This window comes from Benincasa hispida, chromosome 8 (genome assembly GCF_027475165.1).
Source record: "Benincasa hispida cultivar pf3 chromosome 8, pf3_genome.v1.1, whole genome shotgun sequence".
Classification (NCBI taxonomy): Eukaryota; Viridiplantae; Streptophyta; class Magnoliopsida; order Cucurbitales; family Cucurbitaceae; genus Benincasa; species Benincasa hispida.
In genome coordinates, this window is record NC_143485.1 from 44,528,071 (window position 1) to 44,600,159 (window position 72,089).

At 34.8% G+C, this 72,089-nt stretch overlaps 6 protein-coding genes and 2 non-coding genes across 9 annotated transcripts; 7 read left to right on the top strand and 1 right to left on the bottom strand.

The window, feature by feature from the left end:
• The first annotated feature begins 45 nt into the window (after positions 1-45).
• On the top strand, positions 46-3,222 carry LOC120082640 (11-beta-hydroxysteroid dehydrogenase A-like). 2 transcript variants are annotated; one of them, XM_039037892.2, is made up of 6 exons: positions 46-1,353; positions 1,827-2,019; positions 2,107-2,192; positions 2,267-2,398; positions 2,473-2,637; positions 2,716-3,222. In XM_039037892.2, the coding sequence occupies exons 1-6, from the start codon at positions 1,171-1,173 to the stop codon at positions 3,004-3,006; spliced, it is 1,050 nt and encodes a 349-aa protein (XP_038893820.1). In that variant the 5' UTR covers positions 46-1,170; the 3' UTR covers positions 3,007-3,222. The 2 variants fall into 2 exon arrangements, with proteins under 2 accessions (XP_038893820.1, XP_038893819.1); XM_039037891.2 differs by having other exon boundaries at positions 1,827-2,192.
• Positions 114-692, top strand: LOC150034617 (uncharacterized). Its single transcript, XM_090316798.1, has one exon. It carries the CDS (start codon positions 114-116, stop codon positions 690-692), a length of 579 nt encoding a protein of 192 aa, XP_090172924.1.
• Positions 3,223-16,181: 12,959 nt separating the features above from the next.
• On the top strand, positions 16,182-18,880 carry LOC120083631 (11-beta-hydroxysteroid dehydrogenase A-like). Its single transcript, XM_039039464.2, has 6 exons — positions 16,182-16,820; positions 16,901-17,093; positions 17,192-17,277; positions 17,362-17,493; positions 17,577-17,741; positions 18,490-18,880. The coding sequence occupies exons 1-6, from the start codon at positions 16,638-16,640 to the stop codon at positions 18,778-18,780; spliced, it is 1,050 nt and encodes a 349-aa protein (XP_038895392.1). The 5' UTR covers positions 16,182-16,637; the 3' UTR covers positions 18,781-18,880.
• Positions 18,881-20,378: 1,498 nt separating this feature from the next.
• Positions 20,379-30,477, top strand: LOC120084064 (11-beta-hydroxysteroid dehydrogenase 1A-like). The gene is made up of 5 exons (XM_039039965.1): positions 20,379-20,561; positions 20,657-20,849; positions 29,642-29,727; positions 29,818-29,949; positions 30,028-30,477. Exons 1-5 carry the CDS (start codon positions 20,379-20,381, stop codon positions 30,475-30,477), a joined length of 1,044 nt encoding a protein of 347 aa, XP_038895893.1.
• Positions 30,478-40,535: 10,058 nt separating this feature from the next.
• On the top strand, positions 40,536-40,658 carry LOC120084323 (small nucleolar RNA SNORD14). Its single transcript, XR_005483686.1, has one exon. It is a non-coding gene; the product is annotated as a small nucleolar RNA SNORD14 (small nucleolar RNA).
• A 456-nt stretch (positions 40,659-41,114) lies between these two features.
• LOC120084319 (small nucleolar RNA SNORD14) lies at positions 41,115-41,236 on the top strand. Its single transcript, XR_005483683.1, has one exon. It is a non-coding gene; the product is annotated as a small nucleolar RNA SNORD14 (small nucleolar RNA).
• A 16,817-nt stretch (positions 41,237-58,053) lies between these two features.
• Positions 58,054-61,061, top strand: LOC120084066 (11-beta-hydroxysteroid dehydrogenase A-like). Its single transcript, XM_039039967.2, has 6 exons — positions 58,054-58,250; positions 58,343-58,535; positions 59,379-59,464; positions 59,595-59,726; positions 59,817-59,981; positions 60,756-61,061. Exons 1-6 carry the CDS (start codon positions 58,068-58,070, stop codon positions 61,050-61,052), a joined length of 1,056 nt encoding a protein of 351 aa, XP_038895895.1. The 5' UTR covers positions 58,054-58,067; the 3' UTR covers positions 61,053-61,061.
• Positions 61,062-65,989: 4,928 nt separating this feature from the next.
• LOC120083585 (auxin-induced protein X10A-like) lies at positions 65,990-66,793 on the bottom strand. Its single transcript, XM_039039405.2, has one exon. The coding sequence runs from the start codon at positions 66,655-66,657 to the stop codon at positions 66,157-66,159; it is 501 nt and encodes a 166-aa protein (XP_038895333.1). The 5' UTR covers positions 66,658-66,793; the 3' UTR covers positions 65,990-66,156.
• Between the last annotated feature and the right edge of the window lie 5,296 nt (positions 66,794-72,089).

The window sequence follows — 72,089 nt, forward strand, 5'->3', positions numbered from 1 at the left end:
GGATTATATAAATTGGAGGGCATCGCCCAATTTTCCCTCAAGATATGGAAGCCTTAATCTCTTCCATCTTCTTCCTTCTTCCAAAATTTCCTATACATTTTTAAAAATATCCAATGGGTCTTACAAAGATCGTAACAAAATCTTCAATAAAATCAAACTATTCCCCTGTAAATAATATTATCATCAACAGCCTCCTCCTCTGTTTTCTTACAGCTCTGTTTTGTAGTCTCTTATGGATTATTCCCTTTCTCCTCCCTCCTACCTCTCTTCTCTCTGTTTTTCTCTCTTCTCTCTCTCAACCCTCGAATTACCCAATAAATTTTCCCACTCCCACCTGCGTTTTCATCCTCGGAAATCTCATCGTCGTCCTTCTCATCGGAGAATCCAAAATTTTTTCCTCAAAAACTCCGGATCCTTTTTGTACTGATGTATGTTTTTACGAGGTGGGTTTTCGAGAGACTTCGATTAGTGAAGGGGATGAAAAGAGGGGTTCTGAGAGCTTTGATGGGAAGGAGGAATGGGAGATGGAATCGGTCAATTCCGAGGAATTGAGTCAAAGGGCTGATGATTTCATTGCCAGAGTCAATATGCAGAGGAAGGTTGAAGCTATGATGGTTGCGTATTGTTGTGAATTGGCGACGATGAAGAAAAGATATAGAAAGAAAGTTTATAAGCCTTTTGTAATTTACTAGCTTCTTTGGTAACCATGGAAGTCATTCCATTGCCTTACTAATTACCATGTAATGATTTGTTCATATCTATACTTATTAAATGAAAACTTTGCCGTTGATAGAGCAGAGTAAAACGACATATCGGTTAAATCAAATGAAAACCCTTAAACTTTTTTTTGTAGTGAGTTGTGGATGAGTATGAAAAAGACAGCCAATTTTGAGTGAATCGTGTCAATGGAAACGATAACATAAAAGTACCGAAACAGGGGAAGCAAAATTGAAAAATGTGATTTCTGATCGGCACGTGTGTAGCTCATGCAGTTTGGAAAATGCCACGACTCTTTCTTGTTGGGAAAAAAAAGAAAAAAAGAAAAAAAGAAAAAAAGAAAAATTTGGAATTTATTGGTTTGGTTATAAGTTATAAGAGGATCTGATAGTGAATTGCGTTATTTTGTTCTGATTGTTGTTTCTGTTTTTTGGAAGAAAGAGTAATTTAGGAATGGAGTTGATTCAGAGCTTCCTGAATTTAGTGGCTCCGCCCATCACTTTCGTCTCTCTCGGATTTCTCTTGCCGGCGTTCGTGTTTTTCAAGTATTTCCTTTCTTTCGTTAGAACAGTTTTCAGCGAAGATATCACCGGGAAAGTCGTTCTCATCACCGGCGCCTCCTCCGGCATCGGCGAGGTAATTAACAAACTTCTTCCTTTAGTTGCTATGAATTAAGACAATTAAATGTAAACTACCCCATCTATCACCTCACAGATTACAGTAACTAATGTCTTTTTTTGGCGATTTAAGATTAGATGCGGATGGATACAAATTTGAGTTATTTTACCAGATGAAACAAATGATGCAAAATTGTCAACAGTATTGTGGCGACTTCTTTTAGTGTAAAATTTGTTATATTTTCGAAAGAGAAAAACGTAGCAACTTAGACCGTTGTCGAATAGAAAATTGTCATGTGATGAATTAGGTAAAGGAAAAGGAAGCATGCACCTGGTCATTAGAAATGTCAATAGCTAGAATATTTACTTTGATGAAACAAGCACCGATGAGTAACAAACACCCACAGCTCTAATTGGTGGTCTTGAAAATGAAGACAAGATCAATGGTCTGTAAGGATGAGATTTGGTGTTTGTACTTTGTACTGAATGCAGCATTTGGCTTACGAGTACGCAAATAGAGGAGCTCAATTAGCTCTTGTAGATAGACGAGAGACCCCACTTGAAGAAGTTGCCAATACAGCTCGCTACTATGGCTCCCCTGATGTTATTACTATTCCAGCCGACATTTCCAACCTCCAAGATTGTCGACGAATCATCGACGTCACGATAAATCACTTTGGCCAACGTAAACACAACCAATCCACCTTTCAATCAAAACATATTACCATTGGATTTCTTGATACCTTTACTTCCATTTTGTGCTCGATTGCAGTGGATCATTTAGTGAACAATGCAGGCATCGCCAACATGACCCTGTTTGAAGAAATCAAAGACATCACTTCTTTCAATCAAATAATGGTAACAAATAACAGAAATAGCGAACCCCAAAAGCAATTCAAATTTAATTCTAAACGTTTAATTTCTGGTTACAGGACACGAATTACTGGGGGTCGGTTTATACGACCCGATTTGCAATTCCGTATCTGAGGAACAGCAGAGGGAAGATCATAGTCCTTTCTTCAACTGCGGCATGGTTGTCGGCTCCCAGAATGAGCGTTTACAATGCAAGTCTTTGTTGTCTCCCTCTGTTTTATGGGTATAATTTTGTTTGATTTGGTTTTATGCTCTGTTTTTTCAGGCAACCAAGGCTGCACTTAGGAGCATGTTTGAGACATTGAGAGTGGAATTAGCTCCTGAAATTGGGATCACAATTGTAACGCCTGGTTTTGTTGAATCTGAATTAACTAAAGGCAAGGCCTTGTATTCTCAAGGTACAATAGAAGTTCATCAGGATGTTAGAGATGTAAGCATGTAATTTCTCATCTCCGTTTCTCTGTCTCTCTGTTACTTGGGATAATTGATGGCATGGCATTCATGGCAGGCTCTGATTGGTGCGATTCCGGTTGAGACGGTCGAGGCGTGTGCAAAGGCCATTGTGAGGAGTGCGTGCCGTGGCGACCGGTACTTGACAGAGCCGTCTTGGTACAATGGCCTGTATTACCTGAAAGTGTTTTGCCCGGAGGTGTTGGAGTGGTGTTACCGTATATTTGTGTACACGAGGCCGGGAACCTCTGCCGCGGAGGCGCCGAGCAAGAAGACGGTGGATATCACCGGAGCCAAGAATGTAATGTACCCACCTTCCATACACTCCGCCGAAATCGAGGACGACTAGTTTTGCAAGAGCCTTATAAAAAAGTTTTGGTCTTTCAATCTTGTTTGTATATTATATATATGTATATCTTTGCTTCGGATTGTTTTTGTATGTACTTTGATGTACTTTTTCCCCATTTTCTCTCGATCTAGCAACGAATGATAAATGATATATAAAATGTGTGTATAATTGTGATGAGAAACTTTGTTCCATGATGGAATATCTTTATAGCTGTAATTCTTTAACTATGTCGTGGGCATGCAAGTTTTTACATTTCTTTAAACTATTTTGGAAATTTTGTTGTCTGTGATTAGAGTGGAATGTAAAAAAATTGATCTAATTCAGAATGGTTTATCCCAAAACGTGAGATCAATATGGAGATGAATTAATTTTAATAAATTTCCTTATGGTTGGGGGGTTAGAAATTTAAACTTCCATTCAATTACATTAACATTTTTAATGAGTTAGATTAAAATTAGGGTTGGCTATAGGGTTGGCTCTAGAGTTGGGTCGTGACGGGGTTTCTCCGTGCGGAGGGACCAATTCTCCATTTTCTCTGTTAGTTTTCCACCATCATTGTGTGAGTTTGACATCGGTAATTGGCATAAGACAAAAAGGAACTCAGACAAACTCGACGGTGCCAACAACAAACGAGCTCGATGGCGGTAGCAAAATAGATAAACTCAACGGCAACAACAACATAGATGAATGACGATGGCAAACGAACTCGACCATTGCTGATATGCAGTGTAATTGACTAATTTTATTGCAGGACTGCAGTGTGGTTGACTGATTTTATTATAGGCAAAACTTGAGCAACATGTAGTGCAACATGTCAATGACATTGTCACAAACATGGTTACATGTCTGGCAATAGATTCTACAGAATATCTTTTTCATATTTGTCTGCGTGATTTGTAGATTTTCATATCTGCCTTCCTTATTTTCTTGCAGAGAATATTTATTCACTCAAAGAAGTATATTTCCATAGCTAGCTTTATTTATATTGCACTTTAATTCTTTTTTAGGGTTAGCCGCCTTATTAGAAAAGTGTGTACTAAGAGTATTGAGCTTAGGGTTTGTCTAAGCCTTAACCTCCATGTATTGTTATTGAAAACCTTTGTATTTATCGTTGAGATTTTTGGTTCGATAGCCATTGTAGAACTCGGGAATAGTTTGATTTGATGAAAATTCATACTTACTGTTGCTGATGAAGGATAAGGAACTTTTCAAGAAGAGTATCCACGAGCGCGTTTGGATCTTTCCTATTTCATTGTCACCGAATTACCACACACACACATTCTAACAAACAGTTATGCAATTTAACACTAATTAACGACATACTTTCATAAATAAAATACAAGAGATTAAGTTCACGTACCAGTTGAAGACTGACTTCACTTCGAACTCAACCCAGTGGAAGCAACCCTCTACATTCTTTATTGCCCAACAATCAATCGGCTACCAGTAGCACGATCGTCTACACGAACGACAACAAACGAACAATCAAAAGTGAGGACGACACTACCACTTAGAGCCCTTGGTATTCTCAGAGTGAGAATCCAAAGAGTGGTCTTTAATGGATTTGGTAAAGGAAGGAGGAAAGGGATGATCGTGTAGAACGACAAGCAAGTGGGAGAAGGCTATCATATAGTGGATGCTTATCGTTTAGAGAAAGCTACACGATTGTGTAGGTTTTACTAAGTGATCGTTTAGTAATTGGTAAGCGATCATTTAGAAAACTCGGCACGCTAAGTGATCGTTTAGAAAAGCTGAAAGATCATTTAAAGAATTCGTGCGATCGTTTAGACGTAGGGTGTGCGATCGTTTAGGCGATAAGACACTATCGTATAGGCTCTCAGCTAAGCAATCAATATGTTTTCACACCTTTTGCCATTTTTTCGAACTCTTTGTAAAATGAAACCAATTTTCATTTTATTCTTCAGTTAAAATAACCGAATATCATTTTCCCACTAATGCACGATTGAAGAGATATTTCCGATCAATTATCACATAATTAACCAATTAATTAATAAATGAATATAATGATATTATATTCTTAATCTATAGTTTGATATCACATATCCACTATCGTAATTTCTCCTCTATTTGATATAAATCATATTTATATCTAATTTCCTCCAAAATAATGTATCTCATACATTTAGCCAAGTATATCATATATAATTAACCAGCTCAATTATATCATATATAATCGAACTCCTTCTTGTCAATTTGAACATTTCAAACTGACCCAAAAATTGATTCTCAACTTTATCCAAGCTACCTAGAGGACCTTATGGACCTGTGGCTCGAAGCTCCAATGGTACGTGAATAACTGACTAAACTCTTTTGCCACGAGATCCATCATCCGTTAACTATCAGGCATTCCACTAAAGTCCAACAGCTGAACTCTTATTATCACAGATATATTTCTGTCTCTATCGGATATAACAAATCATGAGTACGATGACCTTTCACAGATGCTCGTAAATACAGTTGGACCAATTTACCATTTTACCCTTGTAGTTACATCTCATTCCTTAAGTACCACTGATTCCTCTAATGAACAATACAACATAGTCCAACTATGTGTGAACACCTCTCGGGCCAAGAGAAGGTGTGTGGCGCCATATCGTTCAAGCCCTGGAATCAACCCTTAAAAGAGCTATCTATCTACTTGCCCCTGCTTCGGAGAAGAAGTGAATTCCATCTTGTGTAGCTGAGTTCCTAGCTCCCAAATCAGACGAATCCCCAAAATGGTAGGTTTGAGTCGGCGACCTGGCCACTCGCACCCATATAAATCAAAGGACCAACCTCAATGACAGGAGTTCCCAACTCACTTAGGATTGAGGTCATGTTACCTATGGTCATCTTAGTGAAGTGAAGTCTCTGTCATGAACGGTGTTATATCACGAGACATTAACACTTCGTGGTAAGGTCTTATACAAACTCTTTGTATAGGACGCCCCCGCTCGCATGTCTCTTACACAAATGATTAGGATCAGATCATCTGTGACAAGTCACAATACTTGTGACCATTCCACAAAGCGAGCCACATCCGTAGCGTTATACTACAGACCATTTTGGTTATCACTTAAGACATGATCCACTTGTATGTCACCACGTACATGCTTAAGTTACATACTGATAACCAGGAATTTTATGTTTATTAGTTTGTGGTAAAGCAAATAAAACAAACAACTGAGAAAAATCAAGAAGTGAAGTAAAATATCAATTATACAACACAAGCGTTCGTACAAACTATTTACAAACTACAGGACACGAGACTTTAGGGCATCAACCCCAACAAAAGGAACATCTAAGGTAAAGATATCAAGGCTACAACTTCTGACTAACAAATTTAAATCTCTTAAGATGCTTGATGATGAAACTATTACAAAGTTTAACATGCGTCTTCTGAACATTGCCAATGAATCTTTTGCTTTTTGAGATAAAATTTCAGAGGAAAAGCTTGTTTGAAAAGTTTTGCACTCCTTACCTAAAATATTTGATATGAAGATCACAACTATTGAAGAGGCTCATGATATTGTCAACATGAAAGTTGATAAACCGTTTGGATCCCTTCAAATATTTGAAATGTCCCTTGAAGGTCAACATGAAAAGAAGTCCAAGGGAATTGTACTACAATCCTCAGTCAACAATGAAAGTTCTGAGAGCAAGAACAAAGAAATTGATGAAAATATAGCATAATCAATTTTCATTATGGCAAAGAAGTTTGACAAAGCTCTTAAACGATGAGACAAACATTCAATACCATGTGGAAACTATGTATCCTCCTATGTCAAAGACATTAGTAACGTCAACAATAACCTTGATCCAAAGCTCTAAAAAATTCCTGTAAAGAGGATAGAATTATTGGAGTTGATACCCTAAATCTCGTAGGGTTCTATAGTTTGTAAACATTATTGAACAAACTCATTGTGTATTTAATAAAATATGATATTTTATTCATTGTCTATAAAATATATGATATTTTAGTTGCATTAACTACAAACCAATAAACTAACATCCAAGGTTATGTTTGTAACTTAAACATGTATGTCGAGACATATGGGTGGATCATGTTTAAGTGATAGCCTAAATAGTTTGTAGTAGATGAATAAGGCTGGGTATTTTATCCTTGTGCCACTACGAGTATGACCCTCTTTGTAGGTGTTACAATTGTTGTAAAGTGCAACAAATGATCTAATCCTGATCATTCAAATATAAACATGTGAGCGGAGATATTCTATACAAAGGAGCTTATCAAAAGACAATGGAGGATATTGATCGGGATGAATGGGTTAAAGCCATGAATCTCCAGATGGAGTCGGTGTACTGAGTTGGGATATTGATAATCTTGATGGATAAGACCTATAGGTTGTAAATGGATCTACAAGCGCAAATGGGTTGCTGATGGAAAGGTGCAAACCTTAAAAGCTCGACTTGTGGCAAAGGGTTATACCTAGGTGAAGGGAGTTGACTATGAAGAGACTTTTTCACCTGTTGTCATGTTAAAGTCGATTTGCATCCTCCTGTCCATTGCCACTGTTTATAATTATGAGATCTGGCAAATGAACGTCAAGACGACTTTTTTGAATGGAAATCTTGAGGAGACCATTTACATGGCACAACCCGAAGGATTTATTGCCCAAGGTCAAGAGCAAAAAGTTTGTAAACTGAATCGATCCATTTATGGGCTGAAACAGACGTCTCGATCTTGGAATATTCGGTTTGATACTGCGATCAAATTGTATGACTTTGACCAAAACGTTTATGAACCTTGTGTTTACAAGAAGATCGTCAACAGTTCAATAGTTTTCTTAATGTTGTATGTAGACGATAAACTACTCATTGGGAATGATGTACGCCTACTGACTGCAGTTAAGAACTGGCTAGCAATCCAATTCCAAATGAAGGATTTGGGAGAGGCTCAGTTTGTTCTAGGTATATAGATCTTTCGGGATCATAAGAACAAAGTGCCAACGTTGTCTCAGGCATCATATATTGATAAGATCTTGCTCATTTACTCGATGTAGGACTCCAAAAGGGTCTTACTACCATTCAGGCATGGAGTCACTTTGTGTAAGGACATGTGTCTTAAGATGCCTCAAGAGTTTGATGAGATCAGACGGGTCCCATATGCATCTGTCGTTTGCAATTTGATGTATGCGATGCTCTACACTAGGCCAGACATCTACTACGCTGTGGGAATAGTCAGTAGGTATGAGTCTAACCCAGGCCATGATCACTAGACCGCAGTTTAGAACATCCTTAAGTATCTTCGAAGAACGAAGGACTACATGCTCGTGTATGAGTGTAGGGATTTGATCCTTAATGGATACACAAATTCTGAATTTACTGATAAGGACTCTCGAAAGTCCATTTCAGGGTCAGTTTTTACTTTTAACAGAGAAGTTGTAGTGTGGCGAAGCAGTAAACAGGGGTGCATCGCTGACTCCATGATGAAGGCTGAGTATGTAGTGACTTTTGAAGCTGCTAAAGAGGTCATCTGGATCAAGAAGTTTTTGACAAAGCTGGAAGTTGTTCCAGATATGTCTAATTCCATCACCCTTTATTGTGACAATAATACTAGGTTTTTATGCCCTAGTTTATTGTTTTGTACTTTTTTTTATATACCCCACTTCGCTTTAAGACAAGTGGGAGATTGTTAGGGTGATACCCTAAAATCTCGTGTCCTGTAGTTTGTAAACAGTTTGTACGAACGCTTGTAATGTATAATATATATATTTACTTCACTTCTTGACTTTGTACATTTGGATGTTTTATTTGTTTTACCACAAACCAATAAACTTAAAATCCCTAGTTGTCTTTATATAACTTAAGCATGTATGTGGTGGCATATAAGTGGATCATGTCGTAAGTGATAACCAAAATGGTATGTAGTATATGGATATAGAAGGGAAACCTTATCCTGGTAACGCTACGGATGCCGCCCGTTTTGTGGAACAGTCACAAGTGTTGTGACTTATCACAGATGGTCTGATCCTGATCATTCGTGTAGGGGACATGCGCGCAGGGGTGTCCTACACAAAGAGTTTGTATAAGACCTGACCACGAAGTGTTAACGTCTCGTCATATAACTCCGTTCGTGACAGATACTTCACTACACTAGGATGACCATAGGTAACATGACCTCAATCCTGAGTAAGTTGGGAACTCCTATCATTGAGGGCGATCCTTTGATTTGCTTGGGTGCGAGTGCCCAGAGCGCCGACTCAAACCTACCACTTTGGGGATTCATCTGATTTGGGAGCTAGGAACTCAGCTACACAAGATGAAGTTCACTCCTTCCCCGAAGTAGGGGAAAGTAGATAGAATTCTCCCTCAAGGGTTTATCCCGAGGCTTGAACGATGTGGTGCCACACACCTTCTCATGGCCCGAGAGGTGTTCACACATAGTAAGACTATGTTGTATTATTCATTAGAGGTATCAGTGGTACTTAAGGAGTAAGATGTAACTACAGAGGCAAAACGGTAAATTGGCCCAACTGTACTTATGAGCATCTGTGATGGGTCATCGTACTGATGATTGGTTATATCCAATCGACATAGAAATATATCTATAGTAAGAAGAGTTCAGCTGTTGGTCTTTAGTGGAATTCCTGGCAGTTAATGGATGGTGGATATCGTGGCTAAAGAGTTTAGTCAGTTATTCACGTACTGTTGGAGCTTCGAGCCATAGGTTCATAAGGTCCCCTTGGTAGCTTAGATATAAGTTGAGAATCAATTTTTGGGTCAGTTTGAAATGTTCAAATTGACAAGAGGGAGTTCGATTATATATGATATAATTGAATTTATATATGAGATACATTAATTTGGAGAAAACTGGATATAAATATGATTTATATCTAGTGGAGAAAAAAAATACTATGGTTAATTTATGATATTAAACCATAGGTTATGAATATAATGTGATTATATTTATTATTTATTAATTGGATAGTTATGAGATAATTGGCCGGCGTCTCTTCTGTTTTTGTAACTGATGAGTAAGATGAAGAATCGTTTTGAGACGCTTAAATAGCTCACGGTGTGTTGCGATTCTAGAGAGTCATCACTTTGTAAATCAGAGCCTACGATAGTTCTGTTTACTGAATGATTGCTAGAGAGTTATCTTTTACTAAGCGATCGTAGCATCCAAGCTTTACTAAGCGATCTATAGACGATCATTAGCTTTTCCTACACGATTGTATACTTCACCTAAACGATCAAGCATTTTGTCTGTACGAAAGACGAGTCTTTCTCCCACTTGCTTGATCGTTTTTTACGATCTCTTTTCCTCCTCCCCTCTACCAAATCTAAATAGAGCCCGCTCTTTGGATTCTCACTCCGAGAATACTTAGGGTTCCAAGTGGTGGTGTCATCTCTTTTTCTTCATCTGTTCGTGTGGAGACTGTTCGTGGTAGACGATTGTGTGTTGCTGAACGATAATTTTTCGTTCCAGCGATAGTGAGATTTACTGCGAAGGGAGTCTTCAACTGGTAAGTTTACTTGTTCTCCTGTTTATTTATCTCTAAGCATGTCAGTAATTTAGTATTATGATGATATCTGTGTGTGTGAATGTAAATGTGATAATTCTGTCATAATACTTTTGGAAAGATCCGTTTCCGCTCATAGGTACTCTTGTATAAGAGTTCCTTCAGTATCATGGTAAATCAGATACATTGATCATTAGAGTCAATGCAAAAAGAGTTATTGAAATAGTAGAAAAGTAATCAAAGAATGATAATCAAAGACCAATAATCAAAGACCAAGAACAAAAGCAGTGCAAAAAGAGTAATTGAAATAGTAGAAAAATAATCAAAGACTGATAATCAAAGACCAATAATCAATGATCAAGAACAGTAGCAATGCAAAAAGAGTCATCAAAATAGGGGCAAAATAATCAAAGAACAATAATCAAATACCAAGAATAGTAGAAATTCAAAAAGTGTCAACAAAATAGGGACAAAATAATCAAAGACCGATAATCAGAGAACAATAATCAAAGGCAAAACATAACAAAATACTGAAATTAAGCATAGAGACCGATAATAAAACAAAAACAGTCATTGAATAGAACAGATACATTGATCATCAGAGACCGATAATCAAAGACCAAGTACAGAACATTGAAATCAAGTATAGAGCAAAATAAGCTTATAGTTTGTCAAAAAAAGAAGAAGGAAAAAAATATACGGTGGCTCATCAACGGCTGGTGAAGAGAAAGAAGACTTACCATTAGATATGGTAACCCTACCAAGATCCAAACACCATCCTCCATCCCCCACCATACTCCGAACGAGGATCTCCATCCCCTACCAAGCAGAATCTGAGCTACAATATGGTTGTACGATTTAAATTTAGATAGACAGGAGGGACAATACAAAAGATTGGAGAACAGAAAAAAGGGCAAGGGGAAACCCTTGTTTGGAGCAAAGAGAGCAAAAAGAACCGAAAGAAGCGGCAAGATAAAGGAGAAACAGGAGTAGCGTTCGGAACGACATAATGAAAGAGGACAGGTTACGGATCTAGAGAAAAATACAGATCTAGACTACCAAACATACTGTAGTTTAGATCTACGAAGGATTTCTTAAAATTCGACCAATGAGAACCACAATGGCAGTCGATCGGTAGGAATGGAGAAGAGGAAGCTCCAAAACCCACTAGGAACGATGCCGATCGGAACATTGGCGAAACCCTAAAGAGAAGAGATGGAAGAAAATGAAGCAAAATAATTGAGCGCTAATTGGAGTAAGGAAAATGAGAGAGAGTAAGGAAATTAATCGAGTATCGTGTAACATGCTCAAACGGGTTTTGAATTCAAAATAATCAAGTATAAAGTAATTGAGCATCGAATATGACGTTGATATAATCGAGTATACACATGTCAATTGCAGGCGTATTGAGTGACCATGAAGCTAGGTATTGAGTGACCTTTAATTGGGTTTTGAACTAAAAATAATCGAGTATAAAGTAATCGAGCATTGAATATGACGTTGATATGATCGATTATACACGTGTCGATTGCAGGCGTATCGAATGACCTTCAAATAGGTTTTGAATTCAAAATAATCAAGTATAAAGTAATTGAGCATCGAGTATGACGTTGATATGACCGAGTATACACGTGTCGATTGCAGGTGTATCGAGTGACCATGAAGCTGGGTATCGAGTGACCTCCAAACGGGTTTTAAATTTAAAATAATCGAATATAAAGTAATCGAGTATTGAGTATGATGTTGATATGATCGAGTATACACGTGTCGATTGCAGGCATATCGAGTGACCATGAAGTTGGGTATCGAGTGACCTTCAAACGGGGTTTGAATTAAAAATAATAGAGTATAAAGTAATCGAACATCGAGTACGATGTTGATATGATCGAGTATACACGTGTCAATTGCAGCAAGATCGAGTGACCATGAAGCTAGGTATCGAGTTACCTTCAAACGGGTTTTGAATTCAAAATAATCGAATATAAAGTTGTTGGATTTTATGTCCTAAAACTCGTAGTTTGTAAATTAATAAACATATTCTATTTTTTTTCGATAAAATTGTTATTGAAATTGTAAACTTGAATCCAATAAACCAAGGCCCTGAGGCTATTTAATGTAGTTTGAACTTTATGTAGTGACATAAATGTGGATCAAGTACAAATATATAGCCAAAATGGTCTATAGTATATGAATGAGGTTGGGCACCTTATTCTGGGGACACTGTGGATGTGGCCCATTTTGTAGTTAGTACAAGCGATGTGATCCTAAACCGTTCATGTGGAGACATGAAAGTGGGAGCATCCTTTGTAAAGAGTTTACATAAGACTGAACCATGAAATAGTCATTTTTTACGTTCTAAACGCCGTTTTATGCATAAAACTGACTATTTCGTTAATTGATGACCTAGGTAACTTAATCTTAATTCTGAGCTAACTATGAACTCCTGTTCACTCGAAATTATCCTTAGATCTGCATAGGTGAAGGTAGCTCATTATCACTGGCCCAATAAGCCTCCTATTTCAGGGGTAAGATCAAGTGGATAGCTGGGAACATAGGGTGTAAGGCGAAATTCCCTCCTACTCGTTATAGGGATAGTAGATAAGTTGTTCCCTTTAGTATTGAATCCAGGTCTTGAACAAGGGGCCCCACCCTCTCCTTGGCCCGAGAGGGTTTCAGTTTATAGGTTGGACCTTAAACCAATTGTTTATTAGGGAATCAGTGGAACTTATGGAACAAGATGTAATCTTGGGGTAAAACGGTTTTTATGACCCAACCGAGATTACAAACAACTTGTGAAGGATTAGCTTACTAGTCATGGTTATATCAAATGGACACAAATATATCTATAGTGAGGGGAGTGCAATTAGGGGACTATAGTGGAATGATCCGTTGTTAACGAATGTTGATTAGCTCCGTCTAAAAGAGTTTTAGCCAGCTAATCTCGGACCGTTGGAGCCCATGATCTATAGGTTCATTAGGTTCCCCTACTAGCTCATATGGAATAAACTTAGAACAGTATGATGGAATGATTCGAATTGTTCGAATTAGGTGAAGAGAGAGAAACCGACAAGTATATGTGATATAGTAGTCGGTTTTCAGTTTAGAGATACAACTTTAATGATTAAATGTGATTTAAATATTAAGAACATGAATACGTTCATATTTGGAAGCTCGGAAATAATGGAAATGGTAAAAAATGTAAAAATTCAACGAGTTGACTTTTGACTATTAAAAGTCAAACTTTGACCAACCTTATATTCAAATGTGATTTGAATTTCAAGAAAATGAATGTGGATTCATGCTCGAGAGATCAAAATTAGTCAGTATGGAAAAATCATAAAAAGTCAAAATGTTGACTTTTCGATCAAAGTTTGACATCGACAAAATGACTATTTTGCCCTTTGACTAAAGTTAGTGGGAAAATCCAAACTTTTGTTGGATAATTCCACTAACAAAATAGTGGGTTAAGTGTTGACTTATAGTGTAGATATCAAACCCACTTAGATAGTGGATTTTGAGGTGTTGGATTTTTATGAATTTGTTTCATGGTTTTTTTTCTATAAACTTGGCTTTCAAATTGGATGAAAAACTTTTGCTATTTTTCCAAAATTGTTTTCTAAATTTGGGTTGGAAAAATCACTATTTTGGAAAAAAATTCATAATCCAAACTCAACCCAAAATTCATTCTTCTATTTCCATCTCTTTCTCTCTCTCGGGTTCTTCATCCATTGGGTCCCACAACCCGCTTCTGAGGCCAGAGGATAGTAGGTCAGCTCTAGTGGTCGTCTGGTTCGTGTTCGAACGGAGATAGAAGAGGTTCGAGAGCTTCAAAGGTAAGATTAAAAAAAAACCTAATTAATTGATTTAGGGTTGTATGTTTAATTTGTGTAATTAGAGTAAAATTGTTCATCATTTCCGCTGCGCATGCCTATTTTTCCATCAAAAGTGAGCGTTGAGTATGACGTTGATATGATCGAGTATACACATGCCGATTGTAGCCATATCGAATGACCATGAACCTGGATATCGAGTGACCTTCAAATGGGTTTTGAATCCAAAATAATCGAGCATCGAGTATGATGCTGATATGATCGAGTATGATGCTGATATGATCGAGTATACACGTGTTGATTGCAGCCGTATCGAGTGGCCATGAAGTTGGGTATCGAGTGACTTTCAAACGGGTTTTGAATTAAAAATAATCGAGTATAAAGTAATCGAGCATCGAGTATGACGTTGATATGATCAAGTATACATGTGTCGATTACAACCATATCGAGTGACCATGAAGCTGGGTATCGAGTGACCTTCAAACGGGTTTTGAATTAAAAATAATCAAATATAAAGTAATCGAGCATCGAGTATGACGTTGATATGATCGAGTATACATGTGTCGGTTACAGTAGTATCAAGTGACCATGAAGTTGGGTATCGAGTGACCTTCAAACGGGGTTTGAATTCAAAACAATCGAGTATAACGTAATCGAGCATTGGTTGCAGTAGTATCAAGTGACCATGAAGCTGGGTATCGAGTGACCTTCAAACGGGGTTTGAATTTAAAATAATCGAATATAAAGTAACCGAACATCAAATATGACGTCGATATGATCAAGTATACACGTGTCTATTGCAGCCACATCAAGTGACCATGAAGTTGGATATCGAGTGACCTTCAAATTGGTTTTGAATTCCAAATAATAAGTATAAAGTAATCGTTCATTGAGTATGACGTCGATATGATCAAGTATACACGTGTCTATTGCAGCCATATCAAGTGAACATGAAGCTGGGTATCGAATGACCTTCAAATGGGTTTTGAATTCAAAACAATCGAGTATAAAGTAATTGAGCATCGAGTATGATGTCGATATGATCGAGTATACATGTGTCGATTGCAGCCGTATCAAGTGACAATGAACTGGGTATCGAATGATCGTGCATCAAGATACGTGTGACGAGCCATCAAGGATCGAGTAATCGGAGTAAAATAATCGATCACTAATAGGAGTAAGCAAAACGAGGGAGGATAAGGAAACAAACCAAAATAATCGAGCGGTTAAATGAGATTTGGGCTCAAACTATTTTAGTTAGTGCCCCAAATATAATAGCCCACTCTCCCCACTAAATAGCGGCGTATGTCTGAATATACCAATTTCAGCCGCGCAATTTCTAAATTGGAGAAAAATTTCTTTAAAAGCTCACCTAATCAAGATCAATGGATTTGTCTTCCGACTGGTATTGTGAAAATTAATGTTGATGCAATTTGGAGAAAAGAATCTTCAAATTTGGGAATAGGCATTGTTGCAAGAGAGTCTTCTGGAAATTTAATCAAGTTAGCAATACTTAACAAGCAAATCAACCCATATCCTCCACGACGATCCTGGAAGGAGTTAAATTAGACGAAATGTGAGGTTTTCAAACATTATCTTAGAGTCTGATTGTCTCATAGCAATAAACCTCGTAAATGGTAAAGCTTTCTCTCATTGTGAGATAGAGTGCTTAAAAGGAAAAATAGATGAGCTGGCCAGTTTTTTTAATTCTTTAATTTTCGTACATCCCCCACACTCCATATTTATCCACCTCTTATGTTTAATATGGAAATCGTGAAAATGTAGGGCGAAAATAAAAGCATGCGTACAAGTTCAAAATCCACATGTAAACGTTAGAGATTGCCTCGTCTGTTGTAGTTTTGAAACATTGGTTCGTAGCCTATTCTGTTTTTTTCCCACCTCTCATTCTGGGTTTCCATCCTCTACATCTCTCTTCCATTAACCCTACTCTCTGCTTTTTTCCAACCAGCTGTGGTTTACATAACCATCTTCAATGAATCGTGTCAATGGCAACGCCAACACAAAGCTTCCGCCAAGACCCATGTAAAACAATTTCTGACAAAGATATGATCCTCATCTCGCCAAATTCAGGACAAATTCAAGTAGCAAAGAGATAGATTTTTGTGGTATTTGTCACCTTGAAGTAATTTCTCAGCACGTATCCCTATTCATGCACTTTGAAATTGCCACCACCTTCTTCTTCTACATTTTTCTCACTTACTTCCCTTTATAAATCTCCTTCAATTAATTTCCTCTTTTCAGATTGCGTATGCTCTGTTTTTTCCGGGAAAAACAGAAGATTTTTAATTAGGCAGCCATGAATCTCATTCACAGCTTTCTGAATTTAGTCTCTCCACCCTTCACTTTTATCTCCCTCTTCCTTTTACTACCGCCTTATCAAGCTCTTAAATCCTTCCTCTCTTTAGTTGGTGTTCTCTTCACTGAAAATGTCAATGGAAAGGTCGTTCTCATCACTGGCGCTTCCTCCGGTATCGGCGAGGTAATCCATCTGTTAAGAAAACGGGTACAAGTTGAGGTAGAAGAATAAAAATGGGAATTGAAGTTTCTTTTTTATTGCAGCATTTGGCGTACGAGTATGCGAAAAGAGGGGCTTGCTTAGTACTTGTAGCAAGACGACAGAATCTACTTGAAGAAGTTGCAGACATAGCTCGGTATTATGGATCACCAGGTGTAATAACCATTAGAGCAGATGTTTCCAAGTATGAAGATTGCCGACGAGTCATCAACGAGACAATGAATCAATTTGGGAGACGTGAGCAAAAATTTTCCAAATTTCAATTGTGAAAACCAAAACAGAATCGCTTTTTTAATTATGATTTTTTTGTTTTTTTGTTTTTTTTTTTAATGCAGTGGATCATTTGGTGAACAATGCGGCGATAAACCATTTGGTGCTGTTTGAAGACATAGCCGATATCGCTGCATTCAGACAAGTAATGGTAATAAGGATTACTTGAAGCCCTTAAAAGTAAAAACTAAGAAATGAGTTTTGGGATTTGAGGATAAATTTGGGGAAATTGCAGGATATAAACTACTGGGGAGCAGTGTACATGACTCATCTGGCAATTCCTTATTTGAGATACAGCAGAGGGAAGATCGTGGCTTTGTCGGCTCCGCCGGCGTGGCTACCGGCACCTAGAATGAGTATTTATAATGTATGTTTCTAAGTTTGAAAATATTATTGAGATGTGGGTTGTTTTGATTGTCTAAATGGGATTGGAAAATTGAATAATGGCAGTCGAGCAAGGCGGCGATTAAGAGTATGTTTGAGACAATGAGAGTGGAGCTTGCGCCGGACATTGGTGTGACGATTGTTACTCCTGGCTTCGTTGAATCTGAACTGACTCAAGGAAAGGCATTGAACGCTGTAGGCAAACTTGAACTTCGTCAGGACATGAGGGATGTAAGCAATTTCTTCCACTAAATTCCTCTTTCATATCGATGAAAATTAAGGAAAATATGAATTTAAACATCTTCTGTATCAATTCACGCCCTCTATTATGTTTTGACCTAAAATTTTGTGTGAAATTTATAATTTTATTGATTAAACTCTTAAATTTTGATAAATTAATCCATTTAGACTTTGAGTTTGAATTTTTTTTAGAATGGTTCATGAATCTACTCTAATTTATTCATTTTGTAAAATCGATATTTCGAAATGTCTTTAGAGTTGATAATCAATGCAGGGACGGTTGTCAAAAACCTAAATTAATTGGCTTGGCGCACAAAAATTTAGGCTCTATTCAGTAATAATTTGAGTCTTGATTTTTGAAGTTTTAAGTCTTTTTTCTCACATTTTGTTTATCATAATTTACGTTTTTTTAGGTATAATAATTGTCAAAAATAAAATCAAATTTGTAATTAATATTTTTTTGTTTTCAAAATTTGGTTTGACTTTTGAAATTGGTTTAGATAACAAAACAATAAACCTAGAAGTCGTGAGGTGTTTACCGTTTGTAAGCTTAATTTTTAGGAATTTAATGTTTAAAAAGTACTTTGGACCTTTGAATTTTGGTGAATAATGATTTAGTTTTTCGCTTAAAATTTTTAACCAGGACTTTTATTAGTATCATTTAATGAAATTTCTCTCCATGTGTAAATAAATCATAAAGAGAGATTTTAATTGATATGAAAAGGGGAAAAATGGACAGGCGTTGATAGGGATTGTACCGGTGGAGACGGCGGAGGAATGTGCGAAGGCGGTGGTGAGAGGGGTATGCAGGGGACACAGGTACGTGACGGAGCCGTCGTGGTTCAATGTGCTTTATTACTGGAAGGCGTTTTGCCCGGAGGTGGTTGAGTGGTGCTACCGGATAATAGCTATGCCGGCTCCTGGAGGTTCTGAATCCGACGCCCTGAGCAAGCAGGCCCTGGATTTGACCGGTGGCAAGTATCTACTGTATCCTTCTTCCATTCGCTCCACCGAGTTGAAGGCCGATTAATAATCCACAATCAAATTTATCAGCTTTTTTTTTTTCTCAAAAGAATATACATATTTATTTTTCCTTGTCTATTTTGTGTCTGTGGTACCTCTTTGTAAAATCTCTCAGCTTTCCTACTTCCATTCTATTCAACTTTGTTTCTTTTATCTTTAGTTTTCTATTGGCTTATGCGTTATGAAAAATAAAGATTATAATTTAATGTATTTAGTTTCCAGATAACAAGCGCTAGAGCTAGTGGAAGTTTGATTCTCCCATTGAAAAGGTTTAGAGAACAATCATTTAATAATCATACTGATAATGATAAAATTGTGATAGCTCGTATTATGAAGATTTTATTTTACTAAAATTAATTTGCCATAATTCTTTCAAATTAAATTTGCCTACACGTAGTTGCAGTCAAAACTAAATAACTTGTGAAATTAAATTTTTCGTTAATGTCAATTGCTCTCCAAAACATCCACCTTCAGACGTCTACTCGTGCAATCGGTGAGAGAAAAACGGGAAAAGCAATTGCTTAGAATCATAATGGTTATAAAATGTTCGAGTAACTGAACTTGCACATGTGATGTAACTATTTTTGAAAAATTACTCCCTTTCCACTCCTTAATCTTCCAATGTGGGATGGGATAAGGAACTCTCTCCCTTTGGGCCATAGGCTTTGATAGTTGTAGACATTTCCGACATAATAACGACTATTGATATCTAGTACTATTGAGTTTGAACTTTAGTTCGAATAATTATGCAGCTACGTAATTTTAATAAAATAAAATAAAAAAAGAAAATTGAGGAAGTGGTACTTTTGCTTTCATAAAAATGTTCGCATGATTTCAATAACAAGTTAGGAAGATAAACACACAAAATTTCTACGTAGGGCCTGAAATTTCTTTGTATAATGTATTGAAAACTTATGAGATTCAACCTAGAGTTTACCATTTATTCGTAATGTAACAAATTGGTCAGGATGTACACTAGAAACTTGTGTTCTTCAGTATTAGTGGACTCTAAACTAATATCAATTGATCTCAATATATTTTAAAAATATTATTTTCATCCTATTACAATACTAGAGAATTTTTCAAGGCGCAATTTGACTTGTGAACAAGTTGACCTTAAAGCCCTCCAATTGATCACATTCCGCTTGATCAACCCAAGGTTCGACCAATTTAGTACTTTGGATGTTGGTCAGTCCAATTAGTCCTAGTTTACTTTTCACGCACAACCATTTATTTTGGAGTCGATCACAATAGAAAGGCATAGTGATCTCACGATATTTAAAAGAACACATGGGGTACTCCTCCCATTCTTAAATTATTAAAAAAAAAAAAAAAAAAAAAAAAAACCCTAAATTTATCATATATCGTAAAAAATTATTTAGCATCTAACTATTCTATTGGGTAGACTGCTCTGCATATAACACGTAAATGTTTTGATTTGAAGAGAGTGCAACGTGGAGTAGGGTAGTTTGGGCAGAAGTGTTAGGTGTTGGTTCTTCCACATGCAACTATGCCACGTAACTGTGTAGATCATTTTAATTAACCTTCAAACTATTACTACTTCGCCTCGTAGCTTTCTGAATAATCCCACTGAATCGGAATCCTATGGATCTCATCAACAATTTCTTGAATCTAGTAATCCACCGTATTTCTCAAACTGCCTTCTCCTTCATTTTCCCCCTTTATTTGTTCTTCAAGTTCCTTTTATTCCTAATAAGGTCCATTTTCCCCGAACATGTCGCCGGAAAAGTCGTTCTCATCACCGGAGCTTCCTCAGGCATCGGGGAGGTTGTAACATTCATTTAATTAATTTCTTTAATCATTTGCTTCTTTTATATAATAATGATTTTAATTACTAATATATATTTTATCTATATATGAAGCATCTGGCGTACGAGTACGCTGAAAGAGGAGCTTATTTGGCGTTGGTTGCCAGAAGGGAAAACCGTCTCCGGGAAGTTGCTGACGTGGCAGAGATTTTAGGCTCACCTTTTGCTCTCGTCATCCATGCCGACGTGTCAAACGTTGATGATTGCAAACGGTGTGTTCATACAACTGTCGCTCACTTCGGACGTTGTAAGTTCAATTTTCAAAGTTATAAATCATTTTATTTTCCCTTAAAATATATGCTTTTTTGTGTCTAGATATTTATTTCGGCCAAAGGTATACATTGAAAACCAAAATTAATGAACATAACATCTTAACCCATGGTTTCAAAAAGTTGACGAGAAACTTCACGTTTCTCGTTTTTAAGATATTTTTGATAACTATTTATGTTTTTTATTTTTTTAAAAAATAAAAATAAAAATAGAAATTTATTTGATAATTATGGATTGTTTCTCGTTTGTTATGTTTTTCCTAACATTTTCTCTTTTTATAGTTTAAATATAATTTAATAATGTAAAATACAACCTGCATTAAAATAAAAAAAAATAATTATAAAAATTTACATTATCAAATAGACCTAAGTATGGATGTAAAATCAATAATTATAATATAATTATTTTTTTCATTCCTATGTTGTTTTTCAAATTTAATTTTTCAATATTGTTGTTTTTCAAATTTAATTTTTCAATATTGTTTCTCACCCAAGTCATTTGTCTTAAATGATGTTAACTTAGGTCCAACTCAATTACATAATTGAGTTGGATTTAAAATTCTAACCAGTACCTATCGAATGTACTAAAAAAACAATAAACTTAACTTTAAAATAACATATAAACATACCTACTTTAAAATTTAAAATTTAAACATATAAACATACCTACTTTAAAATTTAAAATTTTAAAAATATTTAAAATTTGAAAATCAAAATTATACATATATCTAAATATTAGAAAATTCTAAATTAAATTAACATATAAATATATATAAAAAAAAAGTAAAAGAAAGGAAGAAATATAAAGGAACATAACAAAAGTAATATAGAAAAGTAAGAAATATAAAACGTAAAAAATAAAATAAAATATTTCACATTTGGGAATTGAGCCGAGGATATGATGCCTTAAGAGGGTCGAAGCACGCATACACACCATCCAACTAAACCTAGTTTTTAAATCTAAGTGGAAACAGAATCCAATAAGGTAGACATTTTTGGGTAGTTTCTCAAATTTTAGATACAAGAAATGAGAATTGTTATTAAACAAATTAGTTTTTTAAAAGACGAGAAACAAAAACAAGAAACGAAAAACAGAAAGTTTATCAAACGTGTGCTTCAATACTAAATTCATCAAGCTTCAGATGTAGATTCCAATCTTATTGTAATGGTGAGAGAAAAAATAGAAATTCATTATGTTATTTAACAAATCGATGTTCATACTCAAATAACACCTCTATGAGGTGCAACAACTTCAAAAGAGTACAACATCAGAGTTTATGGCCAGCCAACAAAATCTAATTAACAAATTATAGTAACAGCAAATTGCACTTTTGATCACTAAAGTTTGAGGTCGATATCTTTTTGGTCTTTGAAGTTTTAAAACGAACAATTTATTCCTCAAGGTTTGAGAAATAGTTTTAAATGGTCTCTGAAATTAATCGACTAATAGTAAAATTTTGGGTCATTAAATATGATTAGTCAGCAAGATGGTTTGGCAAAATTATTATTATTATATTGTTTATTTTAGTGATGTGGCCTTCCTGGTTGTAAACATAACTGGATTTCCCGTTTGGAACGGTCTGTGGTGCCATGGAACCCATCAGCAGCCAGTAACTTCAAACCCCTGTTCATGTCTATTTTCCTTCTGTCTCTGGCCCCTCGTGTACCCATCAACATTTTCCTGCTAAATCCAGATTTCAATGGGAATTTGGGTAACCAAATTTGTGGCAATGATTTCACTAGTAGTCTAGGTTTTGTTGAAAGAGAGGATGAGTAATAATGGAGAAGAAGATGGGTTTGGTTGAATCAAACGGTCCAGGGTTGGGTTCGTTTAGTGAAGCTTTCAAATCTCTGCCGCTTAACCAAGGAAGATAAGACCAAACACTATGATTTTCCTTTTTCTTTTCTCCCGAAATAATCCGATTACCTGACTCTCTAGTTGTAGGGCTATGAGAATCAGAAAAAGCTAGGTCCCATTTGAATATTTTTTTTCTAAAATTACTTATTTTCAGATCCCCTCCTCTGCCACACTCCGCCGGTGCAACTTCGACCCCCCCTTCCTCCAACTCTCGGAATCTATATTGCTACCCCTCCGATAATGCCTTGGTTGGTAATCAAATACCTCACTCTCCCTCTTGTCTTTCGTTTTCAACCATTCATTAATGATGATTTCGTTTTCATTCTTTTTCTATTAGGAGTAGAAGGAAGATAGACATGAGGAAGGTTTTGTGAAGAAGTTTTAAGTTCTTGGCTGCCGATGGGTTCTATGACACACAAAGACCATTCAAAATGGGAAAGGCGGTGACATCTGCAGCGAGGGAGGCTACATTATTATTTTAAAAAAACAATATTATAATAAATTTACCCAATCATCTTGCTTGCTAATCATATTTAATGGTCACATCATTTTACCATTAGTTAACAGTCCAAGGAACCCTAGGGATCATCTAGAACAATTTCTCAAAACTTGGGGACTAAAATATACACGTTGAAACTTTATGGTCAAATAGACATCAACCTCAGACCTCAGAGACCAAAAGTATGTTGGAAATGACTTTTGGGTTTAGACCCATAAGAAAAGTTAAGAGAGTGGGAAGTTTTGTCCTACATAGATAGATTTAGAATTGCCTAAAGAGTATAAATACCAAGGCATTGTAGACAAGAATCCAACGTGTGTTGGTGGTGGAAGTATACCCTTTTCACCACACGTGCACCACCTTCGCCGCCTACTTGTCGACGGATGGGTTCGAGTAACTGCACTTTCACGAAAAAAAAATTAAATTTTTATTACTTATCCTTTTATTTATAAATTAAATTTTAATCATTTAGACCATTTGGTATTCTAACCGTTGGAGTTTTTTACTGTTTTGATTTTCATCTGTTGAGTTGTTTTCGATTGTTGGTTTTCGTCCATTAACAGACCTTTCCTTTCCATCCGTTGGTGTCCTCCTCTCACACACTATATAATACTATTCAGATCTGTGAGAGGGGACACAACTAAATTTCATTCCTTTTTCTCCAGTACTTCATTTCTACTATTCTAAGCAACCTTTTATTGGTTCTAGTCCTTTTTCCGGCGAGTGCACGCCTAAATTTGAAGGTTGTGTTAACCTTGGGGAGCAATCGACATAAACGATTAGCACCGAGGTCGCGTCGTATTTGCTTTCAGGATAGTGGTTCTTTCAGAGCACAATAATTTTCGTGACATCTATTTCAACAATCTGAAAGCAAATATCACAGATGTCGATCAAGAATGGTAAGGTTCTCCTAGATCTGTCCAAGCTCAGACCACTGGACGGAGCAAATAATCGCCGCTAGTCTCAGAAATTATTGATTTTCTTCGAGCAGCTGGAGATTGATTACATCCTCACCACAGCAGTACATACGAAAAGGTGAGCACTGTCTCTGATCCAGAATCCTCCATCCAACCCATTGATGTTTCTGATCAATCAAAGATATCCGCAATTGATCCTGATAAGTACGAGAAAGACAATAAAACAACCAGCGACCATCTGCTGAATCATATGACAGATTCAATGTTTGATTTGTTCGTGGTCTAAAAACCAACAAAGGTAATTTGGAGTACATTGGAGTCCCGGTATGGAGGAGATGATGCTGATCCAAATGATGAATGAGAAACCGGTAGTGGAGCAGATACATGAGTATGAAAATTTGGTTGCGAACGTTCTGGCCGAGGGCATAAAAATGCGTGAGATTCTATAAGTTGATGTGCTGCTTGAAAATTTTCTCCCATCCTAGAGCGACTACATAAATCATCTGAAACATAAAAAGAAGGATCTGACACTCAAGGTGCTGATCAGTCACATGCGCATCGAAGAAGCCAATAGGCTAAAAGATAGCTAATTTCTGGAAATCTAAATTCATTTAATGCTAACTTGGTTGAATCTTTTGCTATTAACAAAGACAGGTCCAAAAATCATAAGAAGCAATCTAGAAAGAATAATTCTTCTCAGAAGAATGGGCATCGTAAAACTGCTGGTGAGAAGATTGAGAAGAAAAACGATTTGCTATGTCTGCGGGAAACCAGGACACAAATCCTATCAATGCAGTCAAAGAAAAGGAAGGCCAAATTAGCAACCTACACCACAAGCTAATCTTACTGAATAAGATGATGTAATTGTTGCTGTTGTGGAAGCAAACTTGGTGGAAAACAAAATTGACTGGATACTTGACATCAGAGCTTTGAGACATTACTATTCAAACAAGAGCTCTTCCATGACTACGAGGACACCGCTGACGGAGAATGTGTGTTCATGGATAACACTGCTGATGGAGAATGTGTGTTCATGGAAATCTAAATTCAGTTAATGCACAGAATTACTAGAATTGATTCACTCTGATTTAGCTAATTTAAAAAACACCACAAGTAAAGATGGGAAAAATTATTACATTTCTTTTGTTGATGTTTTTTCTAGATATACTAGAATTTATCTTTTAAAGACAAAAGTTGAAGCTGGTTATATGTTTAGGAAATATAAAGTAAAAGTAGAGAATCAATTAGATAAGAAGATTAAGAGGTTAAGATCAAATAAAGATGGTGAATATAGTGATAATACACTTAAAGAATTTTGTGAATCAAATGGCATTATTCATGAATTTACCGCTCCTTATTCACCACAACAAAATGATATAGCATAACATAAAAATAGAACTTTTAAGGAAATGATGAATGTTATGTTGTTAAGTTCTGAATTGTTTGATAACATATGGGGGAAGCTGTGTTTTCTGCCTGTTTTATTCTTAACAGAGTATCTCACAAGAAACTTAGTAAGACACCTTACAAACTCTGGAAAGGATATGCACCTAATCTTTCTTAGCTAAGGGTGTTGGGATGTTTGGCTAAGGTTCCATATTCTGCATTCAAGATTCCTACAATAGGATCTAAAACTTTTGATTGTGTGTTTATTGGTTATGCACAAAGTAGTGTTGCATATAGATTTATGTGCTTGAATGATAGATCTGTGTGTGAATATAGGGATGCATAATTTTTTTAGCATGTTTTTCCTTTAAAAAATGGAAACATTGAAATTGATAGAACAACTAATTGTGAGAATAATTCTGTTTCCATGCCTTCCTTGTCTAATAGTATGCATGTTATAGCTTCTAGTAGTATGTTTGACATTGTAGATGTTAACAATATGTATAGATCTAATTGGCCAATCCACGTCCCAACCCAAAATGAAGACAACTTTATAAGGCCTTGACGTTAAGTCACAGTCTTATCCCTTATTCGATTTCTTCAAAACCAGGCCTGAAGGAAGGAATGTCTATTCCTTCTGTGGCATTTTGCCTTCCAACATCGGAGTTTAGTCTAAGGCTGATTGTTGGGAATCATATCTGATGGAGCAAAAGAGAAAAATAGTCGGAATCCGTTGAGTTTGTTTATTTTTCCCGTATGCCCTTTATAGAACCAAGAAGAAGTAAGAGACAGAGAATTGAGAAAAATTTTGGTCCTGATTTTTTAACTACTTTTTTTAGTTGAGAGACCAAATGATATTAACTATCAGTTTGTATGTATATACCTTATAGTTGAGGATCCAAAATCTTTCCAAGAAGCCTTAAGTTCTGTAGACTCTAACTTATGGAAGGAAGCTATTAAGAGTGAATTGGATTCTCCAATCATGAACCAAACTTGGAACTTAGTAGACCTTAAAAAAGGAAGTAAATCTATAAAGTAAGTGGATTTTCAAAAGGAAAATGAGGTTGGATGGTTCAATTGAAAGATACAAGGCTAGATTGGTAGTAGTAGGGTATACACAAACACAAGGTGTTGATTATTTTGACACGTATTCCCCTATAAAAAAAAATAGCTACCTTTATGGTCTAGATTGTATTGGCTGCTATCCATGGACTTTTGATTCACCATATGGATGTAAAAACAACATTCCTCAATACTGATCTAGAAGAAGAAATGTATATGGTACAGTCTAAAGGCTATACAGTAGCCGATCAGAAAACAAAGTATGTAAACTAAAAAAATATCTTTATGATATTAAACAAGCTCTTAAATAATGGTATGAAAAATTCAAATGATACTTTGATAAACAATGGTTTTAAGGTAAACTCTTCAGATACATGTGTTTATTCAAAGTTGTTTAGAGCCGAGTGTGTGATTATATATTTGTATGTTGATGATATGCTCATCTTTGGAATAAACATAAAGATGATACGGAATACCAAATTGTTATTATCTTCCCATTTCATAATGAAAGATTTAGGGGAAGCCGAAGTAATACTTGGTGTTAAGATAAGAAAAACTGAAAAATGGTTTTTCTCTATGCCAATCACACTACATTGAAAAATTACTAAAGAAGTTCGATTGTTTTGATGATCTTCGTATAAGAACTCCTTATGATGTTAATATAAGTCTTAAAAAAAATAAAGGTGATTGTGTATCTTAGTCTGAATGTGCAAAGAGTATAGGTAGCGTTATGTTTTTAATGAACTATACTAGACTTGATATTGCATATATTGTTAATAGATTGAGAAGATATATACATAATCCTGATGAGGATCATTGGAGTGCTCTTCGTCGTCCCTTAAGATATCTAAAGGGAACCATGAACTATTTTTTACATTTTAACAAATTTTCTGCTGTATTAGAAGGTTATTGTGATGTAACTAAGTATCTGATTAGATGAAGTCAGTTCTACAAGTGGTTATGTTTTTTTTATTCGGAGGAGGAGCAGTATCATGGAAGTTTGCAAAATAGACTTGCATAGCTAAATCCACAATGAAATCAGAATTTATTGCTCTAGAACTAGTAGGAGAGGAGACTGAATGACTTAGAAGCCTATTAGGGGATGTACCATTGTGGAGGCATCAATACCAGTATCTGTGTACTGTGATTCACAGGCTGCCATAGGTATTGCTAAGAATAGTGTATATATTGGCAAAAGGAAACATATACATCTTAGACATAAAGCTGTGAAATAATTGTCAGATTTTGTGAGGTCTGAGCAAAATTTGGCTAACCCTTTGACCAAAGGCCTAATAAGGAAAATAATTTTAGAATAATCAGTCAACATGGGACTTAAACCCTTATAGGATTCTATAGCCCGTTATCTAGGTAGTCTATTGTGATAGACTTGATAGTCCATAGCCCTTCATTTGGTACGAACTTGATGGAAAGAACTAAAACCTTTTAAAATTCCACAGCTCTTCTTTTGGGTGGTCCTAGTATGGACTTGATGGATGAGTGTAAAATCTTCATAGCTCAGTTTTAAGTGGTTTGTCTTTGATATACTTGATGAAGTAGGTCCTGGTATGGACTAGACGTGAAGTCTTCAACTATGAGTGGTCTATTGCGATAGACTTGATGAAGCAATTAACGTGATTATGAAGGCGTGGTCCATCTTTTATGAAAGAGTTTAAAGGTCTCTTTCTAGAGCTTTCACGATGACTCGAGGTTAATGTGTATGACCATAATAAGCACACTTTATATCACAGAATCGAGAGACTAGGAGTAAGACGTGTTGTGGAAATCTCAATTAGTGTTATTGAAAGTTCAGGAGGTAACTCACTCTCTCTCGCAAGGTTGTTGCGCTACTTCACTATGCATCAATTCAAATCATTAGATATTGATGTTTAAGTTTGATCTTTTTTATTTGCCCAAAACACTTATTTAATTTTATTTTGAATTTTTATTTTACTTGTTAACTTTTCTGTAACCGTCATTTATGGGGGATTGCTGGAAATGACTTTTGGGCTTAGGCCCATAGGAAAAGTTAAGAGAGTGGGAAATTTTGTCCCACATGGATAGATTTAGAATTGCCTAGAGGGTAAAATACAAGGCATTCTGGATGAGAATCTAAAGTAAGTTGTTGGTACAAGTATAACCTTTTCACCACACACGCGTCGCCGCCGCGGCCATCCGTTCGATGGGTTTGGGTAATCGCGCTTGTACGAAAAAGAATTAAATTTTTATTACTTATCCTTTTATTTATAAATTATTTTTAATTTGTAAATTAAATTTTAATCGTTTGGACTGTTTGGTATTCTGACTATTAGAGTTTTTTACTGTTGGGATTTATACCCGTTGTTGAATTTTGTCCGTTGAGTTGTTTTTTACCGTTGTTTTTCGTCCGTTAACAAACCTTTTCTTTCCGTCCGTTGGTGTCCTCCTCTTACACACTACATAACACTGTTCAAATCTGTGAGAGAGGACACACAACTAAATTTCATTCCTTCTTCTCCACTCCATTTCTATTGTTCTGAGCAACCTTCTTATCGGTTCTAATCCTTCTTCCAGTGAGTGCACGCCTGAATTTGGAGGCTGTGTTAACCTTGGAGAGCAAACGACATAATCGATTAGTGTTGAGGTCGCGTTGTATTTGCTTTCAGGACAGTGGTTCTTCCACGATACGGTAACTTTCGTGACATCTATTTCAACAAAGTACATCTTACCCTTATACTAATTAACAAATTTGAGGTAGTACTTTGTTTGGAAAAACAACCTAAGTCCCACACCCTCAATGGGGGACTGTGTAGATAAGGGATAATGATGCTTATATAAGCCATGTTGCTCGACTTTATAGTAGTAAATTATATTTTCTGGTACACTATCTCAGACTTCGGTGGTATTGTATCAAACTGGGTGATCATACATTGTGTGATGTTGTTTAATATTTTCATCCATACTTTACTATATGTACTTGAAATTATTGTAGCTTGTGTAACAGATAACCTTCTTCATCATATTCTCCCATGAGGATTATACCCTGATCAAATTTTTTGAATCGTTAAAAAGTGGATCACTTGGTTAACAACGCCGGGATAACCAGCATCAACTTGTTCGAAGAATATGACGACCCAAGAAATATTGCATCAGTAATGGTGGATATAAATTAATCTCAAAACGACCACTTTACTGATTTAACAAAAATGGTTGAAGAACGACGATGATTGTTTTTGTTCTTCCAACAGGACACTGACTTCTGGGGAACAGTTTACTGCACTTATTACGCCATTCCATACCTCAAACAAAGCAGAGGCAAAATCATCGGAATTGCTTCCTCCGCCGCATGGCTACCCACTCCCCGCCTGAGCTTCTACACTGTAAAATCCCCTCCCGTGTTTGTTAACTACTCTGTTTTTATGCTCTGTTTTTGTATTAAAACATTATTTAAATTGAAGGCAAGCAAAGCAGCAATGATAAGTTTCTACGAGACATTGAGAGTTGAAATTGGGAGAGAGATCAAAATTACCGTTGTGACGCCGGGGTTGATAGAATCGGAGATGACGCAGGGGAAATTCATGTTCGAAGACGGTAAGATGTACCTGGATCAAGAGTTGAGGGACTCGGTAATGAGCGTGATGCCGATTGAGCCGGTGGGCAGTGCTGCGGAAGCGATAGTGAGGGGTTGTTGTAGGGGAGATGAGTACGTGACGGAACCACTGTGGATGAGGATGACGTTTTATTGGAGGTGGTTGTTGCCGGAGGTGGTGGAGTGGTTGAGTTACTTGTTTATAATGACGGGAAATTCACCGAGGGACAGTTTTGGGAAAAGGCTACTTGAGTTTACTGGATTGAAGCCCTTTATTTATCCAGCATTGGTTCGATCCTCGGAATTGGGATATGAATAGGATTGTTATTGTTTGCACTCACTTTCTTCTGCTTTTATCTCTGTTTTATGTGTAACTTTGTAATTTAGAGCGGGATTTGGAGGATTTTTGTATTTTTACTTTTACTTTTCTAATTTTGAATATAAGTATGAATAATTAACTGAAATCACTCGAATCTAAATTAGAGTTCTTACTACACAAGATGGAAATAAAACTTGTTTCATTGATAATGAATGAATACAAGTGTTTTAAATAAGTACGTGAGTACAGAAGAATGACAACTTTCAGAATAACAGAGACTAATAAAGTGAACAAACATAAAACTAACTTGCTTTAATACTCCCTCTCAAGATGGACTTAGGATGCTAATGATGCCCCTCTTGGATAACAAAGAAGATGGGCTTAGGATGTTAATGATGCCCATTTTGAATAACAAAGGAAGAAAAGAAGAGCTAGGTAATGGCTTAGTGAAACTATCGGTAAGTTGCAATTGAGAATGTATTGGCATAATAGTTGATTATTTTATATATATCCATTAAAGAAACATCCAAAGTTATTTTATAAAACTTGAACAGTATGTGGTAGACATATGGGTAAATCATGTTTAAGTAATAACCTTAAATAGTTAGAAATATATTGATAAGGGTGGGTGCCTTATCCTGGTGACATTACAGATACGTCTCACTTTGTAATTGCTACAAGAGTTGTAAAGTGCTTCAAATGATTTGGTTCTAATTGTTCATGTAGAGACATGTGAGTGAGAGTATCTTATACAAAAAGATTGTATGAGATCAGACTACGAAATAATTAATCTCTTTTTATAATACTATTGACTGAAGGAATTAACATTTTATAGGATGACCATAGGTAACTCGACTTTAATCCTGAGTGAGTTATGTACGCCTATCTATGAAGGCAGTCATTTGATCTGTATGGGTGAGAAAGGTCTAATTCGCCAACTCAATAAGTCTACCATTTTGGAGATTTATCTAAGTAAGGAGTTGGGAACATAGCTACACAAGATGAAATTCACTTTTTCCTGTCTTTAGAGTAAGTAGATGAATTGCTATCTTAAGTGTAGACTCTAGGTTTGGAACAATGAGACCACTTCCTCTTACTAGTTCGAGAGGATTTTGTTTATGATAGGATCATAAACGAATTGTTCATGAGAAGATTAATGAGACTTGAGGAGTTAAATGTAATTACAGGGATAAAACCGTAATTTGATCCAACTGTAATTACGAGTGAGTCGTGAAGGGTCAACTTACTGTGATTGTTTATATCCATGAACACATAAATATATCTACAGTACAAAGAGTACAACAGTTAATCTTTAGTGGAGTGACCTACAGTTAATGAATGTTGATTAATTTAATTAAAGAGTTTAATTAATTAATCCCATATTGTTGGAGCTTCTAATGTGTAGGTCCATTAGGTTTCCTGCTAGCTCAATAAGGATAAAACAAGAATAATCTAATTTTAGATTAATTTGAATTGTTCAAATTATATAAGGGAATTAATATAATATATATATATATATATATATAGATACATTATAATGTAAAGTTAATTTTGAATGAGATTAAAACTTATACTTTATTATATGAGAGAATAATGTATTTCAATAAGATTCAAATATTAAATAATACGAATGAGATTCATATTAAAATTATAGGCTATATGTGAGAAATAAATATTTAAATAAGATTACTATATATATGAGATGTATTCAAATGAAATTAAATATATGATAATTAAAAAATATTTATTTAATATATATTAAATGAGAATAACTTCGAAGGGACTTATTCTATATATTGTTAGAGGGGGTTGTAACTCTTCCTCTAATCAATTCTTTCACACTCTCACCTTAAGAAAACTTGGGTAGAGATTTGATGGAGAAGTTCTTTGTATTTTTCTCTCTAACACATCAAAAAATTCTCTCAAAGTTTTTATAGAAAAAAATTTCTCTGAAAAAACTTTCCTATTCCAAAAGTGAGATCTCACCATCTCGATTCTTGTTGGAGAATAGCAAGGTTTTTGACTGGTGGTGTCCATTGTTTATGGTTGTTCATGTTCTTGGAAGTAGCTTCGAGTTCGAAGGAAAATTTTATAGTATGAAGTGTTCGTGATGTGGAGACGATTTCTAAGAAAAAAATCTTTTAGGATAAGTTTTTCTCTATCCCTAATAGCATATTGTAGAATTAATGTTCATCCTGTACATGTTCTATGCATTTTTTCTATTTTTCAAGATTTTCCAAACGAATTTCATTGGCCACTACTACAAATGTGACCTTTGTTGATGGACAAAAAATTTCTACATTGATGGCCAAAATATGTCAAGTAAGCCAACATCAAGAAAACCTGACCATAAAAAAAACTGGTTTTATTGACGGTGAAAAACGTAAACACAAACCCTTTGTTTACGTTTTTGGCTATCAAGAAAGGGCACGTTGATGTTTTTGTCCATCAACAATATGAAAAAAAAAAAATCAAGAAAAATCCTTTTGTTGATACTTTTCAAAAGTCAAAGGTAATATTGACATTTTTTATCCATCAACTATTTTTTAAGAACATCAAGAAAATCTTTATTATTGAAATTTTTTTGCATATCAATATAACTATTTTATTATTTGTCAACATATATTTTTATTGACGGCTTTTGAAGGTCAACTATAAACTTGTTGAAATTTTTTACCCGTTTATGATACCAATTTGGAAAAAAAAAAATCTAAGTCATTGAGACCCTTCATATATGCAGCTTGTAATCAACCTTTAACAAGATTTTAATCTTAAATTTGCATTTACACCAAGAAGTAACTCATGGTACCTAACATTTTCTTTATACACAAACAATAAAATACACCATATCAATTATCACTACTAAAAGTTTGGCCTTTGTTGACGGGAAAAAAAAAGTAAAAAAGTATCCATGTTGATGACAAAAAAATGTCAAGTAAGCAAACATAAAAAAAGTCTGAACATCAAGAAAACTAGTTTTGTTGATGACAAAAAATATCATAAAAAAAACCCTTTATTGATGTTTTTGGCCATCAACAAAGGGTCCCTTGATGTGTTTTGCCCATCAACTATATGGAAAAGCTGTTAAAAAAAATCATTTTATTGATACTTTCGAACGTCAAAGTAAGGTAATATTGACATTTTTTGTCCATCAAATATTTTTTGAAAACGTCAATAAAATACTTTTTATTGACATTTTTGAAAGGATCGAATCCCAAGCATTGAAGCGTGTGATTGTCTTGCAATTTTGTTTTCGATTTTACATAAACAAAATACAGTATAAAAATAATAACATAATGGATAAACAATCAAAATTGGCATGCATTTAAGAGAAGACAGGATGGAAGAACTAAAACTTACCTTTGTAAATTCTTAAATTCTTTAGGATTCCCCCCGCATCTTCTCTGGATCGCCTCTTCAATGATCAAGGGATACCACCGTAAGTGAAACCTTGTTATTCTCTAGGATCCCAAGAATTGGATGTATGGTCTTCAAGACTAGGATTCAAAATTCCCAATTCAATTATATCACAAATATGGGCCATGAAGACCTATTTATAGAGATGAGAGGTGACCCCCTTCTCCTAGTATTTCCTATTCCTATTTTAATTCTAATTTTAACTTTTACTCAATTAATTAGTCCAATAATTAAATAACCATTTATATTAAATCTAATTTAATATATATGATTAATTAATTAATAAATAAACATCACATGTTTATTTATCTCTACTTCTCAAAAATTAATTAATTAATTGATTAACTAAATTAAATGACTATACTAAATCATATTTAATATAGAATTAATCAACATATAATTATCACATATTTATATGTATACATTTCTTTAATATTTTAATCTTATTTAAATATTTTTTTTCTCTTAATTATAGATCACATCGATAATTAACCATATTATAGGGTGATAGGCAGATGCATGTTTGGAACCACTTCCAAATCTGTTAAGAAATCTCGAAGTCATATTGCCTCCTTTGCCATTTCGCATACAACTACATATTAGGCTTCCATGGTGGACTCAACAATACAACTTTATTTTATACTCCTCCAAACTATAGCTCCTCTGTTTAGAGTAAAACTAATCCTAAAGTTGATTTCCTTAAATCTATGTCGGTTTGAAAATCATAGTTAGTGTATCCTGTAAGGATCAGATCTTTAGTGTCATACACAAGCATATAGTCCCTCGTTCTCCGAAGATACTTGAGGATATTTTTAACGATAATCCAATGATAATATCCCGGATTGGACTGAAACTTATTGATAATTTGTACTGTATAACATATGTCAAGTTATGTACACAACATGACATATATGGGAAATACGTTTCATAGCCTTAACTTCTTGAGGTGTGTTAGGACACTGTTTTGTAGACAGATGAATCCCATGCTTGAAACGCAGCAAACCCCTCTTGGAATTCTGCATCTTATATCTATCTTTTCTATATAAGATGTCTGAGATAAGACCATCCTATTTTTGCAATTCTGAACGATTTGGATTCCAAGAACATACTGAGCTTCTCCCAAATCTTTCATTTGGTATTGAGTTACAAGTCATCCCTTAACGTCAGCTAGGACATCCCCAATGAGTAGGATGTCATCAATATATAAAATCAGAAAAGCTACAATTTTGTTGACAATCTTCTTGTAAACACAAGGTTTGTTAACATTTCGTTCAAAGCCATAAGATTTGATCGCAATGTCAAACCTTATATTCCAGGATCAAGAAACTTTTTTTAACCTATAAATGGATCGTTTTAGCTTGCAAAGTTTTTTCTCTTGATCGTGTTCAATGAACCCCTCTGGTTGATCCATGTAAATACTCTCATCAAGATGGCCATTTAGGAAGGTTGTCTTGACATCCATTTGCCAGATCTCATAGTCATAAAAAGCGGCTATTGAAAAGAGTATCCTTATCGACTTTAGCATGGCAACAGAAGAGAAGGTTTCTTCATAGTCCACCCTCTCTATTTGGATAAACCCTTTTGCCACAAGTCGGCCTTAAAGGTCTGCACCTTACCAATTTGGTCTCGTTTCCTCTTGTAAATCCATTTTCAATCAATAGGTTTTATCCCATCTGGTTGATCTACACAAGTTTCCAGACTAAATTGAAGAACATAGACTCCATTTCGAGGTCTATGGCTTTGATCCACTAGTTTCGGTCTATATCTTCATTGCTTGTTTAAAGGTCAATGAATCATCTAAGTCATCATCAGGTATGACGATCTAAGTTTCTATTAAACCAATGTAACAATCAGGTTGTTGAAAAATCCTCCCACTACGTTGAGGCTCTCTCAAATCTTGAGAAGGATGTGACTGACCAAATGTTCCTACTCTATCAATAACTCTTGTTAAAGGACCGTCTTGATCAACAACTCTTGTTGGTCTATTTATAGCTTCTTTGGAAATTTTATTCAACACTAGCTTACTTCAAGGTTGATGATCTCCCATGTAGTCTTCCTCTAAGAATTAATGTTTGTCACAAACACTTTGTCATCTTGAGGATCATAAAAACTGTCTTTTTTTTTTTTTTTTTGTCTCTTTGAGGTATCCTACGAATAGACATAACTTTGAACGATGTTCGAACTTCTTTGGATTTTGCACTAACACATGTGTCAGGTATCCGCAAATTCTGAAGTGACATAAACTATCTTTACGCCCTTTCCATAATTCATAAGGTATTTTAGAAACACTATTTGAAGGAACTATGTTCAAAATGTATACTGCAATCTCAACTGCACATCCCCAAAATGAACTAAGCAATTGAGCATAGCTCATCACTGAACGAACCATGTCTAACAGGGTTCTATTTCTTCTTTCCGATACACCATTTTTCTAGGATGTACTGGGCATAGTGAGCTAGGACTGGATTCCATATTCTATCAAATAGTCTTTAAAATTCAAGTCCATATACTCATGGCATCGATTCGATCGAACATTTCAAGAGTTTAAGACTTGTGATGCTTTAGGTAAATATAGTCATACCTTCAATAATCATAAATAAAAATGATGAAGTATTCATACCCTGGTCGTACTTTGAGATTCATCGAACCATAGAGGTCTGAATGCACGAGTTCTAAGGGTTCTTTGGCTCTAAAAATTTTTCCCGTAAAAGATCTTTTGGTCATCTTACCCTCAAGACAGGATTCATACAGAGGTAAAAAGTTTTCTTATAAATGACTTAGGAGTCCACTCTTAACCAATCTCTCAATTCTATTGAGATTAATGTGTCCAAGTCTCAAATGCCAAAGATAGGTATTAGGAGAAATGTTTTACCTTTTATTCTGAGTTTCAGCTATTTTAAACATCCCAATATTCAAAATAGCTTTAACCTCAGTTGGTTTTAACACGTAAAAGTTATTTTCTAATTTTGCAGAACATATTTAAATACCTATTGAACTAATGAACATTTCATTAATTTCAAAAGATACTTTGTCAAATTGTTCTAACAAACAAGAGATAGATATTAAATTCCTTCTTATAGTAAGAACATAACATAATATACATTCACTACAAGAATTTTGGGCTTTAATGTCAGTTGGAAAAAGTGAAATCAGATGTATAATGTCGATTTTTTTTTTTTTTTAAAAAAAGCGGATCTTTAATGTCGGTTTTAAACCAACATTGTAGGGGTACCTTTAATGTTGGTTTTAAACCGACATTAAAGACCCGCTTCACTTTTTCCTCTAACTTTCTATTTTCCTCCGATTTTTTTCATTTCCCTCTTTCTTTCTCAAGATCTTCTTCCTTCTCTTCGCTTTCAACATTCTCACGCTCTGTATTTACTTCACTTCTCACTCCAAAACCTACCCTCCCACTTCCCCTCATCGGAATCCCACTTCCAAAAAACGCTTCCCCTTCCCGGAAAACCCACATTCTTCCAAGCCCTAGCCCATCTTGCCTTTTTATCTCCCTTGGTCTCACTCCCTTGTCCCTCCCCATTCTTGTAAGGCCTATTTTGGCAATGACTTCACCCATCACTACCAGGACTACCTTATCCTCCAAGATCGCTCCCAGCGATGTCTTCCAATCGGCGGCTAGTTTCGCCGCTGAAGGAAACAACATGCTTCGTTTTCTCCGCCGGTGTTTTCTGGTGGTAATCGGAGCTATAGATCTCACCTCCTTTGACGGCTAGCACCTCTGTTTCCTCCGGATTCTCTATGCGTGACATGTTTACCGGTACGCAGCAAGAAACAAACTCGAAAAGGATTTTCATCGGGAAATTAACTGCTCCGATGAGTCTCTTGATGGAATAAGAGTGGTCAGAACGAAATGACAGCTCTGATCCGACTCCGTGGAAGAAGAGAGGTTGAAAGTACAAAATATTTACAATTGCTACCATTGACTGATACAGCAGGAGTCCATTTTTCGCTTCGTCGTTCGTCGTAGAATTCCGGTAAATGTTCCTCCCCGTTCTTGGGAGAGTGCGAATGTGGTTAGAGAGGATTTAAATGTCCGGAGGAGGCGAGCAGATTGAAGAGGTGATCGGAAGAAAGAAAGAGATGGAGTTGCAGCTGAGGTTAAGGATCGGAAGAACCGTTCAAGCTCTATTTTCAGCACCGTCGAAGCCAAGGTTTGTCTGATTCGTTCATGTTTTTCATTTCTCTCTTAGATCTGTCCATGAAATCCACTCAAGCTCTGTGCCAATACATTTAAACATGTTTTTTAGGTCTAGTTTGCCTGATTTGTTCATTGTTCAAGCTTCATTCTAGCTATTTTTTTTTTTTGTTTATTCTAGTGTCGTCGTAGCTGAGGTTCGTTCAAAGTTTGTTTTAGGTCTGTCAAAGTAGCTATTTTTAATGGGTTGTTTGGATCTTAAGGAGTTTAGCTATATTGTTTAGATCTGAGTGGAAGCCTCTTAGGTTTACTCTCGTTTTCAATCCAAGTCATTTGTTGTTCAAAAGGTGAAATATTCTTTTAATATTTATTTGACATTTAGTAATTTGAAGTTATTTCAATCTTTCAGTTTTTATTTCAATGATTATGTTTCTTTTTTGTGAAATTATAAATTGAAAAACTTTTTTTCTTCATGAAGAGTTGAACCACAAACTAAGATTTTTTTTATAAAGTTTCATTTTCGTAAGGCACTGCATAGTCTTGTCACAGGAAAATTTACCTTTTTTTTTTTTTTTTTTTTTTTTTAAATTATGAAGAAAACAATGCTAAAGTTAGAAGGATAAAACTAGAAACTAACTTGGTCAAGTACAAAAAGATGAAGTTATGAACGAGAATTTTATCATTTTTTATTTTCTACACAACTTCAGCATATTTTAGTTTATTTTCATTATCTACATTAATATTTTTTTTTCATTTTCACCATCTGGAAGTCATTGAAGAAAAGGCTGGCAATCAACATAGGAAGATAGGGAGATTGAGGAAGTAGAGAGAGATTCCAATGTAAAGTCAACACGAATTTCATGGATGTTGACATCTCTAAGCCATTGCTTCAGGTACTCCATACCACAATTGTTGTTGAGCCAGGGTATATATTTTGGTAGATAATGGAAGTCCAAGATGAAAAAGGGAAAAAAAAGGCAAAAGAGGAGTTTTGTTTAGCATATAAACTGACAAACTCCTATTCAAAATCGTTTTAATTCAATGCAGCAATGTAATGAGTTTGCTATATACAATTTTATCTTTTTAACATATCTCTCTCTTATTGTGCCTCTTTTGGTGGTTAGATCTCTACAAAGGACTATAAATGCAATGGTTGTTAATTAGGGAGGGTGTTATGGTGGTTGGAGGTATTATTTTTCTGTGTTGATTAAACATAGGATGGAAATGTTGTTGGATATAAACAAGTTCATTCCCTAGTGCTTGTATGCAAAATTAAATTTGTTTGCCTATCGTTAGATTCTCTAAAACTTCCATCTTACTTATTGATAATGACACTCACATGCCATTGTGGAAATGACATGTGAGTGTCATTATCAATAAGTAATGCCATTGTGGAAAAAGAGGTAAGACTTTTATAATCTTCCTTTGTCTGCTTCCATAACTATGACACTCACATGCTTTAAGGGTACTTTCTTAAGAAATTTCATATGACATCGTCACTGAGGTACGTGTGAGAATTTGATTGAAGTATCAGTCTTGGAAGCTTAAGTCGTAGGCTATTATTTGGGCATTGCTATTATATCACATAGATAAGTGGATTATACTTCGTAGTATGTTAACATTTAACACATACAAAGAAAATCCTGATTCCCCACTCAGATGCATATCTTTTTTTTTAAAGATATATTTTTGTGGCTTCTGCTAACTTGTATTGTTTAAATTCGTTTCAAGTAATGGACATATCAAGTGCTGGAGAGGAATTGGTTGGTAGGAGAATTAAAGGTTTGGTGGCCCCTGGACAGGATGTGAGTACTTTATGAACTTGCTGATTGGACATTTTATACATTAGTAACTCTTTATTTATATCTCTATTTCTATCAAATTTGTTTATGACTTTCTCTGTTAAAGTAACCAAACTAAACCCTCGAGAGTTTATTACCAACTTGAAAATGAAATGTTAAGGAATAATCACTTGCTTGCTGAGCTGAATGAGTACTGAGGACAAGACACCATAGTTGAAAATTAACAGCATTCCTCAGGAGGTCTTGCAATTTTCCATGTTTATAGGAGAATCGTGTTATGGTGTATTTTTCAGTGTTGATTATAGGTGAGAGTCGTGTGTCATGATGGTGCACGGTCTATGACAGTCGATATATTGGAAAAATATAGCAATCAATTATTATCTTCATCATCTTTGGACTCTGACATCTTATACACCATCATTTTGTGTGATATTGACAATTTTATCTTCATCATCTTTCTTTCTGTGTTTTTTTTTTTAAAATCAACATGATCTTAAATTATTGCAGGCATTTATTCTAGATCTGGTATCATGTATACTTTAGATATCGGTGAGCCAGACCAAAAACTGAAATCCAACATGTTCTCCTTTATAATGCTTATGCATTTAGATTTTCCCACATTCTATATTCTCTTTTATTTTTTTTATTTTATTTTTCTTATTGATTTGTATGATGATTTGGTAATGAGTCTGTGATGATACATTTAAGGCTTGTTTCTCAAAACATTCGCAGTGGCCACCTGAAAGCTTTCGCCTTCACCAGGCTTGAGAGCTTCTGCTGTTCATATCCTTCCTTGGATGTCTAATGTTCTATTTAAGAGTTTTACTTCTAGTTTCTCGATGATTTGATTTTTAAGTTTTTGTTTTATAATGCATGTTCGCTCTTCAAAACCCCCCAACGAGTATTGTTGGGCTTTAGACGAGTTATATATTACTGATCATTGCTACTTGGAAAATCTTATATACAGATACTATTGCTTTTATTTGAATTCATGGTTTTATTTGCTTTTCACCTATCACTGGAGAATCATTTGAACTGTTGATTCCGCTCTTAACTTATATTCTAACCTCATTTGAACTGTTAGGTCTATTCAGGACTTGTTTGTAACTTCATTTCCGTTCGCCACTGGAAATCATTAAATATTTTCCTTATGTTCTTAACTTATCTTGATACCTCGTTTCCCCTATTTTTGTTTCCCTTTTTCGAGTGCCATCTGGTGGTATCTAAATGATTCTCCATGCTCTATGTTAGGTTTAATGTTTTGATAACAATGATGATATCTTGAAGGCTTGTCTCTCAAAACATTCGCAGTGGCCGCCTAAGAGCTTTCGCCTTCGTCAGGCTTGAGAGCTAGTGTTGCTTTATCCTTCCTTGGATGTCTGAGTCTCTTTTAACTCTTTTGGAAATATTTTTTAATTTTGTATATTTGTATTGATGCCATTTTTCTAAGGGTTCCTTTTCCCAATATATGCTGCCATCTTGGAATGTTTGAAGTAGATCTGAATCTGTTTGCTTTGTCATTATTCAATCTTCATCTTTCCATGAATTTTTATCAAGCTTATGAAAAACATTTTAGGGAGAAACTTTATAGCCTTTTATTGAATTTCAACAAGGAGTTGGCTCGATAAATAGGCAATATGGTTGGCAATAACAATAAAGTAATGAACCAACCAATCAGAAAACTAATTCTAATACTCCCTTGAACATCAATCATAAAAGTTGTCTAAAACTTTCCCATTTTTCAGGAGGCCGAATTGCTCTTGCTTTGCGTCTGCTTCTTGCAGTTTTTTCATCCAAAATTTCATCAGATGTCAATCATCCTTTTGGAGACGAGGTACTTTAATAAACAGCTTTTCAAATGACCAAGTAATTTCTAGATGTACCAGTGTATAGGTCTGCATATGTACAACTAGTTCATGAAACTCTCATTAATCATGCAGTTTCCAGCTGCTCGTAAAGCATCTGAAGAAGTTGGTGCTCAAATAGTTTTGGGGGACCGACCAATTGAAATAACTGTATGTGTTTTCTCCTGCAAGATGATACTATTTTGTTTTAGCAAGTGCAAATGACTGTAGAATTTGGCCCATTCAGATAATTTAATCCATTTGATCGCTCCAATATGATTTATTTATTCATGCAGCTAGAAAGGGCATGGAATGCTCTGACTTGGACTGAAGTTGAGTTTAGTAAGCTCCGTTGTTCGTGGAATAACATCGTAATCTAATTTTTCTCAGAACAATGATGAGGTTCTTTCCCACTCGAAACCGTGTATTGATTTGTTTGAATTCAAACCGTGGACACCTTTAGTTATCATTCATAGACAACCAACTTCAATGATAGTGTTATACTGAATTTAAAGCTTTTTTTAGTGTAATTGGTTAGTAACCTCAAATATATCAAGGATCTATATATTAGCAAAATTCTTTGAATGTTTTCTCAGCTAAAAGCTTGTCAATATTAAAGCTTCAATTGTATATGTTTTTAAGTGATTTAGCCTTATTACGGATGCAATATAAAAGGAAACTTCCTTGCTTTAGGCCATGTTTACTAAACTTTTAGTAGGTATAGGTCAGGCTAGGAACCGAGCAGAGGTGACCATAGAAAATACAGACAAAGAGACATAAATTTGGAAACATTTGTTTAGAATACAGATTGGTTACTTACAAAACTTTCCAAGAGGTTCAGTCAAATCAAAGTTTAACATTTTTCCTTTGTTTTCTCGATCATTTGTGTTTTCCCCCCAATATGATTGTTTTTGTTACTTATGAACCTTGCTTATTAACATCTAAAGATCATAATTAAGCATATCAATTTTTGTTGAAGTACAAATCAGTACATGTATCATATACTTCCTAATGTTGCAAAAATCATTCTTTTGCAATGGATGTGTTGCTTCAGGAATCTGATGGAAATGGTAGTTCTTTGCAGCTTTATGAGAAGCTTAATTTCTTATCCGTACCTCTGTCAACCTCTCATCCATGAATGAAATACTGTAAGTACAATCCTACAATGCATTTTCAGTTCTTACTTCTTCATTTATTTGTAATCACCATTTTTTCATTTCGACATTCACAGTTACAAAGCTCTTAATATAGTTGCATTTGTAGTACCTTGCATGGTCTCTGAAGCGTAGCAAGGCAGTGCAAGAGCAAGGGCACATGAAGGTAGAAAGGTTCAAGAAGAACATTTTGAAGAGGGGTTGTGCCTGAAACTGCTACAAAGAAGGGAAAGGACTACCCTGTCGGCCCTATTCTTATTGGATTCTTCATTTTTGTCGTCATTGGATCATGTGAGTTTTAGATTTTGAATGCTAATTTCCTCCTTTCCTCTTTCATATTCTTATGTTTATGTTTTGGTATACTTTGAATGCTAATATACCATTTATGCACATTCCTAATAAATACGGTTAGTTGAATATGAATTCTGATCACATTTTCACTTTCAATCCTTTGTCTTAAACCTTTATTGTTTGTGATCCTTTAAACAACAGTGGTCAGACAAAAATGCCTATAACCAGACATTGTTGAAGCTGGGGGGTCTGTTAAAGAAGAATTATGAAGGGATCCATACTTACCAAGTGGAGAGGGACAGTAAATCCATAATGTTTGTAAAATCATAATGTTTGTATTACTTGTAATTTGTGTTTTCAAGGCCTGAATTATTGTATGGCCTTTTAAATTATAATTTTAAAACCGACATTAAAGCCCGAATTTCTTCTAGTGATTTTCTAGTAAAATGAATCTATCTCCAAAAAACAAATTCATGTCTCCCACTGTTTTAGCCGAGACGACTTTTCTCATACCAACTTTCAAAGTTGTCTTGCCCTTTACAAGCTGTCTTCAGGAACTAATTTCCTGAGCAAAAGCACAAATATGATTAGCGGTCCCTAAATCTAATATCCATGTCAATTTATCATTTTCCACTAAACATGTTTCAACAACGATTAAATCATATTTACCTTATTTCGCTTTCTCAACTTTCTTATCTACGACAGTTTACTTCCTCCATCATATAAAAAATATGTTCTCTAACAGAGGTTCCTTCCTTTATGTGGTGGTTGTAAAACTCTTTGAGAGTATAATGCCTGACAGATGAGGACAGTTGTCCAAATATTGCCTGTAACGAATCCATAATCCCCTTAGCGGTGACCATGCTCCCATATTTCTTAGTCAAAAAATCTGATATGCTTGCTAAGATATAGACTTAAGCTTTATTATTTTCCCTAATTCATCTGTCATAAGTACCTAGAACCATTCTGTTTGCAGATGGGTTGGGAGTTGGAGGACATTCCTCCGTTAAAACGAACCTTAAATCAACAATCACTAGTATTGTGTTTATATTTGATTTCCACGTTGAGTAGTTATCACCGTCAAATTTATCGGAAGCAAGAAATTGTATAATAGAGTTCGACATGCTGAAAATATAAACATAATATGTTATTGAAAAGCTCTAAATCCAATCAATTTTAGCAAATGTAATAATGTACCCGTATCTCATTATTAATTACAACGATACTTCTGTGAGTCAGAATAATCCATACTGAGGGGCAGTCAATTACTCCTTCATTAAACCAAGACATTCTTGACTAAATACTAATATTAGAATAACTCTTATTTTCGGTCAAGAACTTACTAACCCTTAGTAACTCTTGTAAATATAACCTTCCATTTTCAGATCTCAAAGAACGGTATCAACAAACTACTGAGGGGCAAACAATGTTGAAGACAGAATTAAGAGACACTATCCATTTTTGGAATTTGCGGTGTTCCGATCCCATGTCACAACCCTTCGAATGGGTGGTCACGCTAAAACGATACGCAGGCAGAATATGGAAATCTCACAGTGTAACCAAATGGAGGGGATCGTAGGATGTGTTGACACATTTCCTTCTCCCGCTTACTATGAACAACTTGTTGGGGTTTATGTCCTAAAACTCGTGGTTTGTAAACAATAAACTTATTCTGTTATCAATAAAGATGTTATTGAGGTTTATTCAATAAAGATGTTATTGAATGTATAAATTGCTCATTTCATTTTAGAAAGAATCTAAATCTAATAAACTAAGATCCATGGCTATTACATGAGTACTTGGACTTTATGTGGAGACATAAGAGTGGATTAAGTTCAAGTAGATACCTAAAACGTTCTATAGTATCGGATAAGGCTGGGTACCTTATCCTGGAGACGCTATTGAATGCGGCTCACTTTGTAGTTGTTACAATTGTTGTAAAGTGCTACAAACGATGTGATTCTCAATCGTTCATGTGGAGACTGACTATTTCAAAGTAATGACATGAAAGTGGGGACGTCCTGTACAAAGAGTTTATATAAGACCAGACCAAGAAGTAAGTCACTCTTACTTTATAACGTTGTTTACTATTTAAGACTGACTATTTCAAAGTAATGACCTAGGTAACTTAACCTTAATCCTAAGCTAACTATGAACTTCTGTTTATTCAGAATTATCCTTAGATTTTCATGGGTGATGGTTGACTTATCAGCATCGGCACAATAAGACCTCCATTCCAAGGGTAAGACCGGATAGATAGCTGGGGACATAGGGTGCAAGGTGGAATTCACTCCTACCCATTTTTAGGTATAGTAAAGAGGTTATTCCTTAAGTGCTGACTTCGGGTCTTGAACAAGGGGCCTTACTTTCTCATTGACCCGAGAATGACTTGATTTGGTGATTGGATTACAAACTAATTGTTCATTAGAGGATTAGTAGGACTTAAGGAGTAAGATGTAATCTCAGGGGTAAAACAACTTTTAACCAAGCTGTTATTATGAACAACTTGTGAAAGGTTGACTTATTGATTATGGTTATATCGAGCAGACAGAAATATATCTACTGTGAGAGGAGTGCAACTACTGTGCTTTAGTGGAGTGATCCGGTAGTTAACCAATGTTGGTTAATTGGGTTAAAGAGTTTAGCTAATTAATTTAGGATCGTTGGAGCCCATGATTTATAGGTTCATGAGGCCCCCCTGCTAGCTCATATCAAGCAGCGTGATGAATGAATTCGAAGTGTTCGAATTCGAATTAGGGAATAAGTGTTAAATATGCACGATAAATTTAACGACATATCATTCAATTGGGAATTGAATAATAAAGAGAGAGTTGGAGATATTTAAATAAGATTTAAATACCAAGACTATGAATAAGGATTCATATTGATAGGGATTAGCATTGGATTTAATATTAAATTAAATTAATTAAATTATTTAATTTTAAATTAGCTATTAGAATTAATTTTGAGATTAAATAGAATTAGTTAAAGTAGGTTAAACGTCAAAATGTTGACTTCACCAAGCTTTGAAAGTCAAAAGTTAAAAGTTGACCACATGAAGTAGGAAATTCCAAAATCTTTTTTTCTTTTAGTTTTGAATTAAAATTTTATTTAATTAGAATTTGACTAAATTTGAATGTTGGTTCCAAAAGTATAAGGTCAAAAGTTGACCTAACTTAGTGGAAAATCCAACAATTTTATTGAGTGGAAAAATCCTATTTTAAGTGGAATTATGAGTAATTCCATTTACTAGGTGTTAATTCTACAACTAGCCACTAATCCCACTAATTTTGAGTGCATTTTGAAGTGTCAAAATGTGGTTAACTCAATTTTGCATGTAATTGCTCTATAAATTGAGTGTTTATGTGAAATTTAGACTTTTTTTACCATTTTTGTTGTTTTTCATGTTCTCTTCAAGTTAGTTGAAAAATAATTTCTTCTTGGCAACTTAGAAATTCTAAAAGAGTTTTAGAATTTAAGACCTCAATTCTCTCTCAATTTCTATTCTAAATTCATCCCAAATTTAGTCACTCACCGGATCCCACCATCCCGTTTTAAGGTCAGAGAATAGTCGAGAAGGCTCTCTAGTGGTTCATAGCAGGCTTGTAAGGAGATTGGAGCAGAATTAGCAATCAATTTGGAGCCACAAAGGTTGTACACTTAAACCTTTTAATATATGCTAAAGCATATGTTTGTTCTTATGAAATTAACTTAATTAGAGTACTAAAGATCCTTAATTGCTTCCGTTGTGCATGTGTACGTTCCATCAAATGATATCAGAGCATGCTTTTAGCACTCAATTATTGTTAATTTTGTATTTGGTGGGTAATTATTCTCGAGTTGTAATAATTATTGTAATTGTCCGGTGTTTTATAGCCTTTAACGTGTCATTTGTAATTTTGCTAGAGTCATTAAAGTTGGTTCTAGTTTTTATTTCCCCAATTTCGGAAAGAAGACAACTGGTTTTTTGGCCAAAAAAGGCTTCTAGACTCGACTCGTGCCCGCGACCCGACCCGGCTCCATGCATCTACAGCTTCACCACCCACGTTGGCAGCTCCAGACCCGACCCAAGTCCACAGCCCAAGCCTGCACCACGGTTATCGCTCTGTGTCTGGGTCCAGCACACGGCCCAGCCCATTGGACCCGGCCTGCTTCGATAGCTCTAGTCGGCCCGTGCCCACTTTTGCAGCTCCAACCGACCCGCAAACCAATTTTAGCATCCTAATCAAGTAAACACCTAAATTATTACAAAAATAATCCATAAACTACTCCGAACCACTCTTGAACCATTCGAACCGACCCGAACCAGCTGAAGAATGCTTGAATTGGACCTCCAAGGCTGCAAAAAAGGCGAACCGGACTGCCAGGGCTTAAAATCGGCTAAACTGAACCGATCCTCATGTACGCGCGCTTCTGGGTTGGACGAAGAACAGCGGCCCGGTGCTGTTGAAGAGCGTCGTGACGCTCCGCAGTTTTGGGGAAAAAAAAGAACAACATCATGGCACTGTTGAAGAGCATCGTAGTGTCTCTTGACAAAAGCAAAGAAACAGCTTCAATTTTTGTTGCGCAAGCTCCAAAACTTCTCCATTTGCAACCTAATTTCAACTCTAATGACTCTAGCAAACTTACAGATCATTCTTCACACATTAAGGCCCATAAACAAGGAGTCAATTACAATAATTGTAACACAATTAAAGGTAAATCTACATGCCAAAACTGTAATATATCCATAGCCATTGTATTCTTCTCATGAAAAACATCCACAAAGCTAAAATAACATAAATTGAGTGCTTAAATCATGCTCTGATATCAATTGCTGGTGTTAATAATTAACATGTGGAAGCGTTAGGATATTAAGCACTCTAATTACATCAATTTTAAAGATTAAGCATGCAAATTCATACAAAGATGATTAGGGTTTAGAAATACAACCTTTGTATAATTCTTAATTCCAGCAATCCTTGACTCGATTCTGATCACGGATGATCCGTGGACCATCACTAGAGTTTTCCCGCTATTCTCCAACTTTAGAATGGATGGAATGAATTTAGGGAATTTTGAGCTAGAGAGACTTTTGTGTGCAAGAAGTTTGAGAGAACATTTTTCTCTCAAGATTCAAAGCGGCATGAAGAATCTTTATAATTTGATTTTTCTCTCATTTAAAGATAAAACCATGCAATCACAATTGTATCACAAATTGACGCACAAGCACACTTAAAATAGTGGATTTCTGAGGTATTTTTCAAGTTGCTTTATTCTGGAATCTATGCCAAAGATTTTCCTTTAATTTCGTAGTAATACTATTATGAACAAGCTTGACTACACCCTTACCACCCTTCTAAACGAGCTACGGACTAACGAGTCCTTGCTGAAAGTCAAAGGACAGAAAGGGGAGGCAAATATTTCCAGTTCCTCTAAAAATTTCCACAAAGGTTCGACGTTTGGGACTAAGTCTATGCCTTCTTCCTCTGGCATAAAAAAATGGAAGAAGAAGAAGGTTGATAAAGGGAATAAAGCTAAACAGGCTGTAGCCCACAAGGACAAAAGGGCCAAGGTTGAAAAGGAAAATTATTTCCATTGCAATTAGGAAAGGCATTAAAAAGGAAACTGCCCTAATTATTTTTCGGAGAAGAAGAAGGTCAAACAAGGTAAATGTGATTTACTAGTTTTGGAAACTTGTTTAGTGGAGAATGATGATCCAATCTGGATAGTTGATTTAGGGGTCACTAATCACATTTGTTTTTCTTTTCAAGGAATTAGTTCCTGGTAGCAGCTTGGGACTGGTGAGATGACCATGCGGGTTGGAACCAGGTAGGTCATCTCAAGAGTTGTAGTGGGAGGCATCAAATTATTTTTATAGAAATCTTATTTATTATTGAACAATGTATGTGTAGTTCCTCGTTTGAAAATGAACTTAGTTTCTATAAGATGTTTGATTGAACAAAATTATTCTATCTCATTCAATGTAAATAAAGTGTTTATTTATAAATATGGGTTAATATTTGTTTTGCAAATTTAAAGAGTAATTTGCATGTGCTAAGGTCGTTAGCATCTAAAACGCTTCTCAATACTGAAATGTTTAGTACTGTAACAACCCAACATAAAAGACAAAAGATTTCTCCTAAAGAAAATATACGTCTTTGGCATCTAAGATTAGGTCACATAAATCTCAATAGGATTGAGAAACTGGTTAAAAGTAAACTTCTAAGCGAGTTAGAAAAAAACACTTTATCTGTATGTGAGTCATGCTTTGAAGGCAAAAGACAAAAAGACCTTTTACTAGAAAATATTATAGAGCCAAACAAGAGGTGGGTATGAATACTTGAGCTTGTACATTCAGACCTTTGTGTCCGATTAATGTTAAGACAAGAGGTGGGTATGAATACTTGAGCTCTTTTATATATTATTATTCAAGATATTGGTATCTTTACCTAATGCAATACAAATCTAAAGCTGTTGAAAAGTTCAAAGAGTGTAAGGATGAGTTTGAGAATTAATTAGGTAAAACCATTAAAATACTTTGATCAGATCCGAGTGGAGAATACATGGATTTAAGTTTCTCAAACTATTTGATAGAACATGGGATCATATTCCAACTCTCGGCAGCTGGTACACCTCAACAAAATGGTGAATCAGAAAGGAGAAATAAAACCACGTTGGACATGGTTTGATCTATGATGAGTTATGCTCAATTAACTGATTTTTTTTAGGGTTATGCATGAAGGAAATCATACATGAGGATTTTCATGAGCAGCAGAATGATCGTTCCAAATTCCATTCGTTATTGAACATACAAAATTACAGTCAAGAAACGGACATTCACAGGGCATGCACAATACAAAATTAAAGCATGCTTAACAATGAGATCAAGGAAAAGATTATACATACCTTTGAAGACTTAGCTTCAAACTCCCTCGATTGTGAGCGCTCATTCAGTCTCCAAGATAGCTGTTGGGATTGATGCCCTAAAATCTCGTGTTCTATAGTTTGTAAACAGTTTGTACGAAATCTTGTGTTGTTAATATATGATATTTACTTCACATTTTGTATTTTGCTCAGTTGCTTGTTTTATTTGTTTTACCACAAACCAATAAACATAAAATCCCTAGTTATCTATATGTGACTTAAGCATGTATGTGGTGACATATAAGTGGATCATGTCTTGAGTGATAACCAAAATGGTATGTAGTATATGAATATAGGAGGGAAACCTTATCTTGGTAACGCTATGGACGCTGCCCGCTTTGTGGAATGGTCACAAGTGTTGTGACTACAGATGGTCTAATCCTGGTCATTCGTGTTGGTTATATACGAGCAGGGGCATCCTGTACAAAGAGTTTGTATAAGACCTGACCACGAAGTGTTAACGTCTCGTTATGTAACATCGTTCATGACAGAGACTTCACTTCACTAGGATGACCATAGGTAACATGACCTCAATCCTGAGTGAATTGGGAACTCTTACCCTTAAGGGTTGTCCTTTGATTTGTATGGGTGCGAGTGGCCAGGTCGCCAATTCAAACCTACCATTTTGGGGATTCGTCTGATTTAAGAGCTGGGAACTCAGCTACACAAGATGGAACTCACTCCTTCCCCGAGGCAGGGGTAAGTAGATAGATAGCTTCCTTAAGGTTTGATTCCAGGGCTTGAACGATGTGGCGCCACACACCTTCTCTTGGCCCGAGTGGTGTTCACACATAGTTGGACTATGTTGTATTATTCATTAGAGAAATCAGTGGTACTTAAGGAGTGAGATATAACTATAGGGGCAAAACGATAATTTGGCCCAACTGTACTTATGAACATCTATAAAGGGTCATCGTACTCATGATTGGTTATAAATGATGGACACAAAAATATATCTGTGGTAAGAAGAGTTCAGTTGTTGTTCTTTAATGGAATACTTGACAGTTAATGGATGGTGGATCTCGTGGCTAAAGAGTTTAGTCAGCTATTCACAGACTGTTGGAGCTTTGAGCCACAGGTCCATTAGGTCCTCTGGGTAGCTTGGATAAAGTCGAGAACCAATGTTTGGGTTAATTTGAAAAGTTCAAATTGACAAGAGGAAGTTCGATTATATATGATATAATTAGACTGGTTAATTATATATGATATAATTGGCTAAATGTATGAGATACATTATTTTGGAAACTAGATATAAATATGATTTATATCAAGTAGGGGAGAAAATACTATAGTAGATATGTGATATCAAACTATAGGTTAAAAAATATAATATGATTATATTTATTAATATTTTAGTTGGTTAATTATATGATAATTAATCCAAAAATCACGTTTGGACGTGGGTTAGTGGAATGAGTCGGTTATTGTAACCGATAAAATAAAAATGAAATTGTTTCATTTTTCAATCGTCCGTCGTCAATCGATCAAAAGAAATCGAGAGGAGCGTGCTGGTGAAAGCAAAACGATCGCTTAAGAAAATCGAGAGCCTATATGATAGTTGCTCTGCGTCTAAACGATCGTCCACCTCGCACCTAAACGATCACTTGAGCATTTCAAGAGCCTATGTGATAGTAACTCTTCGCCTAAACGATCGTCTACCTCGCTCCTAAACGATCGCACGCTAGTTCCTACACGATCGCATAGCTTCTCTAAACGATCGTATAGTGTGTCGAGTTTCCTAAACGATCATATACCTTTTCCTAAACGGTCGTTCAGTAAAATCTACACGATCGTGTAGCTTCGCCTAAACGATAAGCATTTTGCTATGCGATAGCGCTTTTTTTCCCTTCCACTTGCTTATCGCCTACACGATCTGTGTTCCCTCCTTCCTCTACCAAATTCATCAAAGGCCACGCTTTGGGTTCTCACTCCGAGAATACCTGGGGCTCTTTTCTGGTGGTGTCGTCCCTACGACATTCGTATTCGTGCGGTTGTTCGTGTTGTTATTGTTGACGCTGCTGCTGGGCGTTGGTAGATCGCATGGAGGGTTCCGCTGCATTGAATTTCGAAGATTGAAGATTGTCTTCAACTGGTATGGCACCTTTCCCTTGTTATGTTATTGTTCTTAGCATGCCGTTAATTAAGATTTACTTGCATAACTGTATGTTTGAATGTATTATATGTATTTCGGTCACGGTGAGATCGGAGCGATCTGAACGCGCTCATGGAACTCTTCAGTAAGAGATCCTTCAATAGCAACACACGAACACTCGAACATAATGACCGCAACATAGCACGATTAAACAGCAAACACAAACTCAACGATCTCCAAGATCATGAACCCAACGAACGACCTCCAAAACCTCGACTCAATCGAGTTGAGTGAGGACACCACCACAATGGCTACATTGGTATTCTCGGTGTGAGAATTCAGAAGTGTGGGCTCTGTGTGGACTTAGTTAGAGGAAGAGATCAAAGAAATAAAAATCATGTAGACGATTGAGCAAGTGGGAGATAATATGAGTCTATCGTATAGAAGAATGCTCAGTTGTGTAACAGAGGCAATCTATCATATAAAAAAAACCCTACGATCTTTTAGCTACGACCAGCTGAGTGAACTATCGTATAGTAACACTCTACGATTGTTTAGTCTCTCTTTCAACTATTGTTTAGTGAAACCAATTCACTTGACAACATTTCGTGAGCTCTTTCCGAGAATAGCAACTATACTAAATTTAGGAAAACTTTTTTCCTTTTTATCTCACTGTTATCATAAAACCACAAATAACCTCCCACTCAATTGGTTATTAGAGAAAAAGAGATAATTATCCAATAATTAATATTATTATATATATATATGATAACCAACTTACCATATTATATTTATGACCTATAGTTTTAATATTTCACCTCATGAAACATATAAACCATAGCTCTTTTTCTATTTGATGGTGCTTAATGTAAATCACATTTACATTAATCTTCCACTTGATGTATCTCATACATCACACTGATCATATCATATACAATCAAATTTACTCTTGTCAATTTGAACATTTCAAATCAACACCAAGAACCGATTCTCAACTTGAATCCATTGAGCTACCAAGGGGACCTTACGGACCCGTAGCTTGAATCTCCAACGGTACATGAATAATTGACTAAACTCTTTAGTCATGGGATACACCATCCGTTAATGTCAGGCACTCCACTAAAGACCGACAGTTGCACTCTCCTTAATATAGATATATTTTGTGTCCATATCAACCAATTAACAGTGCGACAACCCCTCGCAGATCGCTCGTAAGTACAACTAGGCCAATAATCATTATGCCTCTGTAGTTACATCTAACTCGTTAACTACCACTAATCCCTTTAATGAACATAAGTCATAGTCTACTATGACTTAGTTCTCTCTTCCAAAAAGAAGTTGTGGCCACTATGTTCAAGACCCAGAATTAGCCCTCAAGGGAGTAATCTATCTACTTACCCCTACTTCGGGGAATGAGTCAATTTCATCTTGTGTAACTGAGTTCCCAACTCCCAGATCAGACAAATCCCAAAATGGTAGCCATGTTGAGTTGGCAATTTGGTCACTCTCACCTATACTAATCAAAGGACTGCCTCAAAGGTAGAAGTTCCTAAAACACTCAGGATTGAGGTTATGTCACCTATGGTCGTTTAGGTGAGATGTAAGTTTCAAGTATCAACGGCGTTATTTAAAGAGACGAATCATCTCATAGTCTGGTCTTATACAAACTCTTTGTATAGGACACCCCCGCTCGCATGTTTCCACATGAATGGTCAGGATCAATCATCTATAGTAGTTCACAACATTGTAAACCTCTACAAAGCGGGTCGTATCCATAGTGTCACCAGGATCAGGTATCCCTCCTTAATCCTTATACTACAAACCTTTTTAGGTTATCACTTAAGGCATAATCCACTTGTATATCTCATATACATGTTTAAGTTTACATACAATAACCATGGAGTTTTGTTTATTGGATATGAGTAAATACCAAATAAAATAACTCTTATTTTATTCATAACAATGTGTACAATTTACAAACTATGAGACTCCGGGAGAATTAGGACATCAATCCCAACAAACTCCCACTTGTCCTAATGCCTCGGGAGACTAATGTATAAAACATGAAAAATACAAGTACAATATACAATAAACTAGGGCATACTCTATACCCTAGTATCATCTCCCACTTTCCCAAGACAAGATGTCGCATGTCCCATAGACCTAGACTCTCCAGATGACCCTCGAACACTTTAGCCATGAGAGCCTTTCTAAATGAATCAGCAACATTGTGCTCCGACGCGATCTTCATGACTATCACATCACCGTGATGCACAATCTCCCTGATCAAGTGATATTTCTGTTCGATATGCTTGCCTCTACGATGCCTCCGAGGTTCCTTCGAATTTCCCACAACCCTGGTGTTATCACAATAAAGAGTGATTGGCAAACCCATATTTGGAACAACTTCCAAATTCTTAGGGAATTTCCTCATCCAAACAGCCTTCTTAGCTCCTTCACAAACGGATACGTATTTGGCTTCTATAGTGGAGTTCGCGATGCATCATTGCTTGATGCTCCGCCACACTACAACCCCTCCATTCAAAGTGAACACTGACCCTGATGTCAATTTATGAAAATCTCTATCAGTGTGAAAGTCAGAGTTTGTGTATTCTGTAAGGATCAGATCCTTATTTCCATACACAAGCATGTAGTCCCTCATTCTCCGAAGATACTTAAGGATCGTTTTAACCATCGTCCAGTGATCTAATCCTGGATTGGGCTGATAACGACTGACAATCCCTACTGCATAGCAAATATATGGTCTGGTACACAACATTGCATACATTAAACTTCCAACAGCTGAAGCATAGGGTATCCGTCTCATCTCCTCCACCTCTGAGGTGTCTTAGGATATTGATCCTTAGACAAAACGATTTTATGCCTGAACGGTAACAAACCCCTCTTAGAATCTTGCATCTTGTACCTGATCAACATTTGATTGATGTACGATGCCTAAGACAAGGCTAACCTCTTGTTCTTATGATCCCGAATGATTTGGATCCCTAGAACATACCATGCCTCACCCAAATCTTTCATTTGGAATTGGGCAGCTAGCCACTTCTTAATGTTAGTCAGAAACTCTACATCATTCCCAATGAGTAGGATATCATCCACATACAGTACCAGGAAAGCTACTAAGCTATTAATGATCTTCTTGTAAACACAAGGCTCATCAACGTTCTGATCAAAGCTAAACGATTTGACCGCACTGTCAAACCTAATGTTCCACAATCGAGACGCTTGTTTCAGCCCTTAAATTGACCTATTAAGCTTGCAAACTCTTTGCTCTTGATCTAGAACTACGAACCCCTCTGGTTGAGCCATGTAGATGGTCTTCTCAAGATTACCATTAAGAAAGGAAATCTTAACGTCCATTTGTCATATCTCATAATCATAAAATGTAGCTATGGATAGGAGTATCTTGATAGACTTTAGCATGACAACAGGTGAGAAAGTTTCCTCGTAGTCCACTCTCTCGGCCTGGGTATAACCCTTTGCCATGAGTCTAGCCTTAAAATTTTGCACCTTTCCATCTATACCTTGTTTTCGCTTGTAGATCCACTTACATCCTATAGGTTTTACCCCATCAGGATAATCCACAAGCTCTCAGACTTAATTGAATAGACTCCATTTCTTGGGTCATGGCCTTAATCCACTCATCTTTGTCAACATCCTCCATTGCTTGCTTAAAAGACAATGGATCCTTGACCCCATCATTAGAAATGACGTTCTAGGCTTCAGTCAAACCCATGTAGCGATCCGATGGGTTCATAACCCTCTCACTACGTCGAGGCAGTCTCAACTCTTGAGATGGTTGGCTAGATGTACCGACCTCAACAACTCTTGTTGATCTGTCAGTCTAATCAACAACTCTTGTTGAACCCTCAGTAGTCTGAGTCTCACTAGAAATCTCATGTAAAACAAGCTTACTGCGTGGTTTATGATCCCTGATGTGGTCTTCTTCCAAGAAGATAGCATTTGTAGAAACAAACACTTTGTTCTCACTTAGATCATAGAAGTACCTACCCATCATTTCCCTGGGGTAGCCTACAAAGAGGCAAACTTTCGAACGCGGTTCAAACTTCTTTGGGTTAGTCACAAGCATGTGGACTGGACACCCCCAAATCCTAAAGTGGCGTAAACTACCTTTACGACCTCTCCAAAGGGAAAAAGGTGTTTCAGAAACACTTTTCGAGGGAACGTTGTTAAGAATATAACATGCAGTTTCCACTGCAAAACCCCAAAACGAGACTGAAAGATGAGTATAACTCATCATAGACCGAACCATGTCCAACAAGGTTTGGTTTCTCCTTTCTAATACTCCATTTTGCTGAGGTGTACCTGGGCCCGAGAGTTGGGACGTAATTTCATGTTCTATCATATAGTTCTAGAATTGGAGGTCCATATACTCTCCACCAGAATCAGATCGTAGTGTTTTTATTTTCTTACCTAACAAGTTTTCAAAGGCTTATACTTCTTGAACTTGTCAAAGGCTTTAGACTTACGCTGCATTAGGTAGAGATACTCGTACCTTGAATAATAATCTATGAAAGAGATGAAATATTCATACCCACCTCGAGCTCTAACACTCATCAGACCATAGAGGTCAGAATGTACAAGCTCCAAGGCTTCCTTGGCTTTGTAACCTTTTCCAGTAGAAGGTCGTTTGGTCATCTTGCCTTCGAGGCATGATTCACACACCGGCAAGTGCTATAAATAAGCATGCGAGTATAGTAGAATGACAACTGTCAGATATCAGAGAGTAACAAACTCAACAAATATCAAACTAACTCACTTTAATAGTTGTTTTAGATTGGATACATAAGTGTCTCACACTTTTAAATCTAAATCTCTAATATGAAAAAAGATTGGGATGAATATGGGATTTTGGTAATTTGATTTTTTAAGGGCATAAAATTTGACTTTTTGTAAACTATAAAAATAGCGTTGTAACAGTGTAGCTAAGTTAAAGTTGAATCTCAATTAGGTATGTTATATCTATATTTATTTCTATTAATTGCAATAAAACGAAAAGGACTTCACAATTCAAGGTCAAGTCACAAATAAAATACAGATATAACTAAAAGAATTAGGAAAAACAAGTCACCGAGGACTAGTAGAAAAGTAAACACAATTAAAGGAAACATGTCCAAGAAAGAGAACTAGCTTGAGTCCCCTCAATCAAAGCACAGAGTCATTAAGAACAACAAAGAAAAATTTCAAAACGCCTAATCTGAGTAACCATCTAGAGAGGACCCGAGGTAGCTCAATGGATACAAAAATGTTGTTCGCAAGAAATTTGATAGATAACAGCACACATACAACTCTTCAAACTTTGTGCCTCAACTAATTACTCACACTAAAATGACAAATCCAATTGAACTCTCTATCTCAATGAGCGATTCGGTGGAAATCGAAACACTTGGACCACAAGAGCTAATGAATAATTACAATTGGACACATCTAGCTCACAGAAAATTATTTGATGAGAATGTCACAATATGACTATAATTTTTTATTATTAATTATATGAGTGAAAAATATCTCAAATTTATATCAAACAAGTTTTATTTTTAATATATTGAAGTAGATAATTCGAATCACAAAATTTTTTATCGTTAATCCATATCTATATGCTAGATAGGTTATGCTCGGATTGATAATTTACCTCAAATAGGTAATTGAAGATGATATAATTTTTAATCTATATCTGTGTGATAATCGTGACATTGTGGGGTCAATTGCAATTTTTTTGTAAATTTTCAACACGTATTAGATATTTTAGGTAGATAGTTTTGTGGGAAGTGTTACGTGTTGATTATTTGGCATGCAGTTGTGGTACGTGTAAATCAGGTTTGTTCTTTTCCTTCCTATTTGGTTAAATTAACTTCAACCTATTTTTATGTGTAATCTAATGATCGAATCCAAATGGATTTCTTCAACAATTTCTTAAATCTTCTACTTCCACCAACAACTCTAATAGCCTTCTTCTTATTTCTCCCAATTTACTTCTTTTTCAAGTCTATCTCGTTCATAATAAGGTCCATTTTTAGCGAAGATGTCGCCGGAAAAGTTGTTCTCATCACCGGAGCATCGTCAGGGATCGGCGAGGTTTCATTTTTTAAGAAATAATAATAATAATTCCAAACTTACAAAGTTGGTTCTGATTGTTTTTATTGATTGATTTATTTTTCTTTATGAAGCATCTGGCATACGAATACGCTAGAAGAGGAGCTTATTTGGCGTTGGTTGCCAGAAGAGAGAACCGACTCCGGGAAGTCGCCGCCGTGGCAGAGTCTTTAGGCTCACCCTGTGCTCTCGTAGTTCCGGCCGATATTTCAAAGATTGAAGACTGTAAACGGTGTATCCAAACCACCATCACCCAATTCCGACGACGTAAGCCCTTTATTCCATTCGTTTTCTTAAACATAAAGTTTCCCTCTGTCAATATTTCCGTTTCTTTTTACCTTTCTTCGACTCTAAAGAAATGTGCTATATAAACATTAGCCAAATAATCTGAATTAATTGTCTCTAATAATAAATTTATTAGAATTACTTTCCTGATAGTCTAATTTGTGCATCGATTTTCTATTATTGTATATCTTTTTCATCTTTATTGATCGATTTCTTAAAAGTCCCTTTGACCCTGTTACATTTCTAGTCTTTAATCAAGTTCAATGACCCTCCATTTGAAACATATATTTAACCAAAATAATTTAATACCACAATGGGTAAGTACTTTATGTGTACCTGTGTAATACTTGGTCTATACAGCATAGACTCCTGCTTTCATGGATCTCCTCCCATCAAGGATTAAAATATCGATTTTCTCCTTCAATCAATGACTAAATTATTGATTTTGATATCGATATCATGATTTCAATTTTATAGAAATATCCATCGATATATCGATATCGACAAATATTTATGTAAACAAATATTTATCTATTCGTTTAGAGAAATAATTGACTTGTTTTTACGGTTAGTTTTGGATGTTTTTATTGGAGACAGAGACTAAATATATGTTATTTTTATGATTACAAGCATTTATAAAAGATATTTATTCGAGATATCTATCGAATCCTTATATCCAACCTATCTACGCATATTTTCATTTTTGCCTTCAATTAGGATAAATAACATAAAACATAAGAAAATAAAATAAATTTTGCGAGTGCCTAGTACCCCAATATTTTTCTCAAATTTCCTAATAATGTTACAATTAAAAAAAAAAAACAGTGGATCATCTGGTAAACAATGCGGGCGTATCCAGCATCAATCTGTTTGAGGAATACAACAACCTCCAAAATGTAGTCCCGGTAATGGTACGATTCATAATCTTAATCAATCTTGTTAGATGATTTAAGAAAATTTTCACCTAATTTAATACAATTTTTTGTTGGATTAATGAAATTACAAAAAATTTGGAATATAATATAATAATGTTAAGTGCAGGATGTAAATTTCTGGGGAATGGTATATTGTAGTTACTATGGGATTCCATACCTGAAACAAAGCAGAGGGAAGATTATCGGAATCGCTTCCGCCGCTGCATGGCTACCTGCGCCTAGGCTCAGCTTCTACACCGTAAGATAATATACATTCTAACTAAAGCTGATTAATTATTTAATTAATATATATATGTTTGGTAAAATATTATATATATGGAAATTGAAGTCGAGCAAAGCAGCAGTGATAAGTTTCTACGAGACACTGAGAGTGGAGGTTGGAAGAGAGATCGGAATCACCATCGTCACGCCGGGGCTGGTGGAATCAGAGATGACACAGGGAAAATTCATGTCCAAAGATGGCCGTTTATACCTCGACCAACAACTCAGGGATGTAAGCTTCTTTACATCCATAAGTTTTTATTTCCTCACTAGAATTTTAAAATGTTATTGCTCCAATCTTTTTTAATATGATTTTCCAAGTACATACGCTTAAATTTTGAAACGTTTACAAAATCAATCCAAAAAAATGTTGGCTGCATGTTTTTCTTTTTTTTTTTTTTTTTTTATATATCACGTTTTTACTTACTTAAAATTAATTTTATATTTAATTTGCATTTACAAATACAATTTTCATATTAAAAAATTGGTTTTGAATGACATGGTTTAGGTTTATTTTGAAAATTAAAAAAATAAATAAAAATTTAATTTAACCATTTCAGAATTACTCCAATAAGGTAGAGTTGTGAGTTTAATTTTGCTTCATTTGGCCTATTAATATTTTTAATATCTTGGTACTTTTATCCTGAGTTTTTTCATTGATACGGATGTAGTCTTTCCGTGTTAAACTTTTTTTATCGTTACATCTAATAATGATGAGTGAGAAAAGGTTTAATTACAATTATTATTATTCTAATTTTAAATTATTAAGGTATAGAAATTAAAACTTCAATCTCTAAAGTTCAAAGTGAAAATTGTCAGTTGGTCTTGGTAAGTCATTTTATTTTTTTATATAAAATTAAGTTTTTAAATTGTACTTACGCTTCTGAATTGTCATTGAATGTTTTTTTTCTTAATTAAAAAATCTCATAAGAATTATTCTAAGAAAATTCATAGAAAATCAACATAATTTTTTTAAAAACAGGAAACTGAAAACAGTTTGTGATAGGCTACGGTCAGCATTATGCCGATCATGCCGATTGACGACGCAGTAAAGGGGATCTTAAGGAGTGTGTGCAGGGGAGATGGGTACGCGACGGAGCCGCGGTGGATGAGGATGGCATTTTACTATAAGACGCTGTGGCCTGAGTTAGTGGAGTGGTTTAATTACTTGGTTGCTATGTCTGGATCATCAAATTCTCCCACTGATACTTTTGGGAAAAGGCTGCTTCAGCTCAGTGGGTTGAAGAACTTGTTTTATCCGGAGTCGGTTCGATCCCCGGAATTGGACCTCAAATCCAACTGATTTCACTTTGTCCTCGATGTTCTTCTACGCTGCTTTTGTAATATGATGCTTTTATTAATTAAATCTATTTTTCTCTCACGTTATTTCCACGATTTTCATAATTATAAAAGTAAAAACACGTTTTTTAAAATTTTAATAGGTCAACGGTTTCATATGCAAAAATTTTAAGCCTATAGCAGGATGTATTCTTGAATTTCTTGAATATGTCAACAGTGTGATAACATCTACACGTGTGCCCTGCGTACTTGAAATCTTTTAGATTGATAGCATGAAAATGACCAAATTAAATGTCGTGAATACCAACACTGACGTTAAGAGAGTGAAGTAGGACATGGAGTACATGCATGCATAACTCAATTTAAAAGTGGAGGAAGCGTGCTTGGCCAATTAGCAAGGGCTCCTAATGGAGGTGCTCATGTGTGTTCGACCGATGACTTCAAAGTTCGAGAGTACAAAAGTACAACACAAAGTTAGGTAAAAAAAAAAAAAAAAAAAAAGAGAATACGATAAAATAAGATTAGTCGCTTAGTTTAGATCAAATTTCTTATAAATACACTCTTATAACTTCATTGTGAAATAACTTAAGCATCCGACTTCTTTTCTGTTATATTCTGTTATAGAGTTTTTAGAATCGAATTCACTATTTTAATTATAAATTTAACCTAAATTTAACCCTTATTATCATGTGATGGTTAGGTATATTTTTCTCTATCTAAATTTCTTGATCAATCATACCATTTGATTTTGATTTGATTTTTGTGGTGCATGATCTTGTATTTTTTTAAAAAAAAAAAAAAAGAAATCATTGTTTTGGTTCTTTTATTTTTTTATCATCTTCCTATTAAAATATTAGCATGATAGATTCATTATTAAAAAAAAAATTAAGTATAGCCATGTATTTATATTAGAAAGTTCTTTCTTTTGCATAAAATTATCTTACAATTTACAAATGAAGTTCAAAATGAACAACATTTTTGAGTTATAATAAACCAAAATCAACCAAAACAAAAGTATATTGAAAAAAAGTAGGGTTGTTTTTAAATATTGGATAATAAGTCAACTTATTTACAAATACGATAAGATGTTACTGTTAAACGGTGATATTCTGATATATTTGAAATTTTTGTGATTTAAAATAATTATCTAAAAATTAATATTTAAAAAGTACATAAATTAAAATAGACTAAAATTAAAAACTACATACACAGATAGGCTTGAAAAGTGAGGAGGTCATTTGTGGCGGCTATCGTTTTCATTGATTTGCTCATTGTATTATATTGTCGGCGGGAGAAGATAGATAGATAATAGATGACGTCTTCAATATCAAAATCCTGGAAAGAGCAATGAATATTTACTCAAACAATGACGGCAAAAACCCCCCATTTTTCTCATCTTTTTTTGCTGTCACAATTTATAATGAGATAGAAACCTATTTCTTTTAAAGATGCATATGTGGTTTGAGATAGCATGTTTTACTATTTAAAATGATCTAGATAATGATTAATCATTGTCCCTAGATGCCGATAGTTTAATATTTATTTTTTATTTTATTAATAATTTGAATATAATTATTTTTCATATGAAATTTTATATATTAGTTTTATATATACTAGAAAAGATCAAGTTGAAAAATGGACATGAGATATTTAATTTTTTATATATATATAAGTTTAGTTTGTAATTACGTTTACAAAATATAGTGTAAATCTTTATCTGTTGATTTTATATGTCTAATAATATAAGTCTATATTCTGAATAAAAAGATGAATGGAAGTAAGTTGAAAACTTGCAAAATCAATCATACATCAATTATTAATTATTATGCATATTGAAACACAAATATCTGGATCCCGTACCCTAAATATCTTTTCATATCTTTAAATACCTATGTATATTGTGATGGGTGAATTTAGACAGAAAAAAAATATAAGCCAAAAACCAAAAAAGTTAAATTTAAGATGGAGTGAATTTGGTATCAAATAAGTCTAGTTAGTCTAATCAAATCCTAAATTCTATATAATAAGAAAACATCCATCTCATCCTAATCCTAAGAAGAAAAGATAAATTTCATGTCATTCTCTCTTTAAATACATTATTATAATTTCATATGAAATATCTTAAACATTAACTTGAACAACCTTTTTGGTAAGCAATCTGAAAATATAATTTTGAAAATAAGGGATTTAATAAAAACAGAGTGCTATATTTGACGTTTTCATATATGTGTTTGTTAGCAGATTTAGAAATCAAATTTTGATTTAAACAATTTTTTCAAAATATATTTTGATAATTTACTCATAACTCATGAAACTAAGGGAGATTTTTAAAAATAGAAAAATAAGGGAAATTATTTATACAAAATAGCAAAATTTTAATATTCTTTGATAGATGTCAATAAAAGTCTATCAATATCTATCAGTCATGATAGATGCTAACAGAAGTCTATCAATGTCTATCGGTACTTTTTTTCTTTGTCATTTTTGGAAATAGATTGTCATTTTTTTAATCTATGAAAATTTTCCTAAAACGAATTATAATTATTCACTAAATATTAGGTTGAATGTAGACTATTACTAATTAATTTACAAACTTGTTTTATATTAAAATTTTGTATTTTTTTAATATTATATAATATGTAATATATTATATTAAAATTTACAAACTTGGTTTATAGCATAAAATTTTATTGGGAAATTATTTCAAATGGTAGAACTGTTGAAAATATTTACAAGATATAGCAAAATTTTAGAACTATTAATGATAGACACATATAGACTTCTATTAGTGTCTATCACTGATAGAATTTATCAGCGTTTATCATTGATAGTTCTAAAATTTTGCTATATTTTGTAAATATTTTGATTTATTTTTCTATATTTAAAAATAGTCCAATTATAATATATATATATATATATATATATATATATATATATATATATATATATATATATTTATATATTTTCTAATATAATTTTGCATTTTTAAATTTCAAATTCAAAATCTGGATTCTGTCAAAATATAAAAATGTTAGTTTTCAGAATTTGCATGGTTTGGATTAGAAAATTCGAAAACTGCTTTAAAAAATTGAATCAAAACTATCTACCAAATGCATGTTTGGTGACCTCATGAAAACATAAAACATAATTTGAATTGTCTATCAAATAAATCTAAGTTTCTACTTCTTTTCATAATTCTCCATCTTTGAATTTGATATTAGAGACTTTTATATATATATATATATATATATATTATCAACACTCTCTTCTTTAAATTATAAATTTATCGTTGTCATTTTCGATCCAAACAGTATCGAGAGAAGGACAAAGGTTTATCTTTTCTTCAATTATTTAAATATTAAATGATTTTAAATGCGATCACTCATAGGACGCATGGTTTTCAAAGCTCAAACGACACTGTGAGATTGTCGACTGAGTTGACATAAAAGATAAAATAGCGGATTTCCTGAGAGTATGTTTTTTAACCTTTTTATTTTAATTATTAGCATATAGGTAGGCGTGCTAATGCATTTAAAGTGATAATTAATATTACTAATTAGCATTGAGGCATGAGAAAGGTAATAAATGTCATTATTTTGTAAGTATAGTACTATGCGTTACATGCCTACATGCCTACATGCCAACCTTAGGGTTGAGTGGGAATTGGGAATAGATTATTGAGATCAAAAGTGTTTTTCAAAGTCATTTGGAGATCAATATTTGAGATCTCGAAAATTCAATTCTAACTGGAATTGTACTCTCACGAAGAAGGTTCGGATAATGAACCAGATAAAGATGACCATTAGATTATATTACATAGTAACTTTGAGATAGAGTCTCATGTTATCAAAGTCTATAAAACCTAAAGGAACATTCAGTTCAAAACAAAATGGGGTAAGATCCAAGAATACCGAATCTCGAAAGAGACATCGTATCTCTAAGAGAATATGTTGAAGATTTGAAAATCGAAAAATCAAGGGATCTCACAATGTTTATAAGATACACTGATTTACTTCTTTTACTGTTAATTGGTTTTAAAATGGAATCTCATCTTATCTAAAAATGTTATTTAGTTAACATAGTATTAGAGTAGCATAAGGTTATATATCCAAACATCAACTATGTGTCATTTTCTCTATCTTTAATACTAATTTTTATATAATATTAAATTTAACTTCAACCTAACTGTGGATCAATCAGTGATTTATCGATGACTATTTGAAAAACTTGAAAAACACTATTATAAGTAAGAGCTCTTTGGGGCAAGAAGACAATGCCAATATATATAGAGAGCTGTAAAAGATGTATGTTTCTTCCTAGCAAATGTTGCATTTAAAGAATTCCTTCATAATTCATGTTATGATATATTGTAAATGTAATTGATATATAAAATTAAGATCATAACTAGAAGTGTGACTTGTTCACAACTAAAAACCATAGAAAGTTTCATTTTTCCTATATTTCGTTAAAAAAAAATCATCGTACCCGATATTTTCACTCCTTTACTAATAATCAACCATATATATCAATATTAAGATTATTTTGAAAGCTGTGTTTAATTATAATTTCTTGTCATTGGAAAACAAAAATTCAATGCATAATAAGTTAACCACTTTTAGAAAAGCCTGTTTACATTATTTTTCTATTTTATTAATTTATGAGTTTATTCTACTCGTGTGATCCATTTTTTATTAACAATAATTAAAGCTTTGACAATAATGATATCATATATCACGATTATAATTTATTTTCACTTTATCATCTCACTAATTTATTATATCCATTATTTGAAACAGTCCTAAGATATCAATGCCCAAATTTTCGAGGTAAACTTTGTGCCATTCTTAATTAATATTGACATTAATAATAAAGTATATATTCGATTTTAGTAGTAATAATTAAAAAAAAAAACTAATATTAAGCATTTGAAAAATCATGATGTGAAAATAAAATCAACTCTAATGTTGCCTTTTGATGTCTTCGAAATCTCCCTCAATTTACAACCGCACATCATCTAATTTCTTCCTAATTTCAATACACATGAATAAGAAGAAATCTTACCATATATATGTAAATAAATATATATATTTGTGAATTTATGTACCGAGTCAAAGACCATTTAATTTAAGCAACGATGACGGACTTAATATCGTATACCCACCGCCATTTCTACTGCCGCAGGTGGTCAGCCGAAGTGGGCTACAAGCAATTAAACCACCGCTCTCTCCAGCCGTCCAACGGTGGCTCAGCCCATCACCGCCGTCCATCTCCGCCAACACATGATAAAACATCCCAACTTCACAGGGAAGCAAAATTGGGCCTTGACTATTATACCCATATTCCACCTCAGCATCTTCAAGAAGCATCTGAAATAACGGATGATTCGCAAATTCCGTTCTCACAACAAACCGTTGCCGTTCCGGTCCGACGTACACGGCAAAGCAACCGTCCGGAGCCACTGGAGTTTTGAATTTCGAGCCACTGTTCCAAGATTTGCTCTTTTTTCTCATACCTTCCGGTCCGACAGCGGTTTTTCCGGTCACCGATCGACTCCGGCCCAAACCCTTCGAACCTATATACTTACTCCACTTTTTCTTCATGCCCTCCATGAATTATTAAATCCCCAAGGGCTAATTTGCAAAGAAGAAAGAGGAATCTTTTTTTAGTTTGTTTTGGTCCGAAAGAAAAGTTGAAAAAGGGGCTGGATTTATATAGAGATAGGAGGGAGGGGGCTTTGTAGGATAAAGTTTTGATTTTTAATTAAGCAGCCATTTCCAGATTGGTTACATTAATTATTATAGAAAAAATGAGGGGTTTTATTGTCAACGGAGAGAAGCTGGTTTATTTTGAATAATTATTGATGTTTATAATAATTTGGGTAAATTAATGAAGGAAGGGTCTTGGGTGTTGACAAATGACAAAATGGTTAACCCACTTAGTTTTGTCCAGAAACGAACTCCCTTTGTCTCCAAGTTGAGACTAGACAAAACGTAATGCAATAAAAAGTATATTAATAATAACGTTGGAAGGAGGAAATAAAAAGAGAAAACAACTACCCATGATATTTGGATTGGTCATTGGAATGTTCCTTCTTTTGAATCTGATTTTTCTTTCTTCTTTTACTCAAAACATCAACAAATCATTTCCACTAAAAAAACAAAAAAAAAAAAAAAAGGAGAAAGAGAAAAATTCGGACTTTTACTCTTGAAATTAATTATTAGATATATCTTATTCAATTATGCCATTACAATTTGCTACATAACAATTCTTCTTATTTCTCTTTTCAAATATATATTTTATATATTTTTTTTTTGTTAGTGTATGATTAGAATGTGATATATAAAGATGAATTCATCTTATTGACGATCCTATATATATATATATATACACCCAAAATGACTAGTTGCTTTGTTAGTTAAAAGGGGTAGTAAAGATTGCTTATAATGGAAACAGTCTTGTTCAAATTTTGTTTCATGTCATCTCTTTTTACAAGTTTGGGCATCGAAAATTTGAAAGTAATTTCTAAATAGTCTTTAAAATAAAATTAACTATTACTTAATAATAAAAGATGATGGTTTTTTTTAACAAGATATGAGAGAAATTCTATTCATGCGAGAAATGTTAAAAAGATAGACTAGAGGAAAACTTTTCAATTTAATGCTATATAAAGAAACTTCATCGTATAAAAGATTTGGAATTTTTGCACCATGAAGTAGAAGATGTGGTGATATCTAATAGTTATTTCCTCTTCCTTAAAAGAACCTATTGATCCTCCCCAATCCGATGACCCACAAGTTTGTACCAATAAAATTACTTCATATAATATTTTTTTATAGAGGTACTGAGTTATATTTAGGGTATCTGAGTTTCCAAAGATGAGTTCATATATCTATATTTTAGATATTTAGAGTGTTGAGTTTATATGTTAGAGGTATCTCATGTATTTTTTTTTTTACATAAATAATCTATTTTTATAATGATTATTTTTGTCTGAAAATTTTTTATTCAATAATCCTACACATATATATTTTTTTTATAATAAACTATAGTTTGCACTTTATTTTATTGTTTTTTAAGTACATACGTATTGTTGGGAGTCTTAGGATATGAGGTTCAGGGTTTATTTTTGAATCATGCATTTCAATTTTTTTTTTTTTTAATTTAAGCAATCATTTCACAAATCTGTGTACGTATGTTTCTATCTAAGTCATTTTTATTTTAATATTTTTGATAAAAAAAAAAATTAAATAAAAACACTCATGTGTCTAACAATTTTTTTCTCGTGTTTTTACATACAAATTTGTTGGTTTCTAAAAAGTGTTTTTACATACAAATTTGTTTGGTTTCTTACATGATAAAAGTAATTTTATTAATGTTAAATTACTATGAAGAATGACTATAAAATACTGTGAACTAAGTAAAAACCAGAAATTCAACGTTTTAATGGAACTTATGTATTTTTGTGTCAAGAAAAGTGCTTTTCTCGACAATTTAGTGCATCAACTTAAATATAAACATCTATTGATATTTTATATGTATTTTTAAATTAATAGTTATTTTTAAGATTTAAGTTAAGATTTTATTGATGGTTTTATATCACGTGCATTAACAAAACAAAAGAACTCGTGTGTCAAACAAAATCCAAATTTGTAGTAGTCATTATTCAGAATAATGGTCGTTGGAGTTGGCCGATGGAATGGCCGCCATCGAATGTTGCCAGAGTTGGCCACAAGCAGTGGTCGCTGAAGGTGGCCGTCAGAGTTGGCCATCGGAGGTGGTTACCAAAGCTAGCCATCAAAGGTAGTTGCCGAAGTTAGTTGTCGGAGGTGGTCAACGGAGTTGAGCAACAAGGCATTGATGGTGATGAGGGCTAAGTGCACTGTGGTAGACATGGTATAAAGGGTCGATAATATACGAAGTTGACCTCCCAAACAATAAATTGAGTTCATATCTCAACTCATCTCATCTGATCTCCTCACCCCAAATACCTCTATGATCTAGATGATCCCTCTCAAATATCAAACTTTATTTCCAAACTTCCAATTTTCATTATGTTGAAATGCCTTGAATCTATTTGCTGGTGCTTCGAACAACCTAGTACGGGGGTCTCGCTGTTTTTTTTATGTAATTCTGAAAACATTCTCTCGAAATAATATTGTTCTCCCTCTGCCCGTGGACGTAGCTAACACACTGTTAGTGAACCACGTATATCTGTGTATCGATCTTCCCTACTCTACGTTCCCTTTTTTGTGTTCTTTAATTGTCAATTTTGCAACAAACTGGTATCAGAGCTTTGTTAGGATTTTTTCAAAATTCCGCGTTCGTTCGACAATTGAAGATGTCCAGCGTGAACGTAAAGATCGAAAAATTTACCGGGAGGAACAGTTTTGGTTTATGACAGATCAAGATGCGATCCCTACTAAAGCAGTAGGGGCTGTGGGCGCCGCTGATGGTAAGTCAAAGAAGGTTGTCGTGGATGACGAAGAGTGGCAGATTCTTGAAGAGAAGGTTTATTCAACGATCATGCTATGTTTGGCTGATGACATCATCATCGAGGTCGCAGATGAAGAAACTGCCGCTGGTCTTTGGTTGAAGTTGAAAAGTCTTTACATAACGAAATCTTTAACCAAGAAGTTGTTTCTGAAGAAACGTTTGTATCATCTACATATGTAGGAAGGTACATCTCTACGAGACCATCTTAATCAATTAAATACAATTTTATTAGATCTATGTAATGTAGAGGTTAAGGTTGATGATAAGGATGCTGCCCTAATTCTATTGACATCTTTGTCGTGATCTTATGAAACTTTCGTTGACTTGTATATTGGAGGGAAAGAAACTCTTACCTTAAAAGATACAAAGTCCACATTGCTTATGAGAGAGGACCGTCAGAATGCAGGAAATTCAGTTTCAGAAAGTTAGGCATTTGGGTTAGCTGCCATAGGAAGCAAGGGACATAAGAATTCTGATAAGCAGAAGTCGAATCAGAATAAAAGGTCTTCGAAGTCAAAGATCAGATGATATTGATAACTACTATAAAGAAAAAGGGCATTGGAAAACTGAATGTCCTAAGATAAAAAGGAATCAGGAAAAGAAGGAAAAGAGTGACAAAAGGGAAGCATCTGCCTCTGTTGCACAAGTTGAGATTGATTCTGAAGAAGTCGAGATCGATTCTGAAGGAGATCTAGCTTTAGTTATGCATGAACAGTCACATTCTGATGATGTGTGGGTTCTTTATTCTAGGGCATCTTATCATATGTGCCAAAATAGAGAGTAATTCTTAACCTATCAGCAAATAGATGGAGGGAATGTTAGCATGGCTAACGGTACTGTGTGCAAGATTGTTGGAATTGGCTCAGTCAAGATATGAACACATAATGGTGCCTTCTACACTTTAAAAGAGGTTAGGTATGTTCCACTAATGAAGAAGAGTTTGATATCTTTTAGTGTACTCGATAGCAAGGTTTATAGTTTTGAAGGTAAAGGTGGAGCAATGTATGTCTATAAGGGTTCTGAGGTAGTTCTGAAAGGCATAAAGCATGGAACACTGTATTTTCTATTAGGTTCCACAATAACAGGTTATGCTGTTGTTGCATCGTCGGTCGTTCACAAGGAGGATATGACTAAGTTATGGCATATGAGACTTGATCATATAAGTGAAAAAGAGATGCAAATTCTGTCAAAAAGAGATCTTCTTTGTAGGCATAAGGTGCGGATTTTGAATTTTGTGAACATTGTGTATTTGGGAAGCTTCATCGTAGCAAGTTTCCAAGAGGTGTACATCGTACAAAAGGGACACTTGATTATATTCATTCAGACTGTTGGGGACCTTCCAAAGTTGAATCTATTGGAGGCAGTAGGTATTTTTTGTCTATAATTGATGATTACTCAAGAATGACTTGGGTTTTTATGATGAAACATAAAAGTGAAGCCTTCAAGAATTTCAAGCAGCGGAAGATATTGACTGAAAATCAAACTGGGAAGAAGATCAAAAGGTTGTGAACTGATAATAGTCTGGAATTCTGTGGATTTGAATTTAATGAGTTATGTAAAGCTGAGGGGATTGTTCACCATCATACTGTTAGGAATATTCCATAGCAAAATGGGGTTGTAGAACGTATGAATCAGATGTTGTTGGAGTGAGCAAGATGCATGCTCTCTAATGCAGGGTTGGCTAGAAATTTTTGAGTAAAAGCAGTGAATACATCATGTTATCTGATCAATTGTGGACCTCACACAACTATTGATTGTAAAACACCTTACGAGTTGTGGTCTGGTAAGCCTGCAGATTATTCTTTATTAAAAGTTTTTGGTTGTACTGTCTACTATCATGTTAATGAGGGTAAATTAGAACCAAGAGCTAAAAAAGGTATATTTGTGGGTTTTGGAGATGAAGTTAAGGGATATAGAGTCTGGTCACCTTCTGAGAATAGAGTCATACTTAGTAGGACTGTGATATTTGATGAAAATTTCATGCTTAACTCAATTGTAAAGCCTTTTGTGACGTCTGCTGATGTGGGAGAAAGTAATAGTGTTGATAAATAGGTGGGGATGCAATTCACTTCAGCTGTGAATGAATTACAACATCAAGGTGGAGAAGATCAACATGTTACTACAGAAACTGATGTGCAACCAGAAATTAATGTGCCTAGAATGTCAAAAGTTGATTTGCCTGAGAATTCTAGATCATGAGTAGATCAATTGAGTATAGCTCGTGATAGAACTAGAAGATTTGGTGTTGAACCTCCTGTGAGGTATGGTTTTGAAGATATGGTTACTTTTGCATTGCAGGTTGCTGAAGAGGTGGATTCTCATGAGCCATCCACCTATAGAGAAGCTGTGTCATGTGGTGAGTCTGCTAAATGGCTTGCTGCTATGGGGGATGAGATGGAATCTATTGACAAAAATCAGATTTGGGAATTAGTTAAACGATTAAAGAAGAGAAAAATTGTCACTTGTAAATGGGTCTTCAAGAAAAATGAGGGAATATCACCTTCAGAGGGCATTAACGATTTGACAGCTATATGAGTGGACTTGGCTA

Bases quoted from the DNA above. Each gene is read 5' to 3' on its own strand.
- LOC150034617 (XM_090316798.1), top strand. From the start codon at position 114: ATGGGTCTTACAAAGATCGTAACAAAATCTTCAATAAAATCAAACTAT.
- LOC120082640 (XM_039037891.2), top strand. From the start codon at position 1,171: ATGGAGTTGATTCAGAGCTTCCTGAATTTAGTGGCTCCGCCCATCACT. The intron at 2,193-2,266 runs GTAACAAATAAC...TTCTGGTTACAG, and splicing joins CTTCTTTCAATCAAATAATG to GACACGAATTACTGGGGGTC. The intron at 2,399-2,472 runs GCAAGTCTTTGT...CTGTTTTTTCAG, and splicing joins CCAGAATGAGCGTTTACAAT to GCAACCAAGGCTGCACTTAG.
- LOC120083631 (XM_039039464.2), top strand. From the start codon at position 16,638: ATGAATCTCATTCACAGCTTTCTGAATTTAGTCTCTCCACCCTTCACT. The intron at 17,278-17,361 runs GTAATAAGGATT...GGGAAATTGCAG, and splicing joins CTGCATTCAGACAAGTAATG to GATATAAACTACTGGGGAGC. The intron at 17,742-18,489 runs GTAAGCAATTTC...AAAAATGGACAG, and splicing joins TTCGTCAGGACATGAGGGAT to GCGTTGATAGGGATTGTACC.
- LOC120084064 (XM_039039965.1), top strand. From the start codon at position 20,379: ATGGATCTCATCAACAATTTCTTGAATCTAGTAATCCACCGTATTTCT. The intron at 20,850-29,641 runs GTAAGTTCAATT...ATCGTTAAAAAG, and splicing joins TGTCGCTCACTTCGGACGTT to TGGATCACTTGGTTAACAAC. The intron at 29,728-29,817 runs GTGGATATAAAT...TTCTTCCAACAG, and splicing joins GAAATATTGCATCAGTAATG to GACACTGACTTCTGGGGAAC.
- LOC120084066 (XM_039039967.2), top strand. From the start codon at position 58,068: ATGGATTTCTTCAACAATTTCTTAAATCTTCTACTTCCACCAACAACT. The intron at 58,536-59,378 runs GTAAGCCCTTTA...AAAAAAAAACAG, and splicing joins CATCACCCAATTCCGACGAC to TGGATCATCTGGTAAACAAT. The intron at 59,727-59,816 runs GTAAGATAATAT...TGGAAATTGAAG, and splicing joins CTAGGCTCAGCTTCTACACC to TCGAGCAAAGCAGCAGTGAT.
- LOC120083585 (XM_039039405.2), bottom strand. From the start codon at position 66,657: ATGGAGGGCATGAAGAAAAAGTGGAGTAAGTATATAGGTTCGAAGGGT.